We start from the raw sequence: 63164 nt of genomic DNA on the forward strand, positions 1-63164 counted from the left end.
CACAATGTATTTGGACACCCCTCTTTGACTCAATTTAACAAACAGCTCTCTATGATTAACATGATCAAAGGCTTTGGAAGCATCAATAAAACACAAAATAACTGATCAGTTTATACCTCTATATTTGTTTATAATTTTTTTTAACAAGTCAGCTAGCTTTAAAATCACTAATTGTATATTTTTAGGACTTTTGACAGTATGGTGGCTAGAGCTCACATCAGCAGTTGATTATAATTGAGCTCACCTGTTGCTTGCTCAATTAACACACAGGGTTATTCAAGGTAGGATCTGATTGGTTGATTTAGGAATTTCTCTTCCGGTGTCACTTTAAATAGCTGTGATTCAGCACTTGTTTCTATGCAATTTGGACATGTGTTTTTAACATGGTGCACATAGAGGAAAGAAAATGCACATCACATCTAGCTCTGGCAGTTCTATTACTGTTGTTTTTGTTGACCCCATGTCTAGATGGCTTTGAGTTGAAGAAACTGGATGACAATGTCAGACAACTTAGACAAGACATTGCAGGCAGTGAGGCCACAACGATGGAGGTCAGAACAGGAAGGATACTCTTTGATGGGAAAGACCTCAACTTTGTCAAGACTGCCAAAAATGGTGGATCCCGGCATGGCGCCTCCTATCAAGCAGATGGGCCAGGTACAGTGTCTATTAATGTTTTTTAAAAGAAATTATCGTTTCCTTTTTTGTTTGGTCCAATAAATGCTGGATATGCCATGGTATTACCATTAGTATCGTGGTTGAGATATACCATGGTGTTAAGCAGGGACATGCAGAGACCTTAGAGGGGCAGGTGCTCAAATAAAAAAAGGGCACATGTATCAAAATTAGGGATGTCTGATATTATCGGCCGATATTGGCATTAAAATGTGGAAAGTTTCTTTTTTACATTTCTATAACTATTATTTACCCAGGCAAGTAAGAACAAATTCTGATTTTATTTATTGTCAAAAGTATGCATAATGTTATGTTAATTACACAACAAGACATAATGTAATGTTAATTACCTGAAATTATTCAGTTTTTTGGGGGGGGGGGGGGGGGGGGGAACCCTGCATATCTGTATCGGAAATTAAGAGTTGGACAGTATCTGTAAAAAAGCCAATATCGAGCATAAATCAATGTTGCAACACTAACTACATTGTAACGTAACCAACCAATTATATAGCATTAGCAACCAATATTCAGAGAATGTAACATGGAAACTGCATACTATATGATTATGCCTTAGAATAGTTTGGGATTTATTATCTTATTTGAAGATTCCTCAATTGCAGAGTAGACTACTCTCAGGCTGCTAGAGGACATGAGTAGTTGGTGTACCTGGACATTGCTTACAGCCCCAGCAGAAACTGACAAATGGCATACAAGAAAGCACTGCTGCTGTGCAGAGCAGTCCAAGGCTGTACAGTTATGAATATCTGGCTGTACTGTATGTATCAATGCTGTAATGTAATGTATAATTAAGCAAATGCAACACAATGATATATTTTAGCTGAAGTGTATTATTCACAAACAGTCATTTCTTTGGTCACTTAAATGGTTATTCATTGCAAGGGTTCATTTATATAAGCTCTCTTATTTCTTGTTTGGTGCTTGCTGGTGTATCAGCTGTCCTACCAGACCTCTGTTGTGGGCCAGCTCTGGGTGCACAAATCTCCTGCATCGGTCCTGTCTGCATTCCTACAAACACACAGGGAGAGCATGGTATTAATGACTACTAGGAGAGCATGAGTATAGTCACTCAGAGATATATGCCATATAATGACTGGGTACAGTATTGTGGAATAGTGTGAAATAGAATCTTTGGTGTCAAACATCCACACAATGTTACTGTATGATATTCATTGATTAACCATATTACTATAATTGAACACCTTTGCAGTGTTCATTCTTACCTGTTGCACTGTTTTTTTCTTATTCAGCTGGTCAGGGATCCACTGCCCTTGGCTGCCTCACACAGTTCCTTAGTTTGGATGTTTGCCTTCTCTCTTTTTAGGCATCTTTGCACTGCAGATTGAATGATGACTATTTTGATAAATAAAAAAAACATCATACAATAAGACGTATACAATTAAAACTATAAACTGCAACAATCTAGCTTTGAATAAAAAATATTAGCTTTATTACATTAACAGCTATTTTCTTATGATGCAACATGCTTATTTTCTTGAAATGGTTATTTCTCTCAAATGCCAAAATATATTTACTAGACAATGGGACATTGAAGATAATACAACATTACCCCCATGTGCACTTGAGAAGTCGCTCACCAAGTTTGTGTCCCTGTGACAACTTTGAAATGGGTTGTATTTTGCTCCCCATGACTTTGATTGGTTCGCGAAAAACATCATAACATGTTTGCAGGCTAATTAGCCAACCTAAGCACATCGCATTGTCGAGATTAACGTAAGGATACAAGCAGTCTTGGGCGGCTACGTGACGGTAGTGGGCAAGGCGCTCGCCATGAAATCTGGAGACGCTGGGCTTGCCTGTTCGAGCCCAGCGCTCCACATTTGCTTTCAGTTTAGCTGGTCGTCCGTACTAATACACATTGGCCGTATTAGGGGTGGGAAACTGATGGGTGGGGATCGGGCGGTGTGGACAGCGACTCCTACAGGTCGGTTGGTGCGCCTGCGTCGGGGGCAGCGTGAGCCTCCCATGCGTTACTCCTCGCCACTGAGAGATCGAGCTGCGCAGGTGAAAAGATGCGACTGCTGTTACCTCAAGTACCGGAGGGGACTTGTGCTAGGTATGACTTATTCCACATTGCAGCTGGCTTGTGGGAGGCAAGAAACAGCGTTCGTGACAGGGGAGGGTTGAATTGGATGATACGAAATTGGGATGGGAGAAAATATAGAAAAAGTGGATAAAAAAAAAAGGATACAAGCCGTCTTATTTTCATGTAGTTGTGGACAGCTAGTGCTTGGGCACCCAAAGCCCCCCGCTCTGCACGTGCCTGGTGTTGAGTACAAAATTGGTACGACGGTGATGCTTGGCTTTTACAATTATTAATACAATGTACCATGGGAAGACTAAAATTGCCACCCAACTGCCATGCTACTGTAGTATATTTTTGATTGGTTATTAAGCACATTGTTGTTATTAGAAAGCAATATGGCCCATACTCGTATGTGTACATAACAGAATTACATACACTCATATGCACAAGGCTGAGATATACATGCCAGAGGCACACATGCATGCACATACTCACTTGTAGGAAACAGGCATACACACACATACTTATACACATAGTTGAAGCATAAGCTCTCACTTACACATATAGGGGATATACACATACATAGGGGACACACACATGCATAGCTGAGACGCACATGCATATACATACCTGAGATACACACTCACACAGGGGGCAGAGACACACATGGATACGAGACACACAAGAGGTAGGATTACAGTCACATACCTGAGAGATACACGCATAAGATAAGATAAGATATTCCTTTATTGATCCCCTTGGGGAAATTCAGGCATCATAGCAGCATGGGGGGAGGGGTACAGGTAGTAAAACAACACAGTATACAGGTAGTAAAAGACAACACAGGCAGTGTAAACAATTTTATCAATATGGCATACTTACGTGATACACGTACCCACATACACATATCTGAGACACACATTCATACATGCTCTCACGCACACCTACATATATCTGAGACGCATCCTCTCACGTGCAATATGGAGAAAGATGGCATCCCGATAGAAGATGCAGCACATACCTGCTTGCAGGTAGATCGGTCTACATATAACGTATGTGCATCAGGGAAGGGATATATATGCACAATGTATAGTAGTGTTTTTTTTTTTGTAAGTGCTTTTTTAATTTCCATGTCGGTTATTAATGTGTTATGAGTCTCTTGCATGTTTTGTATGTTGTTACAAAAAAGAGACTAATCTTGGATGTTGCTTATTATGCTGTGGAAAGATGTATTTTGAATATTGGAAAGATTTGTGCAAAAATATATAAAAAAAAAAAAGCAATATGGCCAAAATACCAGACAAAGATGTCTATTGCAAGAGCTCGGATGTCACAATGACGGGGAGCTTTCACACCACTGACCATGAAGGGACCTGATTTCATCAGCCAGGTCACAAACTAGTTCTAATGTGATTAACATTTGAGTGACAGAAACACACACACAGAGACGGACATCAGATAACACCCACACAGAGACACACCAAACCAGTTCACCCAGTATTGAGGCCAATGGCAGAGGAGGATCAGACTCACTTGTATATTAAACAACTTGTATTGAACAGTAACACACACGACGGGACGAGCTGTGTCAGGGAGATTTTGATATCCTGTGTACTGCTGTGGAAACTGCCTTGCTGCTGTTTGCCAATGAAACAAACGATCACTTTTGGACCATTGATCCGCAACCACTTGTTTCCAGCCTTTTCTCCTCCGAACGTATCCTGAACCAAGCGTGCCAAATTCAGTCACGACACTACCTTTTGGGAGTGGACATACTAATGTAAATTCTCTTTCTGTTTTTAGAAGTGCCGGAAGGTCAAGCAGATGGCCATTCTCATGAAAAACAGTGGCTGCACATGGATCCTTCTTTGCAATGTGGTGGAAACCAGATGCTGTTCAGAGCCATGGGACCAGGAGCCTCGTACTTCCAGCTGGACAGGGGTAAGGCCGCTTTACCTGGTGCTATAAATGCTCGACATGTGGCTGCCATCATGTTTATGCTGCAACAATGTCTTTCTCCACTAATAAGCTTTTCATTCTTAACAGGACATGCACCTCCACTGCCTCTGATCCAGGTGCCTCCAACCTGTGGCTACTCTATGTACAGGAACACAATGGGCCTGGTTTTATTGGCTCCGTACAATGGCTGCAATATGATGCAAGAGGTAACTTGTGGGCATGTTTCTTTTGTTATTTTTTTTTTTTTTATATATATAAACTGTCTGGAATTTGTTACTTTACCTGTGAAATGATTTTCTAACAGTAATTTGTTCTTTCAGAATGGATGTCATGTTTTGCCAATGCGTTGGCAGGGGATTCCAGTAACTCTCTCTTGCCCCACATTGAGGTCTACTCCATCTCCCCAAGACTCTACTGAACCTACACCTGAAACTACTTCAGAGCTGTATAGTGATCATTCCTCTCCTGATGTACCGCCTCACTTGCATCCTCACTTCCACCCACATGGCCATGCCTGGAATCCTTATCTCTTCCCTCCCTTTAATCCTTCTCGTCCCCCTCAAGACCCAATGGCCACTACAACGGAGGCTTCTACAACAGAGGAGACGACCCCTGAAGTGAGCGCAACACAAGCCGCACCACCTCACGGTCACCCACACTTCCACCCTCATGGCCATGCCTGGAATCCTTATCTCTTCCCTCCCTTTAATCCTTCTCGTCCCCCTCAAGAACCAATGGCCACTACAACAGAGGCTTCAACAACAGAGGAGACGACCCCTGAAGTGGCTGTAACGCAACCTCCAGTACCACCTCACTTGCATCCACACTTCTACCCACATGGCCATGCCTGGAATCCTTATATTTTCCCTCACTTTAATCCCTTCAATCCCTTTCGTCCCCCTCAAGAGCCAATGACCACCACAATGGAACCATCGACGATGGAGACGACCCCTGAAGTGACTGCAATGCAAGCCGCACCACCTCATGGTCACCCACACTTCCACCCTCATGGCCATGCCTGGAATCCTTATCTATTCCCTCCCTTTAATCCTTCTCGTCCCCCTCAAGAACCAATGGCCACTACAACAGAAGCTTCAACAACAGAGGAGACGACTCCTGAAGTGGCTGTAATGCAACCTCCAGTACCACCTCACTTGCACCCACACTTCTACCCACATGGCCATGCCTGGAATCCTTATATTTTCCCTCACTTTAATCCCTTCAATCCCTTTCGTCCCCCTCAAGAGCCAATGACCACCACAATGGAACCATCGACGATGGAGACGACCCCTGAAGTGACTGCAACGCAAGCCGCACCACCTCACGGTCACCCACACTTCCATCCTCATGGCCATGCCTGGAATCCTTATCTATTCCCTCCCTTTAATCCTTCTCGTCCCCCTCAAGAACCAATGGCCACTACAACAGAAGCTTCAACAACAGAGGAGACGACCCCTGAAGTGGCTGTAATGCAACCTCCAGTACCACCTCACTTGCATCCACACTTCTACCCACATGGCCATGCCTGGAATCCTTATATTTTCCCTCACTTTAATCCCTTTCGTCCCCCTCAAGAGCCAATGACCACCACAATGGAACCATCGACAATGGAGACGACCCCTGAAGTGACTGCAACGCAAGCCGCACCACCTCACGGTCACCCACACTTCCACCCTCATGGCCATGCCTGGAATCCTTATCTATTCCCTCCCTTTAATCCTTCTCATCCCCCTCAGGAACCAATGGCCACTACAACAGAGGAGACGACTCCTGAAGTGGCTGTAATGCAACCTCCTGTACCACCTCACGGTCACCCACACTTTCACCCACATGGCCATGCCTGGAATCCTTATCTCTTCCCTCACTTCAATCCCTTTCATCCCCCTCAAGAACCAATAACTATGGAGCCTTCTACAACTGAGATGACCCCTGAAGTGAGCGCCGCGCCACCTCACGGTCACCCGCACTTCCACCCTCATGGCCATGCCTGGAATCCTTATCTTTTCAATCTCTTTCGTCCCGCTCGAGAGCCAATTGCCACCACGGAGTCTTGACGACCCCAAAGAGGGTGCACGGCAACTTCCAGTACAGTCTAGCTTTCACCCACATAGCCATGTCCACCCAACCACCACTGTCTAGTTTAAAAATGGTTGATTCTGCCACCTGCTTCTGTGTTGTCTCTTTACTGGAAAAAATAAAGAGGAAAAAGCTAAATCATGTCTTGTGATAATTATCTGCTCAACTAATGGAGAAACGATTAATGTACACTTGCTGCATAGTATGTGTATAGCCTACTGATAAATGATGTAAATCAGAGTACAGTACTTGATTTTATTAGGGATCCCCATTAGACTAGTCTTCCTGGGGTCCACATACAAAAACAATCACTATTGCAAAAAACTAAATTATTAAAAGTCAGTACACACAATGCATAATGAACCTACTGTAACAATTAAGATAGCTAAAATTACTTTAGAGTGTTAAAAACTATTTAAGATTCTTTTTAAAAGTGAATCTACTGTAAATGCAACAGAGGTTCCGAGGCAGGCCATTCCACAGAGTTAATGCTCTAAAAATAAAATATCTCCCCAAAGCGCTGGTTCTAGGACCTGGCAATTCAAGCTGCCCACTGCTGGAACCTCTAGTGTAATGCTTGTGCACAGTATTACTAATAATCTGATGTATAAAAACAGGAGTTTTACTGCTCATGACCAACTTGAACAGCACAAGTATATTAAAAGAATCTATTTTCAACGTTAAGCCAAGAGAGGCGGGCATGCATTCGGCTCACATTAGACCTTAGTGAGCAGCCCAGTACCAACCGTGCTGCCCTGTTCTGGACCACCCTGAGGTCACCACTGGCAGCAGATGACCACATTGCAGAGCAATAGTCAAGATGACATAAAAGGGGACGGGCAACAAAAGAAGCAAATTTCCTGGAAATGCCAATTGCTCTTCCCATTTTTAAAACAATATAATTAATATGCTGAGACCAAGACGGAGTGCAATCCAGCATCACTCCAAGGAGTTTAGTACTTTCAACTTGTTGAACTGCTGAATTACGCATGTTTAAATGAAGCTTTGGATTTGTAGATAACCTGTGCCTTGTTCCCAGCACAATACATTAGTCTTGGAGATATTAAGGACAAGTCTATTGCATACTACCCAGTCATGCACAACTTTAAGTTCTCTACTCAACTTCATTAAGTACATTGCATGATGGTGCAGCGTAATACAATGTTGAATCATCTGCATAAAGAACTGTTGTAGCACATTTGGTAGCCCAAGATGGGTCATTAGTAAATACAGAGAAGAGCAAAGGTCCTAGGCAACTTCCTTGCGGTATGCCACACTCAGTCTAGACCTCTGCTACTGGACAGGCTGCCATTTAGATACACCTGTGATCTAGAGCAGTGGTTCTCAACTGGTCTAGCCTCGGGACCCAACATTTTCCTTAGTCATTAAGTCGTGACCCAAAATTTCGAACCACTATGATTTATGTAAAATAAAAAAATTGCAGTAATACGCAATCTTTCAAAACATGAAATAAACACAAAAAAGTAACAAAAGTGCAACTATTGCTAAAAACCCAATGAAATAAAATAATAATAAATATGCTTTTTAGCAGATTTCTTAGCTTAACATAACAGACCTAAGTTTGGGGGAACTAATGGGATAACTGGGGTTGCAACAAAAGTGCAACTAAGGGCTAAAAACACAATGAAATAAAATAATAATAATAATAATAATAATAATAAATAATATATCCTTCTTAGCAGACTTCTTAGCTTAACATCCCAGGGAACTAATGGGATAACTGGGGATGTTGTTTCCTCCTGACAAGAGTCTCAAAGTCTGGGGTGATGGTAGACAAAGCAACTCTGAGGTCATGCTCAATGTCCAATCTGTTCCTCTGCTTTGTCTTCAGCTGGACCAGAACTGAGAAGCCACTTTCACAAAGACGGGTAATGAAAAAAGAAAATGTAAAAAAAAAAAAAAAAAAAAAAATCTTTTTTTAAACTTTTATTTTTTTCACACACATCCGCGACCCACTCAAAATGGCCCCGCGACCCACTAGTTGAGAAACACTGATCTAGAAGACCACAGGGTCCTATATCAGGATCTAGAAGACCACAGGGTCCTGTGTCAGGATCTAGAAGACCACAGGGTCCTATATAAGGATCTAGAAGACCACAGGATCCTATATCAGGATCTAGAAGACCACAGGGTCCTGTGTCAGGATCTAGAAGACCACAGGGTCCTGTGTCAGGATCTAGAAGACCACATGGTCCTGTGTCAGGATCTAGAAGACCACATGGTCCTGTGTCAGGATCTAGAAGACCACATGGTCCTGTATTGGGATCTAGAAGACCACAGGGTCCTGTGTCAGGATCTAGAAGACCACAGGGTCCTGTATCAGGATCTACAAGGCCAAGGATCCTGTATCAGGGCTAATTGAATGAATCTTACCTGCATAATCTGCTTGGTGATCAGCTTCACTTCCTACTTAACTTAATGAATTTACCTAAATAAAGGGCCGCCCTCTTTTCTTCATCCAAGGGAGGCAACAGTTGTGATTGGAGAATAAAGAAAAGAGGGCAGGGCTTTGGACTGATGACACTGTCCAGTCCTCACTACCATCTTTTCATCCATACCTTCTGTCCATGTTGTCCTTCTGACATTGTATATGCGACACTATTGGCAACACAGAAGTAGGAAATGAGCTGCAGAAAGGTAGCATAGGTTACTGACTATGCCAAGACACAGAAGGCAAATACGACCAAAGAAACACTTAAAGGGGCACTTCACCGAAAAACAATGCTGAATTACTTAGCACATAATCTCACACACATCCCAAAACTGTTTTGCACACATTAATTTAGTTTGACAGTTATTGAGACTAATTCATTTGAATATAGCCACCAGTGATGTCATCGGGGACATTGAATCCTTGTGTTGTGTTAATTGCAGCTCAATGAAATGATAAGGTAGCAGTCCCTATATGACAAGGTATTGTTATTTTGTTATCTACATCATTTCATAGTGCTGTAATTAACACAGCACAAGGATTCAATGTCCCTGATGATCACTGGTGGCCATATTCAAACTCATTTACTGTCATATAACTGCCAAACTAAATGCATGTATGCAATGTGTGGATGTGTGTGAGGTTATGTACAAAATAAAGGCATTGTTTATTGGTGAAGTGGCCCTTTAGTTTGCTTAATTCTGTTGTGCATTTCCAACCAGCTTGCATCCAGGTAGCGTGAATACTTTCGGCAAGCAACAAGCCCTTCCGCGTTGCTCTGATTGGCCGAGCGCGCGCATGCGCATGAGCCGCGACACGCTCCTCAGCCAGGCAGGAATACTAAACTCCGCATTAAAAAATATATACCGTTAACTGGAATATGTTGTGCCTTTACACATATGTTGGATTATGTAATTGGTTTGTCATGACAAACCAATAAAATATCGCGAATTAACCGGTGGCTACAACAACACACAGTAACTATGCATCATTGTTTACAATGAACGGTGGGGCTAATCGAAAGGACTGGACACGGACAAGTTAAACTAACCTAAAGTTAGTTGTTCACCAACAATCTACAGACACAAACAAACACAGAACCGGACTGTTATATTAAATTAATTGATTGCTGTTTAACGCGTCCGTGTCCAGTCCTTTCTATTAGCCCCACCGTTCATTGTAAACAATGATGCATGTAGTTACTGTGTGTTGTTGTAGCCACCGGTTAATTCGCAATTTTTTATTGGTTTGTCATGACAAACCAATTACATAATCCAACATATGTGTAAAGAAACAACATATTCCAGTTAACGGTATATTTTTTTAATGATTCGTTACGGCGAAATCAATACTTCCATGGGTATAAATTGCGTTAAACGGAGCTTAGTATTCCTGCCTGGCTGAGGAGCCTGTCGCGGCTCATGTGCATGCACGCGCTCGGCCAATCGGAGCAACGCGGAAGGGCTTGTTGCTTGCCGAAAGTATTCACGCATATCACGGTAGGCTAGGCCATCCCCAAGGTTACTGACAACAGCAGTGCTTGGGTGAGCCACCAACACTGAGGTGAGTATGCAGGATAGATTTAGCTTTTTACGTATTTCAATTGTACATATAATTATATTAGGGCTGTCAGTTTATCGCGTTAATTAGATTAATTAATTACACAGCAAATTATCGCGTTATGAAAATTAACTAAAAAAACGTAATAAAAAAAAAATATTTTTTTTTTATTTAAATATTTTTTTATCTCATTCATTCCATAAGAACGTAGAATACACATTTACAGACTTTTTTTTAATATGGTCCATTTGCATGTTTTTGGTATCTGATTCTAGGGACATCTATGGATCTCAGGGAATGTATTCCCAGTGTCAGAAATACTGTGTCTGTTACTAGGCTTGAGTAAATTGTAATGAACCAAATGAGAATATCAATTAAAAATCTTTACTTTTTGACTGTGAATAACACCATGCTAAAATTGACCAGACCTGAAAAATCTAAGCAAATGAATAAATGGAAGATGATTAAACAGAATGTTTTGTAGATACAGTACTGAATTCTGCCATCCGGACACATGCCATTTGAAATATGATTATAGAATATAGAATATCAGGCATAAAATGGTTATGCGATTAAAATGCGATTAATTAGATTAATTAATTACAAATCCTGTAATTAATTAGATTTTTTTTTTTAAATCGCCTGACAGCACTAAATTATATATATTTTCTCTCTCTCTTCTCTCTCTCTCTCTCTGGGATTTATTTAACCATTTAAACTTGGGATTATTCACATCTTGAAGTTTGAGTTGTAAAAGGAAACTTTTTTTTAACAAAATACAGGTCCTTGTCAAAATGTGAGTCATTCCAGGAAATAAAAGTGAATTGAGTCGTCTTGTTTTTGGAGATTTGTTTTTTGTTGATAATCAGTCAGTATGGTATGGTATTTATTTTAGACAACAAAACATATACAGATCATTATTCACATACATGCTTTTGTCAAGGATAGGAACGAAAAAGGCGCAATGACTTATTTACATCGTTGTCCTTGGATGTCAAGGATGCTTGAGAAACAACACATACAACTCATTACAGTAAATCATTCACAATTATCACCTTTGCATAGTAATAATCCCTAAATTAAGTACAAACATGCACATTTGTTGATAAATATTTCTTCTAGCCTTGAGTATGAGTCTCTAAAGCACCCCGGGGGAGGGGGTTGGGGGGAGGGAGGGAGGGCGGTAAGAGATTCCGGTTTTGACTGATTACATTTGCCATCAGTATGGTCGTATACATCATATCATATACAAGCCATAAGGAATTTTCTTCTACTCCTACAGTAGATGAAACCACTTGATTTGATTTGATTTATGGATTAAAAACACACAACAAGGATCCAAAGGATAACATGAGAAAGTGTAAGACTCTTATTTCCGTCATGGTCCCAGGGCTGTTAGGCCACAACAAAAACACGACAATGACACAAAACACATACATTTAAAACATTAGAAGTCTAACCTATAGCTAACATTTTATATCACACAATAACTAAAAACTGATTGGAAACCCATTCAAAGTATAGGGGGCTATTCCTCTATTCTGTCCATGAGCCACTTCCTGACGCTTCTCTTGAAGCTGTGGAGGCTCGAGCTCTGCTTGATGGGGATAGGCAGCTTGTTCCAATCCTGGGCTCCTAAGAAAGTAAGGGAGCACTGGCCCAGTTTGGAACGGAAAGAAGCAGGCTTCAGGTTTGCTATGCTTGCTCTAATTCTGTGGTTGTGGGATTCGCTGACCGGGGTGAAGTAATTCAGGAGGTATCTAGGGGACCTTTGGTTTATAATATTGTGCACTACTAGGTTGCGTCTGAGCTGAGTAGCTTTGGCCTCCACAGGAAGCCGGTTTAGTTCCTGGAAGTGACTCCTCCCTACGTGGGTGCGGGGGCCAAGACCCATTACCACCCTTACCAACTTATTTTGGGAAGCCTAAAGCTTCTTTTTTATGGTCTCTGTCAGGCCCTCGAACCAAGACACGCTACCATAGTCAAAGTGGCAAGAGTACTAGGCTATTTGCTAGTAGCCTGAGACTATCTCTGCCAAGGAGGTGGGCTTTCCTAGCTAGGTACCTGGTGCGGGCGTTGACTTTGCCCAGTACTTGGGAGGCCATAGCCTCCCCATCAAGGCTCCCGTCTATCATACAGCCTAGATGCTTTTTTTGTTGTTGCTGTTTTAGGGTTACAGCTCCTAACTGGATATTAAACTTTCCTGAGCTTGGGCTTGGAGCCCAATAGTACTGCCTCTGTCTTACCTAGGTGAAGAGAAAGCCTGTTGTCCGAAAGCCAACTGCTGACCACTGCAAGTTCTTCTCCTAGCTTCTGTTCTAGTGTGTTCTGATCCTTGTGTGAGACTAGCAGTTCTGAGTTGTCTGCAAATAAAAACAAGTTACATGAGCATGCTGCTGACATGTTGTTTATGTACAGTAAAAAAGAGAGCAGCCCTAGCACGCTTCCTTGTGGGACCCCACATTCTATGGGCTTGGCCTCTGACTTAGTGCCACTGACCTCAACCCGCTGGACCCTATCAGAAAGGTAGGAAGAGAACCATCTGACCACTGTCTCTCGGATTGGAGATCGTACAGCAGGTCCTGGCTGCTTACATATTCCTGGACTTGTTCTTGGACTATCTTCTCTAGGTCTTTCTGATCCTGTGATTTGCTAGTCCTTCATTGTTATTTACATTTGTTTGTTTGATTATTGTGTTTTATAAGAGGGTCCAAGAGGATTGTGAAGGTGTTCTACCTACTCACTGTTTTGGCCGTTGCTCTGATTGGCCGCTGACCTACGCTAGTTTTTTGCCCCCACGCCGGTATGAGCGTAGCGTGTATATAATAATAATAATCCTCGCACACACGCAACAGATTTTTTACACATTGGTTCAAACATGATCACGGAAGGTGACAACCCTAACATGTCATGTTGTGTCACAACAGAATAAGTAGGTGAGTGTTAGGCCTACAGAAAGTGTAATCTATTGATTGACTTGTGCAACCTAGTCAATTCGGTAGAAGAGTCTGATTTGCGAGATTATGCATGACCAGCCTGTGATCTAAAAACTCCTGCCTGTCGCTGAATAATGAAGCCCAAAGTCGCGTCACGCGCAAGAGCATATTACCTACTTATGCTGTGCTCAATATTAAAACTCACTGCTCGTCCACCCATAACCCAGAGATAAGCAATAATGTGCAGAGATAAGCAATAATGAAGTTGTGTTTCGAACATTTATGTTGTGTTGATGGAATCACGTTAATATAGAGAGATGAAAACAATACAATACGTTATTTCAATTGAAAAAAATTAACTAAGAATGATTTGAACTTGTGACCATAGGCTCCACAGCCAGCTGACGAACAAGTTGAGCTACACGGACCAATGTTAAAACTGAGTGACTAATCCATGATTTACACTTGTGCCAATTGCATGCGTTTGTCCCTAATCTTTAGTATTGGCATTAATAAATCAGATCATGCTAATATGTCATGTTCTACGATACCCATTTCAGCGTGCGTGTGTGCGAGGCTCGCTCTCACATTATTATTATTTCTACGAGGCTCGCTCTCGCATTATTATTATTTCTACGCTGCTCATTATTATTATTACGCTCATCAAAACTAGCGTAGGCAGGGGCGGTCAGTGGCCAATCAAAGCAACGCGGAACAACAACTTGCTTGTGGAAAGTATAGACGCGGACAGAATGGGTTGGAGAGTGATAGGCAACCTTCGGAACGAAGAAGCCACCTGATGATGATGATGATGACTGTGGAGACAGGGCACAGCCTTTGCTGGACCAAGCGTGGTTAGAGGGACGTGAGGTGTGGCTGATATATTTGACATCATTGCGAGATTCTTAAAATACAGCATTTTATTTATTTTTATTTTTTATATTGAACTTTCTCTCTCCCCCTCTCTCTCTCTCCCCCACCCTCTCTCTCTCACTCTCTCTTTCTCTCTCTCTCTGTTTCAGACACTGACACAGTTGTTCTGCTGTGTCCACCGTCAGCAGCTGTGTGACATGGTGGTCCATGAGAAACATTTGGCCCGCGGGAATCTGACCAGGGGACTAGTGCCCCGCCCCTACTGGACAGTCGGCCAACCACAGAGCAGGAGAGGCTGCTTTTCGAAGTCCAGGAGGTGAAGCAGCGCAGGTTTGTAGAGTGAAAAGCATGATATTATTAAATACTATATACCGTACAATATCATGTCATACAATACCTTTATTGCCCTGAAGGAGATTCAGTTTGCAAAAGCCAGCATTGAAACATTGATTTTATACATCATACACAACAGAGGGCAACACATAGAATAACATTCACAATTCAGTCAATATATGGGTGCATGAGGGAAATGTATGGTAGTGTACAACAACAACAACAACAACAGTGCATGTAAAATGTATTGTGAAATGTAAATGTCTTTGGACACACATTTACACAGGTATTGTGGGCCCACTCAGTCCCCTGTGCCCTGGCTGGACGAGCCTCAGTCCGACCCAGACTGTTGCCTGTGTTGTTGAGGAAAGACCCTCCATTTTTAAGTATTTGTTTTTATATAAGTGAATGTGAGAGTGAGAGTGAGAGTGAGAGTGAGAGTGAGAGTGAGAGTGAGAGTGAGAGTGAGTGAGTGAGTGAGTGAGTGAGTGAGTGAGTGAGTGAGTGAGTGAGTGAGTGAGTGAGTGAGTGAGTGAGTGAGTGAGTGAGTGAGTGAGTGAGTGAGTGAGTGAGTGAGTGAGTGAGTGAGTGAGTGAGTGAGTGAGTGAGTGAGTGAGTGAGTGAGAGAGAGAGAGAGAGAGAGAGAGAGAGAGAGAGAGAGAGAGAGAGAGAGAGAGAGAGAGAGAGAGAGAGAGAGAGAGAGAGAGAGAGAGAGAGAGAGAGAGAGAGACTTTTCAGTTGCCTCTCCACTGTCCAGTTCGCCTGTAGCTGTTCCGCAACCGTTCCTACTTCCGGGGTAGGCCTGATTGGCCCCGACAGGCACGTGACCCGCCGCGGCCACGCCCCGCGGCAGCCCCAGGAGCAAGCGCGCTACTGCTGGAGTTCGCTTCGCCTTTCACATCGCTGCCGTTGGCGAAAGCAGACAAATGAATGACTAATTCGGTCAGAAATAACGTAACTAATAACGTTAGTAAGCACTGCTTATATGCTTATTATGTCTGCGGGGTTGACACACGCACTCCTTGTGCGTGTGTCAACTTTCCTCATGATGTCATCTGTTGGGGGTGTGTTGTGTTCCTTTAAGTCAATAACTCTTCCAATTACAGGGTCTGCTCTTTGTTCCTTTACTAGTTCATCATGACTAATGGTCTGTAGAGGTTCCATGTGTGGTTCACCTTGTGAGGCTACGTTGAGGGTGACCACCCAGGCAACTTCTCCCTGAAACTTAGGTTGCTTTAAACACTGTAGTGCTCGATGTCCTACTTCCCCACAGGCAAAGCAGTGATTACATTCCGGTAGATTCTGTTCTGTACATCTCGGGCAAATTGCGGTTCTTCGGTTTACTTGGAGGGGTGGTTGATCTAACATGGGTTGAGGTAATTGGTTGGGAGGTGGCTGAGGGGGAGGGCGCGACATGAGGGGAGGTACTCGGGCTGGCTGTGGGTGTGACATCTGGGGATCGCTACTTGCTGCTTGATGAAAGTGGCCATCATGTGTATCAGGGTTTCCACCTGGATACTGAGCTGCTGTATGGTCTGGAAGTTTCGGTGGTCGGCGGCGGTGCTTCTTTGCTGGTCATCACATTGACATTCTCTGGTGTCCACCTTAGCGTTGTGTGCTTGGGTTGTCTTTGGGCGGGGGAGTTGACCGAGTCTGAGCTGGTGTTCGTTCTCGTCGCTTATTATCTTCATTACTTGGCTGAGAATTTCCTCATCAGTGACGTGGTTGTTTACGGTGAGGGGTCTCAATCTCTGTCGGAGATCAGCATGTTTCACTCCAAGGCCCTGATAGATAGTGTGGAGGAAGACCTCTTGGATGGTTCTGGGATCATAAGAAATGTCTGTGTTGGTCTGTCTTGACTGATAAAGGAGTTTCTGTTTCAATCCAATCATGCGATATAGAAACTGTTGGGGTGGTTCTTGTTCAAGCGGTCTGGCGCACATTAACTCTTGAAACATATCGGTAGTTGCTTTCTCACCAAGGTGTGATCGGGGGAAGCCCTTGAGTTCAGGGATGTTCATTTCATCTTTGTTTATGAGCATCTCTTTAACACATTGTGTGCCGGCCGGATATGACGAATTATCGCTTGTATGCCAGCACTTTAATCAATGGGAGGACGAGCACATTTGCGAGCGATTAAACTATATCTTAAATTATGGCTATGGGTCTAATACACCTGTCGCTTATCAATGACTTGCTTGCAGTCAACATGTACGAAACGGATTGTTTTTTCATCAGTACATTTCCGTTTTATACCGTTTTGAATACGAGTATAGTTTTGGAGATTTCTAGAAAGAAAAAAAGATTCCACAGTAATAGCCATTTACTGGAATACACAAAACACGTTGTCATTTTCCGGCTGATTTATGAATCGTTTTCAAATAAACCCTAGATTATCTGTGTATTATTTGTGTTCTGATGCACGATACAAAAGCGGGCTGAAAAATCATTTATTCGTGCCACGCTCAGCGCCTAACGCCACACACACACACACACGTTGTGAACGCTGTGAAAAACTGGTAACATACAGTCCTTACCTCAGATCAGATGTTCTGCAAAAAGATGAATCCAATTCCTGATCGCCATTCCAAATATCGATCGCGTTTATTGATCCAACGTTATACTCCGAAACACATAATCCACACTGCTTCCAGTCCCCTCAATGAATGCAATAGTATCAGGTTGCATGCCCCAGAAGTAAAATGTCGACCGGAGTTTTTTTTCTGATGCAAGTCCCATCGACTCCAATCCAATGATGTGCAATACCATCCGGGAGACAATAGGGGGCGGTATTTGCCCTTTTCGAGCTCAGAGCCATTCCCAATGATAACGTCAGGCTGGATGGATGAAAAATGTATGGATATCGCTAATAAAAGAAATAACGATTAAATAACGCTAAAACTCGTTATTGGCACACAACGCATGGCGAGTTAGGACGAGAAATCTCGTTGTTGGCACTCAAAGTGTTAAAGGTACCTGGTTTAATGATCCTCAATACGCCACGGACTACTTCGGCTTCGGCGAAACCCTCTCTGCCTCCCTTGTCGATTTGTTTACTGAGGTTGTTGTAACTCATGTCGGCGCTCTGGTCTCCAATTAGGCCGCCATGCACCTTAAACTCTCGGCGCTGGAGGTAGGGAAGATCAGCTAAAGGAACCATTCTCTCTGGCATTATCGGTGGGTGTGAAAGTGACTCACCTTGGTGGTCGTTCATTGTCTCTGGTGGTGCCACGGTAACTTCATACCGTCGTAGTCCCTCCCCCAACTCCTCGTACACTCTCCTCAGTTCTTCTACTGAAGGTGGCGTGGGGTTGTCGGGCGAGGTGGGCTGAAAACGTGGGTGTCTACTCATACTATTGGGATTTGGGTTGGGCCTAGGGGTACGGTGTGGTGTCAAAGTGGATGAGCTGGGCATAACTTGGGTCACATTATCATTAGATACATCATCAAGGTGTGTTTCAACAGTTACATAGGAATGCATTCGTTTACATATTACGTCATTTAACATCAATAATTGGCTCATACCTTCGTCTTCGAGGTTTAGTAAGACTTCAGACTGGATGTAAGAAACCACAAAGTCCATGCAATTCTCTTCTTCACTCGGACTCAGTTTATCTACGTCTTCCTGGTCGATGTTAAGGTCCTGTGCCACCTTGGAGAGGTTGGCGCACGATAGTTTGTACAAGTTCTTCTTAATGTTCCACAACAGTTCTCCTCGTGCAGTGGACATCGTGTGTGTGTGTGTGTGTGTAATCGATAGTGGTGTAATGCGGCTTGAAGATCGGTCGTGGCCCTCGGCACCAACGGCGATTCTGTTCAGCAGTGCGGCTCCGACGACGTGAAGCTCCTCCTTGGCCTCACTCGATGGACACCTCTTCAACTGGCACCTGGTTGTAGCTACGTCTCGTCTCCTTGGTCTCGTGACCCTGGTACGTCGGTCTTGCGGTTCTGGTATCACTGGACCTGTTCCTCTGACGATGGTGTAGAGGACAGATCCCGGACTCGAGCCCCCAAAGTTTGTTACCGGTCCCAATGGGCTACTGGGTACCGGAACAAATCATGTTCGCAGCCGGTCTCCATTCACTCCCTGAAAGCACAGAATATGATCAAGAGGAATGAAGACACGTGTTGCTCAGTTAACTCCAAGACTCCTCTGGCGTGAGAGGGCGGAAACCGTCACCTAGGGGGACCTGGCGCATCACCTGAACTACATGGTTCCGCTCTTAACTTCCTGTCTAATCAATTCTCTAATTAACTTGGTTAATTATATTAACGTATTGCTGGTAATATAAAGTTTACCATAATTCTTCTAATCATGTAAATTAGATTACACAAGATTATGCACATATTCTTGAGGATACTAGTACACACACATTCATTTAGTTTGACACCAGTGATGCCATCGGGTTCATTGTATCCTTGTGTTGTGTTAATTACAGCACCATGAAATGATGTAGATAGCATGTAGAAAAATAGCAATACCTTGTCTTATAGGGACTGTTGCCTTATCGTTACATTGAGCTTTAATTAACAGTACGGGATCCAATGTCCCCGATGACATCACTGGTGGTCATATTGAAACTCATTAACTCTCAATAACTGTCAAACTAAAGTAATGTGTGTAAAACAGTTTAGAGCCTTGGGATAATCCTCCTATAATGTGTGAGACTATGTGCAAAATAAATCTGCGTTGTTTTTCGACAAAGTGCCCCTTTAAAAGGAATAGTTCACTGTTTCCTCCATATCATTTCTTAGGTATCTGATTGACAAGCTAAAAGCAATTGGTTTTGATAGCTTATCAGTGAGCTGGATGCAATCCTACCTGGAGGGGAGAGAACAGATGGTAGAGGTAAACGGTACTCTATCCCCCCCCCCCCTCACAGTGAGCTGTGGTGTTCCACAAGGAAGCATACTAGGACCGCTACTCTTCCTAATTTATGCAAATGACATGTCGTCAGCCTGTGACTGCAACTTGTTCCTGTTTGTGGACGACTCAGCCCTGCTGGTCTCTGACAAGAACAAGTTGCAGGTTGAAAAAACCCTCAGCTCGGAACTAGGCAAAATCTGCATATGGCTCGCTGATAACAAACTATCATTACACATGGGCAAAACAGAGTCCATTCTCTTCGGTTCAAATAACAAACTCAGCAAGACCGACGGCTTCTCAGTTGCAGTGGGTGACAATATTGTCACAAGGAAAGACGAAATTACCTACCTGGGTTCCATCCTAGAGGCAAATCTTTCCTGTGACAAAATGGCATCCAATGTAATAAAAAAAGTCAACCAACGAACTAGATTCTTGTACCGGATCTCCTCTCTGGTAAACAAGAATACCCTGAAGACTCTGGCAGGAGCACTCATTCAAGGGTACTACGACTATGCGTGCACCTCATGGTACCAAAGCACCTCAAAGGCGCTTAAAACAAAATTACAAACATCACAAAACAAACTGGTCAGACTACTACTTGACCTTACCCCCAGAACCCACCTCACCCCTGCCCACTTTGACAACCTAGGATGGCTTAGAGTAGACGACAGAGTACAGCAACTTGCAATGGGCCTGGTCTACAAGATACACTATACGACTAAGGTACCCATGTACATGTCAAAATACTTCCCAAAGGTCAGTGAATACCACAACCACTACACCAGAGGAAGCTCAACAAATCATGTTAAACCCAGATTGGGCTCAAACAAGGGACTAAATACGTTTCGCAATTATGCCACATCAATGTGGAACGCCCTACCCAAAGCTGTAAAAGAATGTGAATCCCTACCCACATTCAAAACCGCTCTTAAAGAGCACCTACGGGAGGCTGCAATTCGAAACTGGCCACCGTAAATGCCCAAAACCCCCACCACCTCCTAATAGACAGTCTCCTCCCCACCGCATGTATATATTCCCTCCCCGCCGTATGTATATTTCTCTCCCACCCACCCACCCACCCCCTCCTAATGTACAGTCCCCTCCCCATCATATGTATATACTCTGTCAGGATCTAGGGGTAACAGTACTGTATATTTGAATACCGTTTGTCACAAATGTATCAGTACTAAATACCTATATGTCCCTATGCCATAAATGTCATGTATGTTGTGTATGTCATAAATGTCTATATGAATTGAAAATGGGGGACCCTGATGGAAACAAGACAAACGTCTTTCTCAGGTCTGCATCCCCTTAACAATTGTGTGTATTGAGCCGTACTGTATTGTACCCATTCTGCAATCTGTTAAATAAAGTTTTCATTCATTCATTCATTCATTCATTCATTCATTCATTCATTCATCCCACCGCCATGTCCTCAGTTACCGGCTCTCTACCTGTCCTCCTGGTAGAGGAGGCTGGACAGTGAGTCCTGGTGCTCTCTACCTGTCCTCCTGGTATAGGAGGCTGGACAGTGACTCCTGGTGCTCTCTACCTATCCTCCTGGTAGAGGAGGCTGGACAGTGACTCCTGGTGCTCTCTACCGGTCCTCCTGGTATAGGAGGCTGGACAGTGACTCCTGGTGCTCTCTACCTGTCCTCCTGGTATAGGAGGCTGGACAGTGACTCCTGGTGCTCTCTACCTATCCTCCTGGTAGAGGAGGCTGGACAGTGACTCCTGGTGCTCTCTACCTGTCCTCCTGGTAGAGGAGGCTGGACAGTGACTCCTGGTGCTCTCTACCTGTCCTCCTGGTAGAGGAGGCTGGACAGTGACTCCTGGTGCTCTCTACCTGCCCTCCTGGTAGAGGAGGCTGGACAGTGAGTCCTGGTGCTCTCTACCTGTCCTCCTGGTAGAGGAGGCTGGACAGTGACTCCTGGTGCTCTCTACCTGTCCTCCTGGTAGAGGGGGCTGGACAGTGAGTCCTGGTGCTCTCTACCTGTCCTCCTGGTAGAGGAGGCTGGACAGTGACTCCTGGTGCTCTCTACCTGTCCTCCTGGTAGAGGAGGCTGGACAGTGACTCCTGGTGCCAAGACAGATGAGGATCTGGACTCTGAACAGGAGGAGGAGGAGGTGATGCCTTTTCATGACCATGAGCCATTTCACTTTGGCATTTCCAGACATCAAGTAGCAACGATTTTCAGAACCCTTATAAACTATTCATTATGTCCTTATACCTTTCCCCCCCCCCCCTTCTTTTACATTGATTACCACTAATAGTGGTTGTTGCACTTATTGACCAAAACTCACGCTTTACAATGAAATGACATGCATGGCCCCAGTGGGAATCAAACCCCTAACCCTGGCAGTAATAGTGTCAAGGGCGCCAAGGCAAACACTCTACCCATTGAGCTACACAGAACCACAATGACATATTTTTTCCTGTTGAAGATTAATTCTGTAACATTAACCCTTTGTAGTGTGGTAGTGAACGGGTTAACATTCTGTAGTGTGGTAGTGTATGTGTTAACCCTTTGTAGTGTGGTAGTGAAAGGGTTAACCTACCAAATTACTGAAACTGAACAGCAAAAAGACAGAGCTCATGGTTGTGGCCCCCAAGGCACTGTTCGGGAAGGTTGGAGATCTCCTCCTCCACGTTGACGGCTGTTCCATCTCCCTCCGTCTCTCGAAGTCCGTAACCTGGGCGTCACCCTTGACTCCACACTTTCATTTCACTCCCACATCAAATCTGTCACCAAGTCTGCCTTCTACCACCTCAAAAACATCTCCCGTCTCCGACCCTCACTCTCAGACTCTGTGGCTGAGACCCTGATCCACTCATTCATCACCTCCCGGTTGGACTACTGTAACGGAGTCCTGTTCGGGGTACCCAGCAAAGCCCTGGACCGACTCCAGTATGTTCAGAACTCAGCTGCCAGGGTTCTCACTCACACCAAGCCCTGGCAGCACATCACCCCCACCCTCATCCACCTCCACTGGCACCCAGTCAAGTTCCGCATCACCTTCAAACTCCTGCTCCTCAGCTACAAGTCATGCCCTCGCCCCTCGATACCTGTCTGATCTCCTCCACCAGCACACTCCATCACGGAACCTACGATCCTCTGATCTAGGTCTCCTCTCCATCGCTCGCACCAGGTTACGGACTTTCGGGGACAGAACCTTCAGCGTGGCGTCCCCTACCCTCTGGAACTCTCTCCCCCCTGAAATCCGCAACGCCCCAACCCTGGACACCTTCAAAACTGCTCTAAAAACACACCTCTTCACCAAGGCTTTTCCCCATCAGTTAGTTTAGATTAGATTAGGTCCATTATCCATTATCCCTTACCTTCCCTCATCCCCTTTTTCCCCCCTATTTCCCTAGCCTTTTTTTGTCCTGATTGTGAAGCGACCTTGGGTTCTATGAAAGGCGCTATATAAATTTGATCTATTATTATTATTATTATTAGTGTGGTAGTGTATGCGTTAACCCTTTGTAGTGTGGTAGTGAAAGGGTTAACCTTCTGTAGTGTTGTAGTGTAAGCGTTAACCCTTTGTAGTGTGGTAGTGAAAGGGTTAACCTTCTGTAGTGTGGTAGTGTAAGTGTTAACCCTTTGTAGTGTGGTAGTGAAAGGGTTAACTTCAGTCATCTATCTGACAAGAAAATAACAAAAAAATCAGCCTATAACAAAATAATAGCTCTTTTCAAGTCTTACTAAATATGAATTAATGTTCTAAATAATACCTCTTCTGTATTTGAAAATGCAGCTTTAAAAATATATAGGTTTGTATCTTTTCAATGAAATGTAAATTATAAAACAGTAACCTCACAAAGATATGAATTAATAAAATAACTAATAATAAAGTGCACTACATTATGCAGTTTCGTATTTGTTTACATATGCATAACTTGCAATTAGTGTACAAAACTCATGTATTATTACACACGTAATCCTTAGAATGATTGTATCATAAGCGTCTTATATCATCATAAATCAAAACAAAACATCATTTTGAGGCATCAAAATTGTTTTAAATAATTTTCTTTCTCTCTCTGTATAGCTGCATTGTCCTCTGACAAACAATGAAACCCGGACATTTTCATGAATTTTAAAAACCGCCCCGGACAGGGCATAAAAAGAGGACATGTCCGGGCAAAAGAGGACATTTGGTCACCCGACATAATATATTTGTCTTGAAACATATTGGATCTACAGAATAGAATTATGCAGTACATACTATTAAATTCACAAACGCACAAACACAAGAATATAGTGCCATCGTGTGGTTAATATACTTGTGCTGTTCAAGTTGGTCATGAGCAGTAAAACTCCTGTTTTTATACATAATCAGATTGTTTTTAGTAATACTGTGCACGAGCATTACACTAGAGGTTCCAGTAGTGGGCAGCTTGAATTGCCAGGTCCTAGAACCAGCGCTTTGGGGAGATCTTTTATTTTTAGAGCATTAACTCTGTGGAATGGCCTGCCTCGGAACCTCTGCTGCATTTACAGTAGATTAACTTTTAAAAAGAATCTTAAATTGTTTTTAAATTGTTTTTAACACTGTAAAGTAATTTTTTGTTTTTGTTTTACACTAATGTAATTTTAGCTATATTAATTGTTACAGTAGGTTCATTATGCATTGTGTGTACTGACTTTTAATAATTTTGTTTTTTGCAATAGTGATTGTTTTTGTATGTTTTTTTGTGTGTGGACCCCAGGAAGACTAGCTGGTTGCTATCGCACCAGCTAATGGGGATCCCTAATCAAATCAAATCAAATTCCTTTACAGCTTTGGGTAGGGCGTTCCACATTGATGTGGCATAATTGTGAAACGTGTTTAGTCCCTTGTTTGAGCCGAATCTGGGTTTAACATGATTTGTGGAGCTCCCTCTGGTGTTGTGGTCGTGGTATTCACTGACCTTTTTTGAAGTATTTTGACATGTACATGGGTACCTTAGTCGTGTAGTGTATCTTGTAGACCAGGCCCATTGCAAGTTGCTGTACTCTGTCGTCTACTCTAAGCCATCCTAGGTAGTCAAAGTGGGCAGGGGTGAGGTGGGTTCTAGGAGTAAGGTCAAGTAGTAGTCTGACCAGTTTGTTTTGTGATGTTTGTAATCTTGTTTTTAGCGCCTTTGAGGTGCTTTGGTACCATGAGGTGCAAGCATAGTCGTAATACCCTTGAATGAGTGCTCCTGCCAGAGTCTTCAGGGTATTCTTGTTTACCAGAGAGGAGATCCGGTACAAGAATCTAGTTCGTTGGTTGGCTTTTTTTATTACCGTACTTTTCGGACTATAAGCCACGGCTTTTCCCCCCATTTTTCGACCCTGCGGCTTATATAACGGTGCGGCTTATATGTGACTCGACGTGACCAAACCCGAAAATGTAAAAATCAAAATATAGTTTTTTTGACTGCATTGAAATGTTATTTATCTGTTCCCTTATTTGCTAAACTTAATACAACTTGTAAATGAGTTAATTCTTGTTATTTGTCCGACAGTATTGTGTCCCAATGCTAATTACATATGGTAATTAAACATTAAAACACCTGCGGCTTATAGTCCAGTGAGGCTTATATATGTACACATCATTCAATTTAGCTGCTGCGGCTTATAGTCCGGTGCGGCTTATAGTGCGAAAAGTACGGTACATTGGATGCCATTTTGTCACAGGAAAGATTTGCCTCTAGGATGGAACCTAGGTATGTAATTTCATCTTTCCTTGTGACAATATTGTCACCCACTGTAACTGAGAAGCCGTCGGTCTTGCTCAGTTTGTTATTTGATCCGAAGAGAATGGACTCTGTTTTACCCAGGTGTAATGATAGTTTGTTATCAGCGAGCCAGGTGGCGATTCTGCCGAGTTCTGAGCTGAGGGATTTTTCAACCTGTAACTTGTTCTTGTCAGAGACCAGCAGGGCTGAGTCGTCCACGAACAAGAACAAGTTGCAGTCACAAGCTGACGACATGTCATTTGCATAAATTAGGAACAGTAGCGGTCCTAGTATGCTTCCTTGTGGAACACCACAGCTCACTGTGAGGGGGGGGGGGGGGGGGGGGGGGGGGGGATAGGGTACCGTTTACCTCCACCATCTGTTCTTTCCCTCCTATGCGTACGGCCTGGGCAGCCAGCATCTAACTGTTCTAACAGCAATATATAATCCATTTCAGAAGCAGAACGCACGCAATAAGTTATAATAATAATTATTATTGAAAAGTTCTGGGTTTATAAAGTCGTATTTGGGGGTACTGTATTTGGGGGCAATTGACCAATGGTTTGCTTTCAACCCATAAACTCCTTCCTCTCTCACCATTTTATATATTTTTATTTTATCTACTAAAACTGTATTGTATTATATTGTTTGTTTTGTAAAGTGTCTTTGAGAATTAGGAAAAGCACTATATAAATCATATGTATTATTATTATTATTATTATTATTATTATTATGAATGGTAGGCTTTTTTAAATGTGTATCATCTGGGTAAGAGTTTCTTATCTGGGTAAGAGTGCTCTCGACCACTCTTAGAATTTGGTCTTGCCTGAGAGAAAAGCAACAATAAGAAAACATTGCTGAATCCCAGGTAAGAACAAAATAAGAACGCTGCTGCGTTCAACTCATTCAGAACGCATCGGCCCGCCTGATCTCAAACCTACCGAAGTCGGCCCATGTCACCCCACTTCTTAGGGACCTGCACTGGCTTCCCATTGCTGCACGAATCCGCTTCAAGGCCCTCGACCTAGCATACCATGCGGCAAAGGGAACCGCTCCCGCCTACCTCCGGTCAATGGTCTCTAACTACACACCCTCAAGACCCCTACGCTCTGCATCTTCTGGCCGCCTCAGACCTACTCCTATCCAAGCTCCGGGAGGGTCAACAAAGAGAAGTCGCCTATTCTCAGTCCTTGCCCCACAATGGTGGAATGAACTACCCACCCCAGTTAGGACAGCCGAAACACGTCCAATCTTTCGCCGTCGACTAAAGACGCACTTCTTCAACCATTATCTGAATAAAAATTTAAAAAAAATCTAACCCTAACTAACCGTACTGTCATGCACTTGTCCTAATAAACTAACCTACACTGTAGCACTCAACACTTTGATGAACATTGTTGCTCAGCTGATAGAGTTGTGCCCTTCCTGATGGCTTGTCGTACAGAACTTGTAAGTCGCTTTGGATAAAAGCGTCAGCTAAATTACTAAATGTAAATGTAAATGTAAACTTATAACTACGTTGAAAGGATATGCTCAGTCACTTCAAATGAGGATGTTAATCTCTGTGAATAAATCTAAACAGTTTGGGAGATCTTCTCTCAGGTCTGTCAACTGCTTCCATGTTTACAGGAGGGAAGTGGATTCTGAAAGAAGTATTTTTCTAACGGGAAGAAGTTTCTCTCTGCGTTCCCTGATGGCTCTGCTCAGGTCTTGTATGATTAACCTGTTAAGCTGTAGCCCTATTTTCAGAAATGTTGCCTAAAAGTACATGCCTTAGTAAATGGAAGATTGCTCCACTTCTACAAGGTCAATTTGCATGTTCTTGGTATCTAGGAACATTTAGGGACCTGGGGGTATGTATTCCCAGTGTCAGACATATTGTGTCTGTTACTAGGCTTGAGTAAATTGTAATAAAAAAAAAAGGAGAATATAGATTATGATTTTATTTAGCATCTGTGCCGGTGAATAACACCATGAAAACATTGAGGTTCTTCTGATCTCACCTTCAGCACCTTCTTGAGATCAAGTGTACAAAAAATCTAAGCAAATGAATAAAGGGAAGATGATTAAACAGAAGGATTTGTAGATACAGTAATAAATTATAATCCATTTTAATTATAAATTTATATTTGACCTTGAACTTGACCTTGACCTTATTATGGCCAAATCATACATCTCTTGATAGGGAAAAGGCTCCTCTTTCCAATGGCAGTGTTAAATCTGGATTTAGTAATTTCCTCTCGGTTTTACGATAAAATAGATAATTAGCATATTTTCGATAAATTCTTATTTTCGGTTAATCTTATAAAACATCGGTACAAATGAAAATATACACTTTGACTGCTGTTTTGATAGGGTTAAGGTATTTACTCTTGGATACATTTGGAAAAAAACACAACATTAACCACATCTTGAGGACGATTCACGACGCGCCACTTTGCTGACCTCTAGCGGCTCGGATGTACATTTCCTTTAATACAATATATATAGAATTAAAGCCATATTTGTTGCCTGTCGATTGCCCTTTCAGGTGACAAAATCTGTTTAGCGGTTCTCGAGTTACATGCCGATATGTGAGGCGTGCGCCAAAGTACACATTACCACCCCCGACTCCTGGGGCTCTAGCTCCGTCAATCATTTGGCGATCTCGGAAAATGTTGGACAGGGTTGTAGCCAATGAGTGTGGCTTCCCATTGCTACCACACATGGGGATCTAATACGGTCTCTATTGATCGATTTATGATAAAGAAAAGCAAGGGGACCTTACAGCTTAAAGGTCCCCTGTCTTATAAATAGCCTTTTCCAGTGTTTAGCATTGTTTTCTAGCAATGGGGGTTTGTATCAATGGGGTCTGTGTCTCTAATTCTGATTTTGGCGGATTGCTCCAATTCAGTTGAGACAATATCCTCCCCCAGTGAACTAAGCCATTCTGATTTGACTCACTATCCGTAGCAAGGAGCTGATCTGCATAACTAACGTCAACAACAGAGCGAGTGGAAATACTGACACTTCCTCAAACGGGTTGACGTGCGTGGGTGCCGACAGAGAGAATCAACAATTCGCTCAACAATGGAGCAGTGGGAATAATGCGGAAGCGGTCTCCCTGTCCCTGACTCTCCCTCTCTCTCTCCACGATCCACCTGCAGCATTTTACACACAATCGCAGTCGAGCCGCTTACACAGATATAATATATAATAATGCGCGCACGGAGTGATGTATCCTCTCTCTCTCTCCCTCTCTCTCGTATACATGTATCACGCTGTGTGGGTGACTGTCACTCAAAGCGCTTATGGGCGGAGCCCAGCCCAAAACAGCTTGAAATCTTGAAGTGGAAAAATGCTGCTTTAGAGTACTTGATTAGAAATAAAAAACAATGAATTCTTTTGAAAAAAACTTTACAGATGTGTTCCATAGACTCACAGAAATTGTGTAAAGTTGCCCAAATAGTGAAAGGAATAGCAAGACACGGGACCTTTAACACTGTGTAGGTATATTAGAGGAAGACAAAAGGTGAGTGATGTCTACGAAAGTCAAATATCCCTTTAAGGTCATGTGTGCATTCTGGAATGGATGGTCCCTTCCTTATCGTCATGGCAACAGCTATCCCTCTGGCCTTCTGGCCATGGTCATCGTGGTGGTAAAAGGAAAGGGCAGGGTCTGCATTGTGTATGATGATGATGACAACCATGGCCCCAAGCTGCCAATCAGGGCTTTGTTTCAGTCTAACGGCAGGGGAACGTGTTACCACAGCAACGGTAACATCTGGTAAGACGGATAAATCATGGAAATTAAAGTAATCTGTGTTTCTTCATTATTTGCTTTTACCATGATCAGAAGGTGTAGAAATCTGTTGACTAATGGTACAGTGAGGCTTGTACTACAATCGTTGGTCTTATCCCACCTGGACTACTGTCCTATGGTCTAACGCCTCTAGGCTTGACCTGAACAAACTCCAGCTCACTCAGAACAGGGCGGCACACCTCGCTCTGCGCTGCTCTGTGAGGAGTAGTGTTGGAGTGATGCATGCCGCACTGACCTGGATGACAGTGGAACAGAGGATGGCATGTAGCCTGGTCACTTCTTTGTTTAATATCTGGAATACTGGGAAACCGGAGGGTTTGCACTCACAACTGTACCCAACTAATATGAGACATGGATATACCACAAGGCAAGCATTAGATTCATGCTTTACTTTACCTCTACCAAAAACAAATGCTCTGAAAAAGACGGTAATGTATAGAGCAGTTGCTTATATGGAATAGTATACGGATAAATATAACTATGGTAAGGAACAAATTTATGTTTAAAAAAAAGTTACAAATTGCGCTCAGGAATAACGAGATACATTTTGGTCATTGACTTATTATGGAAATTAGTATGGAAATATAAAGGTGATCGGTGACTTGAGACAAGTTATGCTATATTATGAGTTCAAATCATGTAAACGATTTTATGTTTTGTTCTTATGGGCTTATTATGGAATATGTATTCTATGGTTGGAGAATTGTGATATTTGACTTATATTTGAGTGAGCTTTGATTCACTTGTTTTGTTTGTTGTGATGTTTTCTTGTGAGTACTTTAATGTTTGTGGTTTTATATTTTTATTTGACATTTTGTTGTCACGACAAGTCAGCAATCTATCTAATTTTGTAGAAATCAATACCATAGGTTATGGTACAGTAAGTGAGAATTGGTCTTCCAAGTACAGCAAAAAAGCTGGCAACCCTCTATATCACATTCTAGTCCTGTGAATGTGGCATACATAGCATGTTTATATCTTGTATGGAGTGGAAAGAACAGATTCTAGCTTACTTCTGGGCGCCTGCTGTGTGCAGGTGCATTGACAAACAAACACGCACACATACTGTACATACATGCATATATAAACACTAGGGCTGTCAAAATTAATGCTTTAACTTGAGATTAATTAAAATTATTTAAAGAATTAAAATAAATTGATCTAGATTAATCTATGGAGTGAAAATTCTTCAATTTTAGCACCGCGGATATAAAAAAAGAGGTCTAGCTGAGTCAATGTTGATGGTTTTGTTGAACATTTGTATTTCACAGGAGAGAAACTGTATTCAAAGAAAGCTATTAAAATAGTCTTTGAATCTAAATATACTTTCTTTTCTTTGATTTTACATTAATTCCATGATTTTACTCAAGTAAATATATGTTACAAGCTTCGGTCTTAAGTAGAAAAATGCTATTTTTAATCTAGATTAATTACAGAAAATTGTGAGATTAATTAGTTAATTTTTTTTAATCTATTGACAGCACTAATAAACACATACACACATTATGTAAATGCCACTCATTTCTGTAGATACTTGGCCCTGAATTTAATAAATGAGATTCATCATAATCAATTGGTATAGATACAAGATGATAGAACAATAGGATCTAGTTTGGCAGTAAATGGAAATATCCTTTATCTTCAGGTGGAACACAAAGGAGACAGGCCTGTTCCAGGTCCATCCATAACTAAAGAGGAGCTGTTTCCGTTAGGTGGGCGGTGTGGATTGGGGTCCATCTAGCCATTAGGGCGTCTTCACCAATGCCTGCAGACGCCCTACAAGCTGAGGCCTTCAAGAGCCAGACTTACCCCTCACTGCCTGTCTGTTGTCAGAAGGCTACTGGTAAACAGTGACATAGTTCGGATGAGGGATAGAGAGAGGGCCTTCATCCATATATACCTTCCGGATTGTCTGTAATGTAATCATGTACAGTAAGTGTTGCAAGTTCATTCATTGGAAGTAATGTAGTCAATAGCAGCTCGGCCATAAATAGGACGTCACAAAGCAATGTCATGTGTGAAAATTCTGTGTAAAACATGATTAATATTGTATCAGTGTTGTTATTCCATCTGGATTAAACACATAGAGGATACTGTAATGTTAGACTGTTGGTTTTTGTGACCGATTTTAAACGGAGGAGTTTTTCATAAATATCAAACAATTGGCAATGATACATGTAAATGCCTACACAGCAACATCAGGCCAAATATATTGAAATATTTGAAATCCAACCCAGTCCTGTTTTTGAGCATAATGAAGTGTTTCTCAGTATTGGCTTTACTGTTGTTACATCACAAGTCAACACAAAATAAAGAAAAACTAACTTTTCACAATCACATGTTTATTAAGCCATTAGTATATTAGTTAATGACAAGTTGTGCATTTATTACATATTTAGTTGACTTGCAACATTAAGGCTATAACTATTGGTCCCATTACCCCACAGTTGAGTAGCCTAGTAAGGATGCTGCAATTGCACTGCAATGCCATACTAAGGCAAAACTTCCACTCAAAAGAACCTCAGATTTTAAATAAAGGAGGTTCTTTTCTATGAAAAGATCAAATCATTTTTGTAACCATAACAAATCATAATCATAGTAATGACATTTTGTTTAGGCCAGTCCAAGTATACCTACAGTAACTCGATTGTATTTGCAGCGTCGTACTTAGTACCATGCAGTACCATGCAGTTAATGCTATTGTCTTTTCTAAACAGATTAGTTGCTTCCAGCCCTCCTGGATCTCATGGCTCTTCCTTCATCCACCAAAAAGACAGCGTCAGTGTCACACTCGCCTATCTCTTATGTGGGATCTCTAGAGCATGGTCCAATATCCATAATGCACATACAATTTTTATTGACCATATTCACACAAATCCCAACCAGAGCATAACATAAGAGCAATATGGCCATTGAATATAGTCAATTCCCATTCAAATCTGCATTCTTAAAATATAATTTGGCTGGTAAAGGCTTAATGTCATCATGGAAATCACTTTTTGGTCTGGTGCGAGACTCTGAAAGCTTGTGTTAAAGGGGCAGTTTGCCCAAAATATATATACCAGTACATTATATATATATATGTATTTTTTTATTATTATTATTTCCCCCTTCCCTGGAGTGCCATCTATCCAGATATTGTTGGTGTAATTTGCAACTATTGAAGCGATCCACTGTCACTAATACAGTGCCTAAAAATACATTCGACATAGTTATTATATTAATTATAATAGGTTATATTATATATATAGCTATATAGTACGATAACCTATTATTCTGTGAATTCTTCCTGAGGTTTGACCAGCAATAGCAACCCATCCCCTATCCCCACTCAACTCCAACCCACATAATTTTGTGTTGCACATCGCTGCGGGCATGACCCCCCGCATTTCACTGTATGCTTGTATGCCGTGACAAATAAAACTCTTGATTATCAGACCAAACAAAAACATTAATTAAAGCATTACATCACTCGCAGGAGTGGGTTATGATAATTAGACCATGCCTAGGGGTGTTTTTTTTTTTTTTTTTTTACCTACTTTCTATAGAAACAGCTCGGAGGTGCGCTGTTTTAAGTGAGCGTGTGTTATTGGATTGATTGAAAATTTTATTAATGTCCGCCTTGTTTCGAACTGGTTATGCTTAGGCCCTCTTTCGAAGTCGGTTATGCTTAGAGTTTATCTTTAGAGCAGGGCGATAGACCACCAGATTCATACAACATCATGAGTAAACTTCATCTAGGCAGACAATGCTGAGAAACAAAAGCAATACAACCTCACTGTCATACATACTATAGTTTTTATTAATCTTCTTAGCTTTTCTTCAGCTATTGCAAATATAAAAATTATAGTTCAGAAATCAACAACAGAACTTTTCAACATTAAATTTGATGGCCATAATTTACCGCATTTTCTACATGAGGCTAAACGAAATTAAGAGCAAAAATAGGTTAAACTATACAAAATGGCTCAATGGTAAAAATGACCTGATTTTGCTCACATGGATCAATTCTATGTGATAGGTTGAAGACTATCAATCAGAATCTGTTAAAAGAATGTGACCAGTGACATCCATAGGATTGCTTCCCTGCAAGACTAAACCGAATGTTTATTGCACCATGTTATCTGCAGTAGTGGTAGTAGTAGTAGTAGTAGTAGTACAATAAAACGGCCGCCACAGTTGCCATGGATCCCACTCTGGCGTTGGGGGCGGGGCGTCTCTAAGGGGCGTGGTGAGGAGCGATGGGGGACATCCAGTCTGTGCCAGCAGTCTTCCTGCCTTCAGCGCAGACCTTCATAAACATCACTTCACAGCCCAGTGAGAAACCCACCTCAAACCTAAAGAGCAAATCATAAGCATCATTTTAGAAGAAATACTGGACACCTTTTGCTTTCGAAGCCCATCTTACGACTGGAAAATTCATAACTAACTGGGCAAAACGCCTGTGTAATATTATTCTTCATTCATTAGTCTATTAGGGATGTCCCGATTGGATTCTAAGCCGATCACGGCCTATTGATCGGTATATTAAGCCTGATCGGACTGAGATTTATTTCACATCATAAATAGATCAATACAGTCCGTATTAATTAATGTTGCGTTTCTTTTTCAAATGTAGGCAAGAGTAAAGACCCTAACCCTATCGAAACAGCAGTCAAAGTGTATATTTTCTGCACTAGAAGTGGAGCAATCTTCCATTTACTTATGTATTTTTAGGCAAATTTTCTGAAAATATGGCTAGGGCTCAAGGTTAATACTGTAAAACCTCTGTGACATGGTGCTGAGAGGACCGCCTTACTTACAGTTACATCTACTCTTTATTAATACTACTGTAAAACCTTAGAGACATGGTGCTGAGAGGACCGCCTTACTCACATGGAGGGGTCTTTGGCTCCAGCTGGGGGCAGGATGGGGTTAGGAGCGGTGGTGGGGCATTGTGTCCATGTGAACGTTCATCTTCATCTCATTCTCCAGGATCTGCACCAGCTGCTGCATGGAGGGCAAGTGACCCGACTCCAGTTTGGACCAAACTGGAACATCTACAGACAAGACATCGATGCACGTCAATTATATATACATTACAACAGGTATACATTTTAGGGGTGGGGGGAAATATATATAAACTTAAATTTTTTATATATACTGTACTTTTCGGACTATAAGCCGCGGCTTTTCCCCCCATTTTTCGACCCTGCGGCTTATATAACGGTGCGGCTTATATGTGGACCAAACCCGAATTTTTTTTAATCGAAATATTGCTTTTTTTAGTATACTATTGCACTAAATGGTAACACTTGTTATGCAAATATGCAACTTGTTTGTTGAAATGTTAATAAATGGGAGCTTCCTCAAACAGCCATCTCTTTCCCGACAATCCCCTCTGTGCACGAACCCTTACATATGGTAATTAAACATTAAAACACCTGCGGCTTATAGTCCAGTGCGGCTTATATATGTACACATCATTCAATTTAGCTGCTGCGGCTTATAGTCAGGTGCGGCTTATAGTGCGAAAAGTACGGTAATCTCATTTTGCTGTAATAAATGTGATTGAGTGGGGTGAACGGCCTGAAAACCTTATCTTATTTAGATACAAATTGATTATTTCAGATGTGGACAAAGTTTTCCATTGGGGACATAATTTGCAGTTGAAAAAAGGTAATAAATCGCAATACTATCGTACCGTGATTAAGTATCATGGTAATATTGTATCGTGGGGCCTTTTACTTAATGACTGTATATCCATAAAACTATATCAGAGGCAACATTTTTATTTAAATAAATGCGATTTTCTTTTTGCACTGTAGCTTTTTTGCACCAGACTGTATAAATCCTTGTATATCTTCCTGTACATTTTACTGTATATTTTAGAATGTATATAATAAATATTTTAGAATGTATATCTTTGACTGTGTATTCTTATTTTTGACTACCACAATCTGTGGTGCTGAATTTACCTCTGGATTAATAAAGTACTTCTATTCTATAGTGATTCCCACCTCTAATAAATGTAGCTTCGGTTCGTTGCCAACCTTAGATAGCACTAGTCTAAACTGTCATGGTGATCTATGTACACACCTCCCTTCTCAGTTTTTTTCTTCTTTGCATCCATTGCGTTTGCAGAAGTCAGTATCTCCATAATGTACAACTTGCACATACTGTACACACTTCTAGCTTGAAGGTGTAATCCAGCCACATCAAGTCAAGAGTCAAGAGTCACTTTATTGTCCCATCAGCTGGGAAATTTGTCTTGGGCTTACACCCACAGACACATACAGACATGACACAACTGACTCCAACCAGAGGAGATACACAATATAAAATATACAGTAAAGTACCTGCACAGCAGGATGTCTGGCAACACCAAATTAAAATAGTATACCCAATATAATAGCATACCCCAAAAACCCAAATATCGGTTATTGAATATCGATAATATAACAACCAAATATCAGTTATTCGATAGTTGCCCTTTATCTGGCACTATTTTTTTTATTTTTATTTTTATTGATCTTTTCCCCCCTCCTTTTTCCTCCGATTTTCTCCCATCCCAATGTTAGTCGTTATGCCAATTCCCAATCCCCTTCCTGGTCGCTGCGCACTTACCCCCCACAGTCGGTCTGGGAGAGTGGAGGCTACCACATGCTTCCTCAGACACACGTCCAGCCAATCAACCGCTTCTTTTCACCTGGCAGCGCGGATTCTCACTGAGAGGGCGTAGCGTGTGGAAGGATCACACTATCCCACTTAGATCCTATCCGCGCTTAGCAGGCGCCCCGACCGAACTGTAGGAGTCGCTGTTTACAACGACCCGGACCCACCCCGCCAGCTTCTCCCACCCTCTAATACTGCCAATTGTATTAGTGTGAACGGCCAGCCAAGCTGGTGACAACCCCGGAGCTGTGAGCTGGATTCGAACAGGTGAATCCAGCCGCTCCGGGGTTGGTGACGAACGCAATCTCCGTTACGCCACCTGACCGCCCCTATCTGGCACTATTTTAAAAGTTTAACTGAGATCGGAATAAAGGAGTTTTTAAACCCATTTAGTCTAGAGCGTGGAACTCTAAACCTCCTCCCAGAGGGCAGTAGGTCATACTCGGCATGTAAGACATGGGAGGGGTCCGAGACTATTCTATTGGCTTGCCTTAGAGTAGCCTGTTCAAAAATAGACTGCAGGGATGGGTGACCTTTCACCCCTATGATCTTCCATGCAGTCTGCATCAGACGGAAAGAAATATTTCGTCTGATTCGTCATCATTTCGTGTTCATTAACACTTTGAGCGCCACTCACGGCTAATCTCGGGTTTACGATCGTGACGTTGAAAGCCACGTCACGGCTTTTCTCGGATTTTTTTTATTAGCGATCTGAAATCATATTGCATTCTGGAGCCTCTGAGCCGCGGCGATCATGGGTTATACTGTACACACGTTGGATCAATATACGTATAGATTTTTTCGAATGGTGATCAGGAATTGGAATATACCATTTGGATACCATCTGATGTCAGGTAAGGAATCTATGTTAACAGTGTTAGGATAATCAGACTCGTTTTCATGGAGATATAAGCGTTTCCACTATATGTGATATGGCTGTTTCACTGTAAAAGCCATGAGGAAATAATAGCAGCGATTATCAGCGCACACATATACTATCGACCATCTAGCGTTTATTTGAAAACGATATCATAAATAGACCGACAAATGATAACGTTCTGGAATATTCCAGTAAAAGGCGATTATCATGGAATGTGTTGTTTTTTCTTCGAAACAGAGTGGTTTTCAAAATGCTATAAAAAGGAAATGAAGCGATAAAAACACAATCTGCTTTGCCAATGTTGACTGGAAAATGATTCTTTGATAGGCGATGGGCAGATTAGACACGTAGCATGATTTAAAACATAGATTAGGCGATATTAACGTTACATGGGCCGTGGCATCAACGGGGTAAAAAGGAAAACACGGCCCGGCACTGAAAGTGTTAACACATCCTTTTACTCGTTATTGCCCGCCAATCTAATAACGCCAACAACAAGTTTACTCGTTTTTATGATCGTTATTTCCTTTATTCGCTATTGGCATTCATAATTCATCCAGGAAGGCTCCGGGGAGCCAGCTGGACTGTCTGATATTTCAACACCTCAATACCGCCGCCTGGTGGATTTCGGGCGAGTTGCACTCCACGCTAAATCGGATGTGGCGCTCTGTAGAGCTGCCGCGATAACCGCATTACCGCGGTATCGCTGTTGCATCACGCTCACCGCAGAGTTAGGCTGAATACCGCGTCACCGCTGTTTTTTATCATAATAATAAAGTTGGCTTGCGGCTTGCGGCTCTGCAGATATACCCTACTCGGTTCCAAGCGACCCTATTGGTCCAGCCTGGCTCTGCGGCTCTGCAGATACCCCCTACTCGACGCCTCTGAACGAAAACAGAACGCCGCCATCTTTACTGCCTCGCTAAGGATGCATTTCATTCAGGATTTGTTTGCGACAGAACCAAGTGCAATAAACAAAAAAGAATGGATTCACTGTGTATTCTGCCTTATTTATTGATGAAACAAAACCGACATCAACCCAATTTACCACCGAGCGGAGAGTTTAGTGTCACAACAAGATCACTGATGTGTTAAGTTTGTTGTCGTTATCCGATATACACGAGAGGTAACGTTAAACCCGGGTTTGCTTGGTAGAATACACAATGAGAGGTAACGTTAGCTTTGGCAGAATAGACGCAACGAGAGTCTGGTTAATGTTGTTATTGATTGATTGATTGAAACTGTGTTAAACTCTGGCTTGCTGCAAGCCCTCGGACATCTATGCCCACGGAGCTTTCAGTGTACACAAGCGAGCGGCGGCGGCCCCGCCTGCATCCCCATTCCCCAAACGGAGTAGTACCTGGCTGCAGTGGAAAAGGAACGAAGTACCAGGTGCCTAAAGCGGGTCGAGTCGAGTAGGTAATATGCAGTGGAAAAGCGCCATTAGACTAGAGGCAGGCTATAAGAGTAGACTACTAAAAAAAAAAAATTGCATTCAAACTTTTTTTTTTTTTTTTTTTGCGCACTGTGCGGTAATTATCGCTGTGCATCGGGGAAAATCCTCCGGCAGAGCTATCTTGTTATGTTGATCAAGACAAACACTTGAGTGCATTGGATCGCTTTCGAGACGCAAGAATCAATATGCTTTCGCCGTTTATTGCGTCATACAAACGGAAAATGGATCTAGCAGATCGAAATCAAATAATTAGAATTTTTTTCTCCAGACTCATCGGCCACAGGTAAGAGGAATCTAACGTTAATTCCAGCTCGATTGTCCATTTATTTCATTGCAATCTATCCGATCAACGTATGATGTCGTACTAAGGAAAGCCGTTACTGACAATCAAGGAATCATAAATGACCCCCCACCTTTCCTTCACGCATGATGGAGCATAATCTATACAGAGCATATGCATTTGAGTTTTTTAACACTTTGGGTGCCAGGAGCCGTGCTAAAGCGTCATTCCCGGCCATGCTCAAGTTGCCTCAATATTTCAAAAATCTGCGATCGGATTCATATTTCCCCGCCGCTGGCCTGAGATCCACCAGGAGGACCCACTGAGCTCTCTGGCGGTTCAGGAGCGCCATCTGGTGGCCGATCGGCGCAATCGCTTAACAGGAAGTGCTATGGAGGTTGTGCTGATCGGCCGTATTACTTCCGGGCACTCGCTATAGGTTCCGGGACTCGATCTCGACACACTACATAGCGATCGATTGCCAATAACTCGATAAACAACATGATTTGGACGTATATACAATTATACAAGCTAGAAATGGACCGGGTAAATCTACATCCCATAATGATAAAATTTCTACTCTACGATGATCGCCCAACGCTATGATCAACATTTGACCCACATTAGATGATTGGTATAACGCTGCCCACGGAATTATAAACGCCCCCTAGCCCATCCGGTCAACATCAGATGATGTGTAGTAACTTCTAGAAGTACGTCTAGTTGGAATTTTTTATATCGCGCTGATTGCCATAAAACTGTATTGCATCATCAATATAATGCATTTGGGGCTATAGATCACGTTCTGGAGAAAGCTGCAGAAAGAGATGAAAACATACTTATACATTAGACCATACTTTACTATGAATATGTGAATGAAAAAGTTTAACGTTGCTACACAATGAACAATACATATAGGACTTTGAATGGGCCCTAATAATGGCAATGTAGCAATAGAATTTAAAAAGTTATAGCCATGCAAAGAAGGGGTACTTCTCCATAGACAAATAGAGCCGGCAACCTATGGTATATCATGAATTTAACCCATGGCAACCAAAGTGTTAATATAGCGTGTATAGGAACGAAACGCCAATCGATTATGTATAATATGGGCCTATAACTCGCGTTCTAGGAATTACTGCTCTACACTCTAAAAACATACTTATATTCACAACGGTACTAACACAACAATGTATGAATGGGAAAATATAACGTTCCCACATCCGGATCGATAGATACCCGATGTTGAATGGGCCATAGTAATGTTGATATAGCTATAATATTTCAAAAGTTATAGCCCTGCAAAGAAGGTGAGCAACTCCATAGGCTTACAGCACTGGCTGAGAGTGGTATATGATGGGCAAACTGCGTGGCACAGAATGTGTTAAGGGGAACTATTTAGCTATTTCTTTCACTATTTGGGCAATTTTACACAATTCCTGTGAGTCTATGGAACACATCTGTATGTTTTTTTCCAATAAAATTCATTGTTTTGTATTTTTAATCAAGTACTTTGGTGCACCACTTTCTCCCCTTACAAAATCCAAGCTGTTTTTGGCTGGGCTCCGCCCATACTCGCAATGCGCTTTGAGTGACAGTCACCCACCTGCACTGGGGGGGGGGGGGGGGGGGGGGGGGGGGAGAGAAGAGAGAGAGAAAGACAACGAGATTTCTCGTCCTAACTCGCCATGCGTTGTGTGCCAATAACGAGTTTTAGCGTTATTTAATCGTTATTTCTTTTATTAGCGATATCCATACATTTTTCATCCATCCAGCCTGACGTTATCATTGGGAATGGCTCTGAGCTCGGAAACACGATCGATATTTGGAATGGCGATCAGGAATTGGATTCATCTTTTTGCAGAACATCTGACCTGAGGTAAAGACTGTATGTTACCAGTTTTGGGTTAATAAAAAATAGTCACATTTTATTTATTACCTTTTTTCAACTGCAAAGTAAAACTTTGTCAACATGTTTTATCTAATCAAATAAAGTTCAGTCTGTTCATCTCACTTCAATAATTTTTATTGCAGAACATGGTATTTTCTCAAGCAGACAGATGTAGACACTGTAATCTGTGTTGCATGTACCTGACAAACTGAACTGTTTGTATTACAGTCATATTCCAACTTAACTGAATGCACATGTGTGTGCGTGTAGACTACTGTACTATTATTACAGGTATTGAAATGAACAATGCAACTTCCTTATACATTTTTTTTTTATTCATGAATAATTAAATATCGATACTTGGCGTCCCTGTATCGATACAGTATCGCCACGCAAAGTATCGCGATACTACTACATATCGATTTTTTTCCCCACCCCTAGCGCTGAGCACGGCACGAATAAATGATTTTTCAGTCCGCTTTTGTAGCGTGCATAAGAACACAAATACTCTTGATAATCTAGCGTTTATTTGAAAACGATTCATGAATCAGCCGGAAAATGACGTGTTTTGTGTATTCCAGTAAATGGCCATTACTGCGGAAACTTTTTTTCTTTCTAGAAATCTCCAAAACTATACTCATATTCAAAATGATATAAAACGGAAATGTACTGATGAAGAAACTATCCGTTTTGTACATGTTGACTGCAAGCAAGCGATTGATAAGCGATTGGTGTATTAGACCCATAGTCATAATTTAAGATATAGTTTAATCGCTCACAAATGTGCTCGTCCTCCCATTGATTAAAGTGCTGGCATACAAGCGACATATCTGGCCGGCACACAATGTGTTAAAAAATAAACTGAAATTAACTCATCAGTCAGGAACTGTGCTGTCTGAAAGTGATTGCAGTGGAACTTTTGGAAAGTTTGTTAAGGAATGTTAGCGTGACGTGAGTTGATGTCCTTTAGGGCAGAGTCAAGAAGACTTCACAACTCAGCGCAGACTTGCCACACTAGAATGACATGCACCAGGGGCTGCTGGGTATCGTAGTTATCTTGCTCTGGTCAACGGGAAAATTTGCATCTTCTGGTTGTTTTCCGGGACCGGCCGCCTATTGCTTAATGACAGCCCTGCAGTGCTGCTTTTGCTTTCGCGTTTTCCCTGATTGGCTGCGCCATGCCCCGCGGCAGGCGCGGCAACCGCAGAGCGGAGCGGCAGAGCGAGCGGAGCGGCAGAGCGAGTGGAGCGGCAGAGCGCGAGCGGAATTATGCAACCGCCCTAGTAATCCGCCATGATTTTCATTCGGCGCTTCAGCTCACCTGGCAGAGCAGCGGTCCTGCGGTCCGTTGTTGACGAGTTCGAATCCCATCAAATTTTTTTTTTAACGTGATTTTTTTTTAACGTGTATTCTTTCGCCGGTTAAGGTTAGGCATGGTTAAGGTTAAGGTTAAGGTTAGGCATTGTTTCGGAGTTGGTTAAGGTTAGAACGGTTAAGTTTAGGCGCTGTTAAGGAGCTGGTTAAGGTTAGAGTTTGTCTTAGAGAATGGCAATATTCTTTCTATGGTTAAGGTTAGGCATGGTTAAGGTTAAGGTTAAGGTTAGGCATTGTTTCGGAGTTGGTTAAGGTTAGAACGGTTAAGTTTAGGCGCTGTTAAGGAGCTGGTTAAGGTTAGAGTTTGTCTTAGAGACAGCCTATTTCCGCACTGCCGCTCTCCCGCGTTGCCGCGGTCACATGGTCAAATTGTCACATTCTTGCACTGCAGGGCTGTTATTAAGCAACACGCGGACCGGCCAGGGAAAAGGGGTGGAGTCGACTGCTAAGCTCTATTGTGAAAAAGTGAAGCCTCACCGTTTAACGTGATTTCAAAAGCTCCTGTTGACATCATCTGGTTTTCAATCATGTTGCTGAAGAAGAACACCATCATGCAGGCATATATCTGACAGACAGGATAACAAATGAGAAAACATGGATGTTTTTAATTAATTTCAGTTCATAATGGTGTGTCAATGTGCTCAGTGGGGTATATTAGATTCAAAACTCGAAAACACCTTGTTACAGTCTAACAAGAGAGTGAGAGACAGCGAGAAAAGTAGGAAAATATTATCGCAATAAGGAATCTCGGGTGAGGAATGTGGTGCTGTGGTGTTAGGTTGGCTTAAACACACAGAGCAGGCACACAAGAAGACCATCAGTCTGACTATGTATGTACAGGCCAGTACGTTTAGTTATGCAGACTAGCAGATGCATTTACTAAATAGAAATATACAACACCGAATGCCTATATCATGTTATAATGTGGTTTCCCATCCCATCAAAATGCCCTCTCCGCTGTCCTCAGCCTGCTCTACTGTCCAGATATGAACAACATAGCTAAGCCGTGTGTTTGCCATTGTTGACAGAAAATGGCTAATCTTTGTGGTAACTAAGCAACGTGCCCTTGACCCTCGGTGCCCCAAGGCTTTTACACAAATACCTGTAACCTTGAAGATAAGAGCTGTGAGCCAAACACAAGCAATACCCACAGATAAACAACACATTCACCTTAAACCCAGTCATCAGAATGGTTAAGTATATATATATATGTGCAGTTAGAAAGGCAAAAGCTACTCTCATCTTACCATAATGGAAGAAAATCAACTCTACTCATCAATTCTGTACCGATAAGAGCATTCATGTTTGACATAAAGAGTTTGTGTTTGACATGAACTAAGGTTAACTAATGAATTTAGGTTTATACTATTCTAACTAACTAATGTTAAACTACTACCACTGGGATCACATGCCAAGTAGGGATGGGTACCTTTCACATTTGAACCGATACCGGTACCTGTGAATCGATAACGGTACCTTCTTTCGGTAATTTAGTCTCAAGAAATTTTATTTACCTACCTCAGTCGTAAAAGAAAATCCAAACTTCAAATAACTACAATTTCGACAGTTTTCGGCTCGTCATTGCTCCGACTGCTTTGTTGTTGAATCAAGTCAAATCCTAGGTAAGCATATATTGTGCGTGTAAACGTTGACGTAAAAAAAATAATAATAATATAAAAAAAAAAAAAAACGGTTTCTCACTTGATTCGATACTCTGTAGTACCGACGTGTTTCGGTTCGTTGCCTCAAAAGTACCGAATTCGGTACCCATCCCTAATGCCAAGCAGGTGCTAGATCAGACAAAATTCCTAAAAAAAATTTACCCGCACCCATCACCACTCTGGGTATGTAACTCAGTAAGTAATGTTGCCATCATGTGCAGTCATTCCTAGAAACTATGCTACATCTTAGGTGTATGATCAAAACAATGTTGTTGACCCATCTCGAGCCCTTCCCTCTTTTATCGATCCTCCGATCACAACTGCTGCTTTGCTCGGACAAAGTGTGAGGGCGGGGATTGAGAGAGGTCCATTGGTCCTCCAAGCAATGCCCTCACCTTGTTTTCCTGGCCCCAGACCCAGACGCCGGGGGCCTGCATACCGAAGGGGGCAAAAGGGTACTTGCCGATGATGATAAGCCCAATCAGCACCAGCTTGAACATAGACAGGAAGGAAGAGATGTTTCTGCAGGCATAAAGAAAAAAAGACAGTCACTTAAAAATACCATATCTGGACTCCATAACACAAAACGGCAACATGCGACAATTGAGGCTTATTTTTTTTAAAGGTGGAGACTAAGGCCAGTTTCAGACCAAGAGCTGTGAGCAGTGTGTAGTCCAGTGAGCAGTGCAGTGTGTAGTCCAGTGAGCAGTGCAGTGTGTAGTCCAGTGAGCAGTGTGTAGTCCAGTGTGTAGAGCAGTGTAGTGTGTAGTCCAGTGAGCAGTGCAGTGAGCAGTCCAGTGTGTAGTCCAGTGTGTAGTCCAGTGAGCAGTCAAGTGAGCAGTCCAGTGTGTAGTCCAGTGTGTAGTACAGTGAGCAGTGTGTAATCCAGTGTGTAGTCCAGTGAGCAGTCCTGTGTGTAGTGCAGTGATCAGTAGGGATGCCCCCCGAAACCCGGTTCTAAATTAGAAACATTTGAGTATTGATTAGAGTAATTAGAGTATTGATAAGCTCCGACGTTAGCGGTTCTGCTATCGGTACTCGAGAGATTGTGTTTTTTTCAAGGAACAAAAAGAAGAAGTGGACATGACCGGTTAGCCTTCGGGAGAGGCTTGTCTCTTCTTGTCTCTCTCTGGAGAAGACAGTACACTCATTTCCCAAAATGTTGGCATGTTCCTTTAAGGGAAAAGGCTGGAGAACAGGGAGCAAAAGGTACAATAATACAGTCTCCATCATGCAATAATAGTCCCCGGTGTGTTTATTAAGAGTGGACCTGATGAGGACCCGGGGGTCACACAATGACACTTTTAACTGCAACCCATGGGAATGCAATACAATGTCAAACACAACTCAAATTCACCCTTCAAGCAACATTCAAGATTCTAAATACGTATGTATTTGTCATATGCACAGTTAAACAGACATGTTACAATGGAAATCTTACTTTGCAAGTGCCCCCTTCACACAGCATCACTAAATATAGACTTAAACTAGAATAAAAAATATTAAGAAAAGGTTTAATGCTAAAATAAAGAATCTTTAAAAAAAGATAAGAACATAAGCACACAGCATAACCTAGGCTGTGAGAATCAAATGCCAACACTGGGAAGCGCTGCCATGCGGAAGCAAGGTTTGCTTTAAGCTCAGTTCAAGCCATAGAAAATACTTTGCATTCCTCTTGATTTAAAAGAGGATTTATTTTTATTGTGAATGCAACCTATAATCTGACTTGGCATAGCAATTCATCCAGGAAACCACTTGGCCTACAGTCTAGTCTGCCTCTTCCACCAGCATATCCTAGACGCCTGCTTCTTCTTAGGCCTGGTCCACACGCAGTGTTTTTTTATTTTTAAACCATAGGTTTTTCAATGCGTTTTTGGCCTTTCGTCCACATGCGAACTGCACTCTCTCACTGAAACAAGAATTTTGAAAACTCCTACCAGGGTGAAGATTTATTTATTATTAACACTTTAACTGCCGAAAAAACACCGGAACTAGTCATTCCCCGCCATGCTCAAGTTGCCGAGGATGCCGTAACTCGTCTTTGATATCAATATTTCAAAAATCTGTGATCGAAATCATATTTCCGTTCCGGAGCCTTGACACACAGTGCTGATCTCCTCTCTAGTGGTTCAAGAGCGCCATCTGGTGGCCGATCGGCAGATCGAAACCGGATATCAACCTTTGAACCGGCAGGACTCACACCATATGGGGTCCGGGCACTCGCTAATGTTAGAGAGACTCTGTCTTCACACAGTGAACATCGATCGGTGGAAATAACTCGAAAAAACAACATGATTTGGACGTATATACTATTATACAACCTGGAATAGATCGGGCATTTCAACATCCCATAATCGAAAACTGTCTACTCCATGCTGATCGCCCAACGGCCCGAGGAGACTGGGGTGAGTTTTAGCGTGTAGTATTACCGTGTTCGATATAAACTGCTATGATAAACATATGACCCACATTAGATGAATGGTATAACGTTGCCCACGGAATTATAAACGCCCCCTCGCCCATCCGGTCAACATCAGATGACGTGTAGTAAATTCTAGAAGTACGTCCAGTTGAAATTTTTGATCTCGCACAGATTCCTACCAAACTGTATTTGATCATCAATATAATGCATTTGGGGCTATAAATCACGTTCTGGAGAAAGCTGCAGAAAGAGATGAAAACATACTTATACTAAGTTTAGACCATATTTTAGTATGAATATGTGAATGAAAAAGTTTAACGTTGCTACACCATGAACAATACATATAGGACATTGAATGGGCCCTAATAATGGCAATCTAGCAATAGAATTTAAAAAGTTATAGCCCTGCAAAGAAGGGGAACTTCTCCATGTTAAATAGAGCTGGCAAGGGATGGTATATCACGAATTTAACCTTGGGCAATCAAAGTGTTAATATATATATAAAAAAAATTACTGTTTTTCTAAATAAACGGTATATTCGTGTGGATGGGTGCTTATGTAAAATGCAGACATCATGACTAACCCGTCCACACGAATATGGATATTTTTGAAAGCAAGAGTATTCTCTCTGCAATCAGGACCATGAGAGCTCCCTGCAGCCTCATATGCTGTGAGAGAGCGTTTTGCTTTGTGCAGACTTTCTAAAACACCTTTAACCTCTTTAGCCCAAGCGGTCTGTCGGCGGACCGCAGATGACATCACGTCATAAATCCATGTCTACAGACTGTATGGATTAATGTTGCGTTTTTTTTTTTTTTTTTATGTAGCCAAGAGTAAAGAATCCTGTCAAAACAGCAGTCATAGTGTATATTTTCAACAATACGTTTGTTTACCAATAGGTAAAAGTGTTAATGAAATATCAGTTTAGGAATTGTATTCATATGCAAGCAAATTTCAACCGGAAATCAATTCGAGTGGCCATTTTGCTCTAGTAATTATGATTAAGGAAAGACAGGGCTTTCAATGAGCGTCGGAATTTCAAAAAAACGACCCTACCCAGCTCAAGCCAGCTACTGTACAGCAAATGACTTGTGGAATAACTTTTTATTTCTCTTATTTTTCAGAATTATCTACCACAAAACTGAACATTATTGGCATAGATTGGAGAGCAGTTAGTTTGTCTACCTTCTGTGAACGTTTAGCAACAATCATGGTGTTATTCAAAGAAAAATCATAATTTATATTCTCCTTTGTTTCATCACAATTTACTTAAGCCTAGTAACAGACACAATATTTCCGACACTGGGAATACATTCCCTGAGATCCATCTTCCATTTACTTAGGTATGTATTTTTAGGCGGATTTTCAGAAAATAGGGTTAGGGCTTAACACTTTGGTTGCCTAAGGTTAAATTAATGATATACCATAGATTGCCAGCGCTATTTGTCTATGGAGAAAGTCCCCTTCTTTGCAGGGCTATAACTTTTTAAATTCTATTGCTACATTGCCATTATTAGGGCCCATTCAAAGTCCTATATGTATTGTTCATTGTGTAGCAACGTTAAACTTTTTCATTCACATATTCATAGTAAAGTATGGTCTAATGTATAAGTATGTTTTCATCTCTTTCTGCAGCTTTCTCCAGAACGTGATATATAGCCCCAAATGCATTATATTGATGATGAAATACAGTTTGATGGCAATCAGCGCGATATAAAGAATTCCAACTAGACGTACTTCTAGAAGTTACTACACGTCATCTGATGTTGACCGGATGGGCGAGGGGGCGTTTATAATTCCGTGGGCAGCGTTATACCAATCATCTAATGTGGGTCAAATGTTGATAATATCAGTTATTATCGAAGACGGTAACGTTACACGCTGAAACTCACCCCAGTCTCCGCGCGCCGTTGGGCGATCATCGTCGAGTAGAAATTTTATCATTATGGGATATATTATTACCCGGTCCATCTCCAGCTTGTATAATGGTATATACGTCCAAATCATGTTGTTTATCGAGTTATTGGCAATCGATCGCTATGTAGTGTGACGAGCTAGAGTCACGGGACATGTACCGAGTGGCCGGAAGCAATACCGACGTCTAGCAAAACCTCTACTGCGCTTCCTGTTAAGCGGTTGCGCCGATCGGCCACCAGATGGCGCTCCTGAACCGCCAGAGAGCTCAGTGGGTCCTGCTGGTGGATCTCAGGCCAGCGGAGGGACATTATGAATCCGATCGCAGATTTTTGAAATATTGATATAAGGACGCTGTACAGCGTCCCCCGGCAACTTTAGCATGGCCAGCAAAGACGTGAGAAGACGTGTCCCGGCACCCAAAGTGTTAACAGGTTGAGGATTTTTTTTTTAATATAAACAAAGGGTGGAAAGACCCAGGTTCAAAGACATCCGTGTACTAGGCCTTAAAGGGGAACTCCAACATTTTGGGAAATTAGCTTATTTAACATCTTCCCTGGAGTTAGACAAGAAGATACATACCTTTTTTGTCTCTGTGCGTGCATTTAGCTTTGGGAACAGACGCTCCGTTAGCATAGCTTAGCTTCATCACTGGAAGTGAGGCAGATCCGGAGCCTTACAGTGCCTTACAGTGTATAGTTTGATTGATTGATTGAAAAGTTTATTAACAGATTGCAGAATACACTCCAAATACAACTCCAAAACGTTCATGTAAACATGTTGTGACCTGTGTATTCACCACGTGGAGAAATAAAAAATAATTGAATTAGACAATTACGTTTTATAAGCAAATATACTCTGAACTATTTTTTTGACCAACCACTACTCTATGAGCGCAGCCAGTGATTTCAACGTGACGCCGTGTGTGTTTACATTCTCATTCATTCAAAAGATCCAAACCGATTGAAGTTTATGGATACCATGACTTGAAATCCTCTTACGTTGACGATTAAAAGCCTCGCCAATTTAGAAAACAGTAATCCAATGGCTGGTATTGTTATATACCGGACGCTCTGAGCTAACCGGAGCTAACACAGACCAGGATCGCAAAGCATATGTAATGACTTCCTTTCTGGGGTTGTCAAAATAAAAGTGCGACGTTTATAGCAGCGGAAAACATTTATTTTGTACATTATCTAACGTTAACACAAACCTAAACTAACTTTAGGTTAGTTGTAACGTTAGTTTAGGTTCGTGTTAACACTTTGATTGCCTAAGGCTAAATTCATGATATACCATAGGTTGCCAGCTCTATTTGTCTATGTAGAAGTTCCCCTTCTTTGCAGGGCAATAACTTTTTAAATTCTATTGCTAAATTGCCATTATTAGGGCCCATTCAATGTCCTATATGTATTGTTCAGGGTGTATGAACGTTAAACTTTTACATTCACATATTCATACTAAAATATGATCTAAAGTATAAGTATGTTTTCATCTCTTTCTGCAGCTTTCTCCAGAACGTGATTTATAGCCCCAAATGCATTATATTGATGATCAAATACAGTTTGATAGCAATCGGCGCGATATAAAAAAATCCAACTGGACGGACTTCTGGAAGTTACTACACGTAATCTGATGTTGACCGGATGGCAGAGGGGGCGTTTATAATTCCGTGGGCAGCGTTATAACATTCATCTAATGTGGGTCAAATGTTCATCATAGCAGTTAGTATTAGAGTTGTTCCGATACCGATACCAGTATTGGAAATGTCGCCGATACTGCCTAAAATGCTGGTATCGGTATCGGCGAGTACCCTCTAATGTTGCGCTCCAATACCATATGACGTAATTTATCAACAACACTGCGGACGTTGGGCTCTGTAGATATACCCTACTCGCTGAGTGAGCATTATAAAACAAACGTGTGCTTAATCGACCGTGAATTAAAGTGTCAATTGCCATTTGTCATTTTAACAGCAGAGCAGATACTTTCTTAAAATGCCATCGTCCCGACAGCGCTGTTGACGGGGAGCTCTGATGAGTTCGCTTGGTGGCTGGTGTTATTAGCATTGAACAGCTAACCGAAAGCTAGCTTTGATGTTACCTTGGCTAAAGTTGGGGCTATTCATAATCCAGCAATAATGGCTGCAGATCTGCAAGCAAAGTACAGCAAGTTGGCAAAGGAGTATTCCAAGTTAAATCACAATGTCACCGGCAGTAACGTTACAGTCTTTCCATATACCGGTAGCTGATGCTAGCTAACCTAGCTCACGGTAACGTTGTCATTGCACAATTGCACGTCGCGTACACAATTAATGACATGTTGCGGACAGCCATATCGGCGACAATGTTTAGCTTTTAGAGCCAAATGATAAGAGTCTGAGGCGGAGTCTTAAAAGAGAATGTTGAATATTTATTGTGCAAAAATCACAACAACAGAGCCTCTGGTACTAAACGGAGCCTTCTTGTGGAAGCAAGTGCAGCAACGAATAATGTCCGTGTGGAACTAATGTGCCAACAACCTTTCCGTGGGTGAACTCATTGAGATAGTTTTCAATTACTGATACTAATACTAATCTATACAATCACCGGTTGTTGAATAAATACCATTACTTTATAGTTATTACTAAAAAACAGTATATATAAAACAGTAGCTGTATTAAAAAAAAAAAAACGTTTTATAATTTATATAATATTTTTTTTATTTTTTTATTTTTTTAATGTATGCACTGGTATCGGATAAGTATCGGTATCGGCCGATACCCAAAGCTTAGGTATCGGAATCGGATCGGAAAGGAAAAAATGGTATCGGAACATCTCTAGTTAGTATCGTACACATTGAAAAATAACGCTGAATCTTACCGTATCTTCCTCGCGCCGTTGGGCGATGAGCGTGGAACAGACATTTTCCTATTATGGGATATAGAAATATCCGGTCCATTTCCAGATTGTATAATAATTAAGGCTGTCAAATATATCGCGTTAATATCGCGTTAACTCCCGATTCTATTAATGTCACTAATTTTTTTAACTCAAGATTAACTAAATTTTTTTTTTTTTTTTTTTTTTTTTTTTTAACTAGACTTCACTCAGGTGTATTATTGATGCTCTCATTGATACTATGTTTGTTTCTGAAGTGTGTGTGTGTGTGTGTGTGTGTGTGTGTGTGTGTGTGTGTGTGTGTGTGTGTGTGAGATATATAGAGAGAGGGGGGTGAGAGAGATGAGGAAGGGGCAAAAGAGAAAAAGATCTGGGAGAGTGTGTGTGTGAGGGAGAGAGGGGGGTGTGTGATTAATCAGCCCTTGTGTGTGTGAATGTAACAAGTTCCTAACGTTTTCTTTCCCCTATTATTTCATGCACACTTTATTCATTGTTTTAAATTATTATTTTCTTTTAAGTTATTTTGTGCATCACTCTGTTTTGAATTTGATGCAAATTTGCAATGCATGAGGGTCATCCTTTTGTGTTAAATGGCTGCACAAAGCAAGCATTTGTTGACTCGCATGTTGATAAGAGTATTAAAACTTGGAACTTGAAAAAGATCTGTTTAAGGTAAAAAAGCGATTAATTTGTGATTAATCGCGAGTTAACTATGGACAATCATGCGATTAATCGAGTTAAATATTTTAATCGTTTGACAGCACTAATAATAATATATACGTCCAAATCATGTTGTTTTTTCGAGTTATTTGCAGCGATCGATGTTCACTGTGTGAAGACTGAGTCTCTCTAACACTAGCGAGTGCCCGGACCCTAGGGCTGGGCGATATAACCAAAAACGTTATCGCGATAAAATTATAAAATTATTTTCATATAATTCGATATCGATAATTATCGTCGATATAATGTATGTCAAGTTTAATTAACTTATTATGCTGCTGCGAATGTCTCGAGTCGAGTTGATGTCGTCATCAGTCCGCGCACGTTAGAAGTTAGCCGACAAGCGGAATATCTCATGGCAATGTAATAAATATGACACTAAAATACTCTCTTCCGCCACAATATATTGAAACGACGTCCACTGTATACCACACACTACTATGAACGTGGCCTCAGAATTCACGCCGCACACACTCTGCACGTAAATATATAAAACATCGCCGTGCAAGCTAGTTAGCCTAGCCAGCCTGTTGTCTTATTATGCTGCTGCGAATGTCTCGAGTCGAGTTGATGTCGTCATCAGTCCGCGCACGTTAGAAGTTAGCCGACAAGCGGAATATCTCATGGCAATGTAATAAATATGACACTAAAATACTCTCTTCCGCCACAATATATTGAAACGACGTCCACTGTATACCACACTACTATGAACGTGGCCTCAGAATTCACGCCGCACACATACTCTGCACGTAAATATATAAAACATCGCCGTGCAAGCTAGTTAGCCTAGCCAGCCTGTTGTTCCCAAGCGGTGTATTCCATGACAATGTGCTCAATATGATACTAAAATACTCTCTTCCGCCACAATATATTGAAACGACGTCCACTGTATACCACACACTACTATGAACGTGGCCTCAGAATTCACGCCGCACACATACTCGGCACGTAAATATATAAAACATCGCCGTGCAAGCTAGTTAGCCTAGTAAGCCTTGTTGTTGAGTGAGTGCTACCTCTGGGTCTCCTTCCTGGTCTCCTTCGCTCTCGGCCATCTCCTTCACCGATTGGTTGTTAGTGCGTGCTCATATCCAAGCTTGGAAAATCGATGTATCGAAACTTTGCGACCACGTTTCATGTTTATTTCGAGGAAATAATTTATCGCAATAGTTATCGTTATCGTTTTATCGCCCAGCCCTACCGGACCCCATATGGAGTGAGTCCTACCGGGTTAAAGGTAACATCCGTTTTTTCGATCTGCCGATCGGCCAGCAGATGGCGGTCTTGAACCGCTAGAGGATTGAGAGGAGATCACACTTGTGTGTCAGGGCCCCGGAAAGGAAATATGATTCCAATCACAGATTTTTGAAATATTGATATCAAAGACGAGTTACGGCGTCTTCGGCAACTTGAGCATGGCGGGGAAGGACGCCTAAAAGCGTCTTCCGGCAGTTAAAGTGTTAACGTTAGATAATGTACAAAATAAACGTTTTCCGCTGCTATAAACGTCACACTTTTATTTTGACAACCCCAGAAAGGAAGTCATTATATATGCTTTGCGATCCTGGTCTGTGTTAGCTCCGGTTAGGTCAGAGCGTCCGGTATATAACAATACCAGCCATTGGATTACTGTTTTCTAAATTGGGGAGGCTTTTAATCGTCAAGGTAAGAGGATTTCAAGTCATGGTATCCATAAACTTCAATCGGTTTGGATCTTTTGAATGAATGAGAATGTAAACACACACGGCGTCACGTTGAAATCACTGGCTGCCCTCATAGAGTAGTGGTTGGTCAAAAAAATTGTTCAGAGTATATTTGCTTATAAAACGTAATTGTCTAAATCAATTATTTTTTATTTCTCCACGTGGTGAATACATTCAATACACAGGTCACAACATGTTTACATGAACGTTTTGGAGTTGTATTTGGTGACTGCAGGCCTGTACGCTGCGATGATATGATCGCGAATTGCCCCTTTAATTGGCCGTTGCGATTGGTAAATATTATCTGGGGGCGGGCTTGCGAGTAGTGCTTTCAAGCCTTGCATTCGCATTTCACTCCTAAATTATCCAAGGCGTGTGATGACGCCACTCACGCGAGCTCGTGGTGCTATGAAAGAATCTGTCGGCAATGAATGAACTTACTGCGATCACAGATAGCCTGAGTGAAAAAAAAGATTTGCGCGGAGTGAATCTGGGTCACGCTATATACTTGGAACTTGTAGTCTATCGTGCGATTAAAGACCATGTCCCTATCTGCGTAGTCTATACATCCAACACCAAATCCCATAATTCCTAGCGAAACGAAACTGAATGTAGCCGCTTCCTTTAAATAATAATATGGCTCTTGCTCCGCAAGAACAACGGAGTGGATAATGGATATCAGTCAATTTTATGACAACCACGTCCGATGTGGAGAGATGATAAGATGATGATTGACGTGATGATGTGATGATTGATTGACGGGGACACGGAAACTTCTAACGTTCAGGATCAGCCATGCATTACGTGAGTACCCCACTATTAGGACGTGAAATACTGTCTACTTAAATTGACACCGCGGATCAATAAAGTATCAACCTATCTATCTAATAATGAGACGATATGCAAATAATATAATACTAATAATTGTCGGTTCCCCGTATATGAAATGAAATGACTGCTGGTAAAATCACTGTTTATTTCTCGTTTTGCATAGTATTACATTCCACTTCTATAAACAATCAAAGTCTTACCGTAAGAGCCTCATACGGGTCAATTAAACCTTTTTTATTAGTCTTTCCTTCGAGCTAAGTTGGACTGAACATTTCACTGTCAAAAGCGCAAATGTAAATAAGGTTGCGTTGCAACAGTTATCAAAATAAAGGTCATATATACAAATACCTCTCAATTCTTATAAAAAAAAAAGTCCCGGATATACATAAACATTAATTGGCATAGATCTCTATAAACGGCCCAACACATTGATCACTTTAGGCACACACTGAAACCAGTAACATCACAAATATGAAGCAGGTAATTACCCATACAAATAATAAACCTTTCATGAGGTTATTTACAATAATAATAATTCATTTGATTTCTAAAGCACTTTTCATTGTGAAACAAATGTATGCAGAGTTTCTTCTCCTCCTGATTAATGGTGTGTGTGTGTTGTGATGATCTCATTCAAGGAGCACTACACAAGCGAGCGCACACACACACACAGTTTGTTGTTTTTGTTCTATTAGTGATTTACACACTCAGTTGGTTCATTATAAAAGATACAAACCTGAAAACAAACGCACTTAAATGTTAAATAAAAGGACCACAGTAATGAGGCAGGAGGAACATATTTTTTTTAATAATGGTAAAATTGTTATTAAAAAATTTGCCCCTAAAAAATATTTTTTGCCCCTAAATTTCTCATTTAGGGGCAAGTGTGCCCCTAGTGAAAAAGCTTAGCGTACAGCCCTGGACTGTAGGGCACGTCAGGCTCTAAAACCCCCCCCACTTCCAGTGATGAAGCTAAGCTACGCTAACAGAGCGACTGTTCCCTAAGCTAAATGCACGCACAGAGACAAAAAAAGGTATGTATCTTCTTGTCTAACTCCAGGGAAGATGTTAAATAAGCGAATTAAGCGCTCGTCACCAACGCGAGAGACACTGGTTTCGAATCCGGCTGTCAGCGTTGCCTCCGCCTTGGCCGGCCATCATACTGACTCGATTGGCAGAGTCAGCGGGAGGGAAGCCGGTGAGTGGGTCCGGGTCGTTGTAAACAGCGACTCCTACAGTTCGGTCGGGGCGCCTGCACAGCGAGGGAAGGATCTGGAGGGAGGTAGTGTGACCTTCCACACGTTACACTCTCCCAGTGAGAGTCCGTGCTGCCAGGTGAAAAGAAGTGGTGGGCTGGGTACACATGTGTCGGAGGAAGCATGCGATAGTCTCCGCCAACCCAGACCGACGGTAGGGGGTAGAGTGCGCAACGACCAGGAAGGGGATTGGGAATTGGCATAACGACTAAAAAACAAAAAAATATATAGCTTATGACCCTCACAGTGAGCTGTGGTGTTCCACAAGGAAGCATACTAGGACCGCTACTCTTCCTAATTTATGCAAATGACATGTCGTCAGCCTGTGACTGCAACTTGTTCCTGTTTGCGGACGACTCAGCCCTGCTGGTCTCTGACAAGAACAAATTGCAGGTTGAAAAAACCCTCAGCACGGAACTAGGCAAAATCTGCATATGGCTCGCTGATAACAAACTATCATTACACATGGGCAAAACAGAGTCCATTCTCTTCGGTTCAAATAACAAACTCAGCAAGACCGACGGCTTCTCAGTTACAGTGGGTGACAATATTGTCACAAGGAAAGACGAAATTACCTACCTGGGTTCCATCCTAGAGGCAAATCTTTCCTGTGACAAAATGGCATCCAATGTAATAAAAAAAGTCAACCAACGAACTAGATTCTTGTACCGGATCTCCTCTCTGGTAAACAAGAATACCCTGAGGACTCTGGCAGGAGCACTCATTCAAGGGTACTATGACTATGCGTGCACCTCATGGTACCAAAGCACCTCAAAGGCGCTTAAAACAAAATTACAAACATCACAAAACAAACTGGTCAGACTACTACTTGACCTGAACCCCAGAACCCACCTCACCCCTGCCCACTTTGCCAACCTAGGATGGCTTAGAGTAGACGACAGAGTACAGCAACTTGCAATGGGCCTGGTCTACAAGATACACTATACGACCGGGGTGCCCATGTACATGTCAAAATACTTCCCAAAGGTCAGTGAATACCACAACCACTACACCAGAGGAAGCTCAACAAATCATGTTAAACCCAGATTCGGCTCAAACAAGGGACTAAACACGTTTCGCAATTATGCCACAACAATGTGGAACGCCCTACCCAAAGCTGTAAAGGAATGTGAATCCCTGCCCACATTCAAAACCGCCCTTAAAGAGCACCTACGGGAGGCTGCAATTCGAAACTGGCCACCGTAAATGCCCAAAACCCCCACCACCTCCTAATAGACAGTCTCCTCCCCACCGCATGTATATATTCCCTCCCCGCCGTATGTATATTCCCCTCCCACCCACCCACCCCCTCCTAATGTACAGTCCCCTCCCCATCAGATGTATATACTCTGTCAGGATCTAGGGGTAACAGTACTGTATATTTGAATACCGCCTATGTCACAAATGTATCAGTACTAAATACCTATATGTCCCTATGCCATAAATGTCATGTATGTTATGTATGTCATAAATGTCTATATGAATTGAAAATGGGGGACCCTGATGGAAACAAGACAAACGTCTTTCTCAGGTCTGCATCCCCTTAACAATTGTATGTATTGAGCCGTACTGTATTGTACCCATTCTGCAATCTGTTAAATAAAGTTTTCATTCATTCATTCATAGTGTACAGAAATTACGTTAAAAAGGACAGAGAAAAGATTATATAGTTGGAACAATCAGTGGACTCATAGAAAGCAAGTAGCAACAACATTTAGCCTACATGAAGCTTGTAACAACATTACATGAAAGGAGGTGATTTATTGTTGATGAAAGTATCTTAATAAACACCTTAACTGGACTACATAACTGTGTACTTCTCTACGGGACCCAACTGGTTGTCCCTTCGAATAATCTGTTCAAAGAACCTTAGGTGAACCCCCGATTACAATACCTCCCTCCAATGTGCTCTCGTGACAAACACCAATAGTTTTAATGATTATCTAAAACACAAATAGTTAATCCAATGTAACGTTCAAAGTGCTTCAGCTGGGTTGGTTTATGGTTATAATGAAGCTGCAGTGAACATGTGAATGTAGTCGGTCTCTTTCTTACTCACCGGTAGAGGGGTAGAGGGAGGTAGTTATCCCCCTCAATGCGGATGTCGGGGTACCGCTGGTACAAGGCCTGCGTGTACTCCTCAAACACCCGCTTGTACCCTCATGAAATACTGGGCGGTGAGACAAGAGGGGCAGAGAGACAGAAGACACAGTCAGGGAGCAGAACAACAGACACAAAAACACAACCATCTGTTGTGTGATGATGTTGGACAGCCTTGTGGTTACAAACTAGCACAAACACTGGTCTGGCACACAGTTGTTTTTTGATCTTCCGTTGTGACTTCCCCTCCTACTGAAAGTGGCACTCTACTTTTTAGCACACAAAGTTTAGATAATGACATTGAGTTCCTCCCACTCGGAAATGATTGTCTTACCACGATGAATGGGGGACCATGAGCCGTACTGTATTGTACCCATTCTGCAAAGTTTTCAATCAATCAATCAATCAATACCACGTGCTTAACTGATCTGATGCTGGATACTGACTGACTACTGTGGGCATGTTAGGCCGGGTTACGCCTGGTGGTGAGACGGACTCGACAGGTCTCGAAAAAAGAAAATAAGGCATATTATCATTTGTATTCAAACATTAACCTGTAGAGTCTGTGTGGAAACAGCTTGACCGCAAGAGTCTCGAGTGGCAGCTAAAATAAATCTCCATTCTTCACAATTTAGTTGAGTCTGTAATCATCCAACCGGTGTCATACTCACGTGAGACGTGAATGAATGAATGAATGAAAACTTTATTTAACAGATTGCAGAATGGGTACAATACAGTACGGCTCAATACATACAATTGTTAAGGGGATGCAGACCTGAGAAAGACGTTTGTCTTGTTTCCATCAGGGTCCCCCATTTTCAATTCATATAGACATATATGACATACATGACATACAGATAGTCAGTACTGCTACATCTATACATTTATGACATACCAGATTTGCAAATACAGTACTGTTTGTGATACAGAAGGAGTCAAGAAAAGGGAGTATATACATTTGACGTAGAAACTGTACATTGGAGGTTGGGTGGGGGGGGTTGGGTACATTGGGATATTGACAACCATACTGGGTAATTTACATTGGAGGTGGTTGGGGGGGGGGGGGGGGGGCGGGGGGCATACTGTATAAACAAGTAACACTGTACATTGAGGGGGGGGGGGAGGAGACACTGTACAAACAAACACAATTGTACATTGAACTATTGACAAAACCATACTAGGTAAATGACTGTACATTGGAGGGGGTTGGAATGATTGGGTTAGGATATTTACAGGGGCCAGTGTTGAATTGCAGTCTCCCGTAGGTGTCCCTTGAGAGAGGTTTTGAAAGTGGGTAGTGATCCACATTCCTTTACAGCTTTGGGTAGGGCGTTCCACATTGATGTGGCATAATTGCGAAACGTGTTTAGTCCCTTATTTGAGCCGAATCTGGGTTTGACATGATTTGTGGAGCTCCCTCTGGTGTTGTGATCGTGGTATTCACTGACCTTTGGGAAGTATTTTGACATGTACATGTACATTTTACGTAACGTAAAACATTGGATTTAGCTGTTCTCACAGCATGTACTCTCACCTAGTGTTATAGAAATGTGCGCTAACGTTAGCCTTAAATTATATTAAAACATATTGTAAGTTTACAGCGTAACGTTAAGAATTGGGGGTGATTCGTGTGGCAGATCAATGCAAAGTAAACGTGTGTCGGTTTGACTTATAAGACACCGGAAATGTTCGGCCTAGTGATTGAGCCTCTACACGGGTTATGGTGGAACACAGGCAACTGGCTAGTTAGCTCACGTTAGCTAAACCAAAGCTAGACACGAGCGCTCGTTGTAGAATCATGTGAAATCTTGCTTTTTAACTTTACCAGATTTGGAATTTGAGAAGGGGTCCCGTGGCAAACTGCATCTTCATTTTCTTCACACCGCTGTTGTCAGCCGACGCGGCGGAGTATAACGAGAAAACTCCAAGGAAAAGGAGCGAAAGGGGCAACCACTTCGCCATTCTGTGCTCCGGTTACTTTCCTCCTTCACTGTCACTGGCTGCTGGCAGCAGAGCGGTGAGGAGGAGGAGCGTGAAGCCACAACAAGGACGCACACTTCCTGTAGAATGTCAAGCCGAAACGTCAAAATAAAGGTTCAAAAGGATTTATTGATTGATTGGTTTTATTTAGACAATAAACATATATACAGATCACATGAGTTAGTCCAGGACTTATTTCCATCGTTGTCCCTGGAGTGGATGACGGGGATTGTATTGTAATATATGTATTGTGTGCCGTAAATGCTGAAACGGCGACTTTAGTGAACAAATGTTTCTTAGAATAATAAAAATAATAATTAAAAAAGGTGACAGATATGTATTGGTATTCATAGTAGTATCCCATTGCCGACAACTACAGTAGGTTAGACTATTATTGTACTCAGCTCAGTCCGCTGTCTTTCCACTTGTCGAAGATGACAGAAAGGCAACCTTGAAAAGAAAGGTCAAACAAAATCTCAGTCGTCATCATATAATGTTCTCAAATCATTAGTAATCGTGTTTAATAATTTCAATATCAATCAAAATCATCATGATTATGATATTTGCCATAATCGAGCAGCCCTACATCAATAGACCATCTTTCTTTATAATGGAATCATTTACTCAGAATGTCCTCAATATCATATATCATAATCTATTTTGAAATGAATGATACATGGTTCATATTTAAAAAAAAAAAAAAAATTATTTCACTTTGCAGGCACATTAAAAGTTTCCCAATGAAATGTGATTCTAGTGAGTGTGTTCAGGCATGTTTACAAGTCTATTCCAAACTGGAAGAGTCTCACATTTGTGTCTGATATTTAGAGGGACATCCCAGTTTATGAACTCCCAGAAACAATCTAATGGCTCTGTATGAAATTATATTGAAATTAGCATGTCCATGAAAACCCTGACACCGATAATCTGAAACATGGAATCCTAGTTCGTCATAGGCTTTAATAATAATACTAATAATAATAGTATATAAAAAACTGAAATTAAAAGTAAATAAACTTCACACAAAAATAGTTATGTTCCGTCCTGATTTACCACAAGTCTACATTCCCAGCATCCATTCAATAACAATTTTCAACATATTCTGCAGATCCTTTTCATATTCAGCTAATCAAATAATCCACATATAATAATATTCAAATAATCATATCAGCTAATCCCCAATGTGTAGAGAATTAGATTTGAAGAGTGAAATAATTTACATAAATGGAGAACAATGAACTGAATAAGACACTTGCTGCGTTCCACGCAGATGACCAACGACTGCCCCCAGTCACTCTGGACGGAGTTGTTCAAATTCTACTCAAAACCGAATTTAAATCGACGGGGCATTTTACTCAGAAGGCATTCTTCTCTTTCTGAGAGTGCATTCTAGCCAAAACAAATTCCGAAGAGGCGACTCACCAAGGACTTAGTTCTTTCTGCATGTATCAACAAATGTGCATGTTGGTGTGAATTTATGTGTGCCATTATTACTACCAACTGTAATAATTGTGGAATATTACTATAATGAGCTGTATGTGTATGAACCAAGCATCACACTGTAATGTACTTGTACTATATACGTGACAATAAACTACTACTACAATGTTGGCGATAAAACGTCTCCTTGCTTCACAACAAACATGTGTTGGAAAGCGTCCTTTGCTAAAGTCATTACAGTGCTGAATACAGTATACTGCATATTTATACTTATATATTTATATATGTAACGGTTGTGACAACGTCACCTTAAACTTCGATGCCCCAAGTGGGAGTCAAACCCCGGTCTCCCACACCGCAGGCAGCAACACAGACCGCTATACCAAGAGGTGAATCCACTTCTAAGTAATGGGTTTATGCGTTTCTTGAGGATGTGAGAGTGAGTTTAACGCACCGCTACTCACCCCAGCCCTTCTTGACTGCGCTTCACGATACCATCCGTTACATATATACCCATATTTGTCTGAATATATCTTCATGTAACCCCTCATATACTTGCTCATACACATGCACATAACCCTTAGCTCTGTATGATGCATGTACTATAATGCTGTATATTGTCACGCTTCCTCCGGTCTTGGTCCTGTGGGACCAGGACCCAGACATTCACAACTCCCCATCAATAACCCTCATAACATAACATTGCCAACCGGTGGGCTGATGCAGATCTGGCATCAGCTCACACACCAACTTATTATTATTTACTGCCAGTTATGTTTATTATGTTTATTGTCTGTATTGTCGTTGTTGTCTCCACTTTGTTAGTCTCTTGTTCCCCTGTCTGTGGTTTGTAAATATGTTTTAGTCTGGTTGTTTATTTGTTATTGTTTTCCCAGTGTGCTCTGTGTTCTGTTGTTTCTGTCTACCACACCTGTGTCCTGTTTGTAATTACCCTCTGTGTCTATCAGTGTCTTGTCAATTAGTCTGTGTATATTAGTGTTGTCTGTCCTGCCCTCCTGTGCGGGATCATTGTTACCACGTCGACTTCTGTCTCATCCATCATCGGTGCTTACTCTGCCACCTGGGTTCATCACCATGCTGAAGAAGCATAATCGTAACAGAATGATCCCGCCGCCTAACCTGAACCCGGCAGAGAGGAGAGACGGAGCGAGCTTCGTGCTCGGGATCCTGGGCGCTTCTGTCCTGCGTGCCGACCAGGCGACCGCTCGGGATCTGGCACCATGGGACGCAGTGGCTGGGCCAGCGGCGCCGATGACATCGGGTGCTTGCGCCGCGGCCACTCCTGTGCCGGATCCCTGGGTGGGGAGTCGCCTGGTCCGCAGGGGAGCGTCGGGGAAGGGGCGCGGATCCCGACGCCACAGCCCCAGGGGAGGGGGTTCCCAGGACTGCAGATCTTCCTCGCCGGCTTGGTCGAGGTCTCCTCAGCCCTGGGAGGTTCCAGAGGACGAGCCACCACCATGGCAGACCTGGAGGACGACGCCGGATTCCGCTGCCGGAGGGAGCCCGGTTGGGGGTCCTGCACCGCGTCCTGCCACCAGGGAGCCTCCGGTTCGGGGTTCGGCGGTGGGTCTCGACTCCGTGGAGACCCCAGCCCCAGGTCCTACTCCGGAGGCGTTACCCCTACCCTCCATCCTTCCCTGTTCCAGTCTTCCTCGTCAGCCCCCTCCTCCCAATCCAGTTCCCGCAAGCCCCGTCCCTCGAACCCCCCTCCTCCCCCCTCACCTTTTCGCTGATGCGGCTTCCGTCCCCAGACGGGACCCAGACATTCACAACTCCCCATCAATAACCCTCATAACATAACATTGCCAACCGGTGGGCTGATGCAGATCTGGCATCAGCTCACACACCAACTTATTATTATTTACTGCCAGTTATGTTTATTATGTTTATTGTCTGTATTGTTGTTGTTGTCTCCACTTTGTTAGTCTCGTGTTCCCCTGTCTGTGGTTTGTAAATATGTTTTAGTCTGGTTGTTTATTTGTTATTGTTTTCCCAGTGTGCTCTGTGTTCTGTTGTTTCTGTCTACCACACCTGTGTCCTGTTTGTAATTACCCTCTGTGTCTATCAGTGTCTTGTCAATTAGTCTGTGTATATTAGTGTCGTCTGTCCTGCCCTCCTGTGCGGGATCATTGTTCAATGTTACCTATGTTTGTCAGTTCTGTATTGTTCCTGTCTTGTTAAGTAAACTGTTTTCATCACCACGTCGACTTCTGTCTCATCCATCATCGTTGCTTACTCTGCCACCTGGGTTCATCACCATGCCGAAGAAGCATAATCGTAACAGTATATATTATATATATATATTTATTCTCACCGCATATATACCTATCCTCTATCTGTACGTATACCTGCACATAGTCCCTTACTATATATCTGTACATATCGTATACTTAC

General features: G+C 42.1%; 1 protein-coding gene across 1 annotated transcript; it reads right to left on the bottom strand.

Moving 5' to 3' along the window:
• Positions 1–33087: 33087 nt before the first annotated feature.
• On the bottom strand, positions 33088–59327 carry selenot1a (selenoprotein T, 1a). Its single transcript, XM_084328003.1, has 6 exons — positions 59155–59327; positions 57289–57399; positions 43900–44026; positions 42321–42408; positions 34184–34347; positions 33088–33645 (listed from the first exon to the last, which is right to left on the bottom strand). The coding sequence occupies exons 1-5, from the start codon at positions 59289–59291 to the stop codon at positions 34223–34225; spliced, it is 588 nt and encodes a 195-aa protein (XP_084184129.1). The 5' UTR covers positions 59292–59327; the 3' UTR covers positions 33088–33645; positions 34184–34222.
• Positions 59328–63164: the final 3837 nt, after the last annotated feature.

Source organism: Notolepis coatsorum, assembly GCF_963971535.1.
Source record: "Notolepis coatsorum genome assembly, chromosome: 13".
NCBI lineage: Eukaryota > Metazoa > Chordata > Actinopteri > Aulopiformes > Paralepididae > Notolepis > Notolepis coatsorum.